Below are 60,948 nucleotides of genomic sequence, written 5' to 3' on the forward strand. Positions count from 1 at the left end.
CTCTTCCCTCCCTTTCCAGATGGACACAGACACCCCACATCCACCCACAGTCTTCCCCTACTCTCCTGGCCTTTTGTTCCCACTCCGTGGGATCCCCGGGTCCTCACATGTGGGCCCTGCACCACATTATTCATCTGTTCCTTCCGAATCTGCTTTTCTTTAGCTCAGGGCTACAAGATAGCCCAATGTCACATAACCTTCCTGTCCTGGGCTTCTATACAGCTTAGGGGATGGTGGGCAGGCCATCAGCTGGGCCCCTCTCTTCCTTAAAGCAGGACTGTGTTCCAAGAAGGTCATCCTTTTACTGTCTGCACCAAAGCACCTCAAGCCCTGGCTGAGGGACTGCTTGCTGAGCTTTTACAGGAGACAATGTGTATTGTAAAACCAACACCCGGAGGCTGACCTGCTGTGCTTCTGGGGGCTCTGGTAGGAAAATATGCTGTTTCTTCTAATCCTGCTCCCCAAGGAAAACTGTGTTCTCCCAGCCCCCTAGAGGGACTCAAAGGGGGGGATGATTGTGTTCACCAGAGCTGAAGTTTCCCTCACACCAAGAGTCACCTCAGGTTCTCTTTGAACAGCTCCCTGGACCACTGAAGGGCGGGGACTTTACCCTCTGCTGTCTGCAGATACTTGTGGGCCTGGCCCAATGCAATTATGACTCTGCCAGATTGTGTGTTTGTGTGGGTGACACACACCTTTGTGGGCGTGCCGCCAGGTCCCATCTGGTGGTGAACATACCTGCATACATGCGTGTTTGCACACGTGTGGCCACACACTGCCAGAAAAGAGCTCTGTGCTTCAACAACAAATGACAATGTCCCCACCAACAGGACACCCGAGGGAACAATCTTTTCACTTTGTTCCATTTTAAGACCACATTGCTCTCAATAAAATACTGGACTTGAATTTTCACAAAACTCAAACAGAGCTGTTTCTGCTGCTAAAAGTAAATCCTTCCTAGAGTCTAGCCTTCTCTTCCTTTCAGGATGAAGGAAGGGGTTGGTCAAGGATCTTGGGAGGGGATCCCTAGCAGGAGAACACATGTAACAGACAGGAGCCCCATCACCATCATAACAACCAACACCCACCCCTTCCTCTTTTCCCCTTCCCACCTTCCCAAACCATGCTGATATTTGACAAGGGCATGGTGAGAGGTGAAGCTAGGTGGAGAGGATCAAGATTCAAAAGCTGGCCAAGCAGCTGCAAGGCAGGAGATCAATAGGAGAGACAGACAGACAGATCAATAGGAAAGACAGATTGCAGACAGGTTTCTCTTACTTTTTTTTTTTTTTTTTCCTGCTGGTTCAGCACTCAGGCCTTAGTCCTGAGAACAGGTGGGAGACAGAGCCAAGCCCTGGCCTCTTTCTGCCCTTGTAACTCAAACAGGTTCCTAATCCCTGGGTGGAGGGTAAACAGCTTCAAGCTCAGCCAGGATTTACCATTGAAAGGCCACTAACGGGTTTGGAGGCACATTCCCCACCCTGTGTTACTCATTAGCCCAGAGAAGCTTGGCACTGTGGAGGATTCCTTTGTGCAGGGTGCCTCTGGTGACTCTGGTGACTCCTGTACAGAGTGACACCCCACCCCACCCCCGGAGGTGGCAGAAGGATTCCCACCTTCCCTACTCTCTGCTTCCTGAACCAGGGTAGGGGTGGGACGATCCTCACCTCTACTCTTCACAGCTGGGAGGCAGGTGGGCAACTAGGGGGAGTGGGAACAGCTCTGGAAATCAAAGGACTCAATAAAAAAAAAAACAAAAAAACTAATCATCTAATTGAAGTCCATGAGAAAGCCCCTTGCCAGAGTTTCACAAACCGTCAGGACTATAAAGGCTGGAGAATTAGGTTTGCCCAGTGAATTATGGAATCATCTTAGACTGCCTGCAAAGCCTCATTGAACTTTCTGGCTGGTGGGGCCTCCTGGAGGTCACCCTTCCTGGCCTCAGCCTGGTCACCCACCTCATCCTCTTGAAGCTCAAGCCCTAGATAGGCTCTTATTAAAAGGGACAGCACTCCACTGCCCAAAGCAGGCAAGAGTTCCTACTTGCATCAGCCTCCCTGACCTGCATTCTTCCTGTACTTTCTTTTTTTTTTTTTTTTTTTTTTTTTTTGGTTTTTTCGAGACAGGGTTTCTCTGTGTAGCTTTGCGCCTCTCCTGGAACTCACTTGGTAGCCCAGGCTGGCCTCGAACTCACAGAGATCCGCCTGGCTCTGCCTCCCGAGTGCTGGGATTAAAGGCGTGCACCACCACCGCCCGGCTCCTGTACTTTCTTTGAGACAGGCAAGCTCTAGAAGTTTCCACACCCATAGCTCTTCATTTAGGTTTGTTATGACTTCCCCACCCCCTCTTTTTGTTCTGTTGTTTGACAGAGCCTTACTATGAGGCCCAGGCTGGCCTCAAGCTATGGCTCCTTCTGCCTCATCCTCCCAAAAGCTAAGATTACAGGTGTGCACCACAGTGGCTAACTCCTGTGCACTTTTGTGAAAAGTGCATTTTACATGATTTATAAATTGACAGATTCCCTCTTTTAAACCTTAGGACTGATTTTTGCATGTAAATCATATGTAGACAAATAAGGAATTAATCTGGGACTAAGGAAATAACTCAACTCAAGGACAGAGTCCTTGGCTAGCATGTGCAAAGTTCTGGGTTTGAGCTCCAGCACCGTAAACAATTTTGTTGTTATTGTTGTTGTTGAGACAGGGTCTCTCTGTGTAGCCCTGGTTGGCCTGGAACTTCCTTGTAGATCAGGATAGCCAAGAACTCACAGAGATCAGCCTGCCTCTGCCTCCAGAGTGCTGGGATTAAAGGTGTGTGCTAATAAATAAGTTTAAAGAAAAGAATCTTAGTTCTGGAGAGATGGCTCAATGGTTGGGAGTACTCTGTTCTTTCAGAGGACTCCAGTTTGGTTCCCAGCACCCACAGGCTGGCTCATAATCATCCAAACTCCAGTCCATCCATAATGTGACACCCTCTTCTGACCTCCTTGGGCACCAGGCATGTACATGGCACACATACATACATGCAGGCAAAGCACTCAAACACATAATGTAAATAACTCTTAGAAAAGAAAGGAATCTGAGCCCTGAAATAGAACCCTGCAACACCTCTCCTAGCTGAGTAAGTCCTCTGGAGAGTGAACACAGAGCCGGTCCAGAGAGGGTGGAGTTGGATGCTGCTGCAGTGAAGGTAAATGCCCTACCTTCTCACTGGATCCTGGCATGTCTCTTACCTTGGGCCTGCTCTGTGGGCACAGAAATAGGGTTCCTTTCCCCCCTTCCTTTGGCAAACATGAGTGGTGGCCTATGAGAACTCATCCCTGTCCCTGTTGTAGGGGAAGGAGGACTGGCAGAGTATATTCTCTTATGACAGAATATGGGGAATATTTGTCTATGATTAGCATCTTTAAGCCAGTGCAGTGGGACAGCTGAGAGCTGGCCTTCAAAGCAATCCTGATAGAAGGACATGCTGGTGCTTCTGTATGCACCTCTGTTGACAATAACATTTCTGCTATGCCATCTTTAAAAATTGGCTTTAGGAGGCCAGGCATGGTAGTGTATGCCTTTAGTCCCAGCACTTGGGAGACAGAGGCAGGTGGATCTCCAAGGTCAAAGCCAGCCTGGTCTACAGAGCAAGTTCCAGGAAAGCCAGGTCTACACAGAGAAACCCTATCTCTGAAATAAAAGAAAAAGACAAAAAAAAAAAAAAAAGGAGCTAAAGACATGGCTCAGTGGTCAAACACTTGTAGAGGACCTGGGTTCAGTTCCCAACATACACATGGCCACTCATAACTGCCTATAACTCCAGGTCCATGGTATCCAACACCCTCTTCTGGCCTCCATGGGCCCCTGTACACATGTGGTATATATACATACACTCAAAGGAGTGACAGTTTACACATGTACACACACAATTATATATATATATATATGTATATATATATATTTAATTGACTCTAAAGCCAGCTTATAACATATTTGAATCAATCAGCATAAACTATAAATTTCAGTGATTTGATAAAAAGCAAAGAACACAAATAGCAATCCAAAAATTGAGTCACAGATACTGAAGACATTACAGAAGAGGAGCCTCGAAAAGCTGTGCAGCTGTAATGTGACTGCTCCAGGCAACCAATCCAACCCAGCTTGGTGGTCACATCTGGAGGGTGTTACTTATCATTCCCAACGATCCTTCCTTCATTCATCTGGTTGTTATTTTTCATCTTAAACAATGAACTAAGCTTCCCTAAGAAGGAGAAAAAGGAAGGAAATAAATTCCTGACCCCCGTCTGGGCCAAGATTGCATTTCTGGCTTCAGTGATTTCCCATTCACAAGCACAAGTGTAACCCATGTGGCCAGGCTACTCGGCCCTCAAGAACTCCATACCTGGAATGCAGACTCTGGTTCCTACTCACCTTAGATTAGATGTGTGTCAGCTAAGCACCAGGCCCCAGTGCGTGCTTACCCATGAGTTCCTGCATCTAGGGACTGTTGTTTGTCATTTTGTTTCTTTAGGACAGGGTTTCTTGTAGCCCAGGATGGCCTTGAACTCATGAACCTACTACTTAAACCTCCTAAGTGCTGAGACAACAGCAGGTTCCGTGTGTGGCCACTGCCTGCTTTCCATCTAGGGATTTTAAAGATCATTTTTCTCTCCTGATAGATGCGCTCTGTCATCTCTGCTCCCTGCTAATTTTAGACTGCACACTGCTCCAGGGTACAGCTCCATTTTCTGGTGCCTACTTCTCATGAGGACTTAACTTTAACTGTCATTTTGTCCATCCCTGTCTCATTTGAATATTGTTAGTTCTCAAAGGGTCATTAAAATGGCCCACCACTCACATTTCCCTAGTGGGGGGTTAGGGGGATCCACACATGGAATTCTATGTGAATGGCGCCACCTAGAGTTGTGCTCTGGGAGTGCAGGCATTGGTGTCTGGAGCTGAGCAACCCGGAGATACTTAGAAATCCTGTCAGCCTCACTCTCTGGGATAAAAAAAAACAAAACAAGTTTTGATAACTGAGGTGTCAACACTTCAACCTCTAAAAAAGGGCTCAAAGTGGAGATCCTCCTCACCACACTGACAGCAGAGAGATCTGTGCTCAGCATACAGCTCACCAATCTTCAGTCCATCCACTTCAAAGGCAGTGGAAGCCCCAGAGGAGCCCTCCAAGATACAGGGCAACACCATATTCAGTGTTGGGTGATGTTGCAGAACACCAGTCAGGCCGGGCCTGCAGTCAGAGGCGTGGGAATGGGTGATGGAGAGGTGAGTAGGACCAGGAGTGCAGGGCGAATGCCCACCATTGCCCAAGGGCACCTAGAAGGGCACCTAGACGCCAGGCTCACACCTGCATCCTCACCAGCAGGCAAAGTTGCTCCACCTCTTTGCTGTCTGTCAAACCTTTCCACTTGCACATGCCCCCTCTTCCCTCCTCTCAGCCACCACGATGTTTTCAAACTGTCATCTGATTTCACAGTGACCCCCTCAAACACAGGTTCTCCCAGCTTGCAGAACCATCCAGACCCTGTATCCTTATCTCACTGGGACAGGATTCCAAGTCACCCAAAGAAGACAGGATACCCCTGACTTGGCAGGACACAGAAGCTCAACCACAGAGCTCCAAAGGACTCCATCTTTAAAATTAACATTTATTTTTCTCTGTGTGTGTGTGTGGGTGTGCCATGGCACATGTGTGGAGGGCAGGGGACAACTTGTAGGAGAGTCCCAGGGTCTGAACTCAGGTTGTCAGGTTCAGTGGTAAGTGCCCATCACTGAACCATTCCACAGGCCCAAAGCTACTCTTTCAAAGAATGGGACACTCCAAGGGGCAAATCCAGGAATGGTCAGAAGATGGAGCATTCTGGAAAAGGTCGGTCAGCCCCCCCTCAGTGTTTCCCTCAGGCAGGGCCAGGCAGAGCAGGGGCAGTGTGGACCCAACAAGCATTTGGCCTCATGTGACCAAGAGACAAGAGAGAAAACAGAGTTGGGGGTTGGGGGGAAGGGGAGAGAGAGATTTTAAAGTCACAACGCTTAAACCGGATGGTGAAGATGAACCTTATGAAATGAGTTTCAGAGGCAAGCTAAAGAGCTGTCCACTCAGGCCCTCCCAGAAGACCCCAATAAGAGGTCAGCTGGATGCTGCCTGGGGGACCTGGAAGGCAGAGAGTTCCTTCAAGGCCCTAGATTGCTAAGGAATCATTGCCTGGCTTTCCCTGTTCTCCAGAATATGCAGCGGAGACACTGGCTCAGTGCTACAGGGTAGCATTGCCCAATGCTAGGAACAAAAAGGAGACATGGCCTTAGCACTGATTGTCTATTTGGCGAGAGAAATCACCAATGCTCTCTTGTAATACAATGTGAGAAGATCCCCAAACTAGAAACATGAGGCATGGTGGTGGTGGTGGGTGCCTGCATACACCTATATCTCTGAGAGGGAGGAGAAATCATTGAAACTGACTTCCTGAAGGGGATATGTCAACGGCACCCCGTTCTCCCCAACTGAAGATTACCTCCCACTCCAAGAATAAATCCCTGGCTTCTTAAACCACGGTCACAGTCCCAAATCAGCCACCAGATCCGTTAACTCAAACTCGGGTCAAATGACTTAATCTGAACCAAAATTCCAGCCAGATGCACCACTCCGCCTGCAAGATGTTGGGGTGGGGGCACCTGGAAGAGCCGTCTGACTCCCGGAATCTCCGTGCTCTACCATCCCCTCATTTCCCGCCTTTGTGGAAGGTGCACGCTTCCCCAGCTCCCACCCGAGTGGGAATCCCCGCCTCCCTGCAGCAGCTGCTCCACCCTCCCCCACACTGGAAGAATGCGACCCTCCCCTTCTGCTCTCCTCCAGGCGCAGACAGGGAGGGAGACAGCATATGGCCCCATTTTCTTTGGCCCGGGGAGGCTATTTGGGAAATGAGAAACCCCCTTGCCCTCCCTCCCCTCTGGGGAGAAGCTGCCCTCCCCCTCTGCACATTCTCCACAAGTTCTCAGACACACAGCCTCCCTACGTGCAGCTATGTGGTGAACTCACCGCGTTCCTCCCTCCACCCACCCCCCAGAGGCGCCAGAGCCGGGAAGGGAGCCTCCGAAAACCTTTGATGTAGGCACGTTTTAAAAGGCCCACCTGTCCTGTGGCTCCCCAGCCCCATGCCTGAACTGCTGGAGCCCCTCACCACACAGCTTTAAATCCCAAGCTTTCCGAGCCCTAGCACGACCAGGATCCGGTCACACACACACACACACACACACACACACACACACACACACACACACTCACCCTCCCCGCTGGGGGTAATCAAACCTAAGCAAGCTCATTGGGGACATCTGTCTCCGGTGAATCAGGTCAGATCCCGAACTTGAGGAGGTCTGTGACACTTAAAAACTTCAAGCAGGAAGACCTGCAATTTTTCTTGGACCAGAGCCTGTGGGCAGGGTCGCTAGGAAAACCTCGTTTGATGTTGTGCTTTCATGGCAGCGTTTTGATCCAGATGTTCCCCAGTTGTGGGATTTTCTTCTTGAAGGGAGGGCACTTGGCTGTGAAGGCATTTCCATCATGTGCACATCTGGAGGGTGCTGATGGGGAGGCTGCATTTCTGGCTCCCTCCAGTCTGCTTGCTCAACACACCTCCTCCCCTAACAGGCACCCCCATCTTGCTGTGTGGCTGTCCAGAAATGGTTCTGCACCTCTGTTCTCCTGGCGCCCTAAGACGGAGCTGAAGGTGTTTCCCAAAAATGGTTCCAGATCAGGGGGCTGGGGGAGGAAGGCAAGGAGCCAGATTTCTGGCCAAAACATGAATAATCACAGACGAAACTGCACAGAATTGAACTGAAAGTGAATGATTCAGGGCTCTTGAGCAAGCAAGTGCTTGTCCCTCTTTGGGGTCAGTTCCAAAGAGATAGAAGTTTGAAAGGGTCAAATTCATTCCTGTTCCACCACCAACCAAGAACTTCCTTGAATTCCTGGAAATCTTTCCTTTAAGAAACCAATCCTTTTGTTTTTGTTCTTTGTTTTGTTTGGTTCTTGGTTTTTCTTTTAAATTTGGTTTTGTTTTGTGGGGAGGTTGCAAGGGCAGAGGGTGGACGGGGAGATAAGTGGAACCAGAATGCATGATGTGAAATCCACAAAGAATCAATAAGGTTAAAAATCAATAAATAAATAAATCAGTCCTTGCCGTTGTCCAGTCTATGGTTGCTTCGGGGAAGGTGTGTGGGTCCCACTCAGGTCCTCAAAGGTCTCTGGCATCCTTGTTGACTGGGGGGTGTCAGGCTGACTCATAGGCTCGAGGATTTCTACTTGCACTGTGTGTATAATAGCCTAAATTAGACATGTGAACAATGAACTCAGACAGACAGATGATGAATCCCAAAGGCTGCTGCACAGAGGCACCAGCCCATGAATGGAGCCCAAAGCCTGCCATCAACATGAGTTTTGGTAAGAAGACTCATGGGAGAACCTGGGTGGAGAGAAAAGCTGCCTGGGTATGGCACAATAGGAATTCAGAGGGAACATAGGCCAGAGCCACCCAGAAGTAAGGACACTAGGGGAACCTTGAGTAGCAGGCCAGTGGGTGAGTGAAGTGCTAGACCAGGTATGACCAAATGTTGGAAGGAGGTGGGTGCTGGACTTAAAACAGGGAGGTAGGAACAGCTCCATGCCCTCGTTCCACAGGAGAATTGGTTTTGCATCCACAGATCCTGCTCTGTGCATCATCACAGCAAGGCACATTTTGGGATCACACAGGTCCTAAAGAACAGTTCCCAGGTGGCCCTCCACCACCCTCTTATCCAGCCTGGTATAGATGGATTGGGTGGTATAGTGATAGGTGGAAAGAACAGGGTCCAGTCCCCCTGCCTGAACATTTTCATATTCCCCCATATCCACTTCAGTAGGCAGTAATTCTCACTTTGCCTGGTCTTATATACCCCATATGTCTTGAGCTCTGAGAACTAAGAAACACCCCATCATTCTTAAGCCAGGCCTCACCCACCCCCACTCTCCCCATACTTCTTTTCTCTCTGAACAGGGGCCTGTAAGGGACCCTCACAGCTGGGCAGCAGCTGGAGGCCCCACCTATTATGTGTACTCAAAAATACTTCTACGGGGGACCCACATCTAAGGGAGAAGGGGACGACTCCAGCAGTGAGGTCTTCTACCTGACCTGCTCAGGTCTAGGGCACAGCAAATGCCCAGACAGAGATCCCAGCCAAGTTTGATGGCTCATGCCTATAATCCTAGCACTCAGGAAATTGAAGCCGATGTGCCCATGAGTTCAAAGACAGCCTAAGCTACATAGTGAGTTCTAGGCAGCGTGAGCTACAGAGTGAACCCTTGTCCAGGGTCAAGGGTATTCCTGGTGTCTCTGTGGAAAGAATGGCCAGTGGGGCATTGGAAAGTTTCATGGCCTCTCCCGTTTACTATTGCCAAGGAATTCGGATAATGACACATATCTCTATAATGCCTTCTTTACTTCTCAGGCTAGCTCCTGCCCTGCAGGTCCTAGAGCTTAACCCCATAAGGCTTCAAAAACTTCTTCATCTCCTTTCTTGAGGGCTGCCAGAGCCCCTACCATTCAGCCCCTGGCAGAGGGGGGAAGAGGCAAGGACCCAGGCAGGAGCATTGTGCCTTCCATGCTCCGTCAATACCGGCATATACAAGTCAGTGTCAGCTGCAGCCTGGCTATTTGGGGCCCTAGAGCTCAGTGGTAGAAGCCTTCCTTAGCATTTTTGAGGCCCTACAGACAAAGAAAAGGAGAAATGGGGAAGAAATAAAGTGACCACAGTAGTACACTTTCAATCCTAGCTCTTGGGATGGCTGAGACAGGAGGATCACCATGAGTTTGCCAGGAGTTCAAGGCCTGCCTAGATAACATAGTGAGACCCTGTCTCAAAAGAAGAAAAAGAAAAAAAAATTAGGAAAGAGAAAATAGAATAGAAGGTTGAAAGGGAGGGCAGAAATGAGACTTTCTTACGCGTTTACTACAAGCACAGTTGAACAGAAGTGTTGTGATCTGGCCTTCCTGAGATTTAGGCCCAGCCTGCCAAGTCACTCATTCCAATGAAAATCTCCCAAGCACTACATCACCTTGTGTGTGGACCCGTGGTCACTGGCAAGTAAGATCATAGATACTGAACAGCCACTGTGTGCCTCTGGCAGTGGGTGGGACTTTGCTCACAGAAAGAGGGGGGTCCATTATGTCACTGGGTTTGTACCCCAATACCATATTAACTCATAGAAGGCCATGTTACAAATCTCAGAGGCTCCCCTGAGTAAAACCCCATCACCCTGTCCTCATGCCCACCCAGACATGTGATCGTATGTGAACCCCAAGTCCACAAGGTAGACTGAAGTAAGAACTTCCTTAGAGTATCAGTTCAGGACAGTAAATCAGCCTGGAATGATTCTCTTCTGGAAGGCAATGAACCAGGAAAACCTCATCTTGCTGGACCACAAGTAATGTAAGGATTCTTGCTGCAGGAAGGAGGGTAGCCAAAATGACCCCCTCAACAGCTCCTAGGACAAGGAGGAAAGGAGGAGACTCTAGGCAAGTCCTGATGAGGAGGGGACCCAGAGAGGGACTGACAGGAGATGGAGAGTTGGGAGGGGGCAAGGCTGGAGAGATGAATGGTCTTGGCAGGAGTGATGGCTGGGGCCAGGATGGATGGATGGTGGCTGAGGTTTGTTTACTGGCAGCCCCCAGCCTGCTGATGCCCAGGGAGAGCAATGGTGGCTGGTACGTCAGAGGACTCTTAGAGAGGCTCACAGAGATGATTTAGATGGGAATGAATCAGCTCCATATGGATTAAGTGTCCCAGCAAATCCCAGGATCTTACAGATGAGGGGACGGGACAAGGGCACTGGAGGGAGGGGAGAGGGGCAATGTGCACCTGAAACAGGGAAGCACAAGCTTGGAGCTGTGGAAGGGTCGTTGGGGGTGCAGCAGGGCAGCCTGGCTTGGTCACAGCCCTTTCTTCCCTGTTTGGCAGCAGGGTTTAGAGGAAGGCTGCCTCCTCCTCCACGGCTGGTCCCTCCCCTTATCCTTCCTTCTTAGTCTTCACGTATCTCTCATCTCTATTTTTCTGTCCATCTTCTTCCACACTCCCAACTGGGTCTCTGCTACTGTTTCTTTCCCTGGAGGCATAAACACCATGAGGAGCCCGCCTGGTCTCTGTTCACCCTGGTCTCAGCACTACCCTTTCTCCTTGCCAGGCCTGGTATGGCTGTCCTTCCAGTTACATGCGCTGTGCTGGTCTCTCGTGAATCCTTAGGTTCCAAGGTGATAGATGGACAGGACAGTATGGCATGAAAAGTGACATTCTGGCTGCAGGATGTTTATTCTCTTCCTCTCTTGCACTTTTCTTCAAGCTCCCTGTTCCACTGTGATGGAGGCTCAGAAGGGTGCTGGTGCTCTTTGGCTAACCTCAAGTGGAGGAGACACACCTTACTCCCAGGCCATGTGGGTGATGGGCTGTGCGAGGTCCATCTCCCTATACCTTTCCTGGGGGTCCTCTGGTTATGAAGCCAGTCTCTGTGTGGACAATCTGGAGTCAGAGCATGGGGTAGTCACATATGACGATTGGTTGAAATATCACAGCCTCTCCCCTCCCCCAATGGTGATCTATGGGCTGTGTGCCCTGTAAAAATTATTTATCGAGGCCTCAGAGTGTCCTGATTTAGTGCATCTGCCTCTGGGGCCGAGAGGCCTGCCTGTCCGCTGGAACCTAAGCGTTAAACGACGCTAAAAAGTTAAACGGCCAACGTTGGGGGCTCACTTGAGGAGGCACCATAAAGCTGTCGGAGCTGCTTAAATCAGGAATGAGGATTCCCCCGGACATCTTCTCTCCATATGCTGCAAACCAAAAGCTTCTCCTTGCCCCTCTGCTGCTCCCCAGCATGAGCAGCCCATACAGGGCAGGCTTGCTTGAGTGGACATTTGGAACAGACACGGCCATAGTGCCCAGCCATCTCTGGCCAGGGGTCTCCTTCATGAGATAAGAGTCTTAGAGACTCTCGGTGAAAATAATGAAGATAAAGGTGCAGCCTTTCCCTAGAGGGCCTTGTTGGGAGTTCTCCTTTGAACTTTTTTGTTTGTTTGTGTGTGTGTGTGTGTGTGTGTGTGTGTGTGTGTGTGTGTGTGTGTGTGTTTGAACTTGATTTTTCAAGACCTGGTTTCCCAGTATAGCTCTGACTGCCTGGAACTCTCCCTCTAGACCAGGCTGGCCTTGAACTCAGAAATTCACCTGCCTCTACCTCCTGAGTGCTGGGATTAAAGGTGCACAACCCCCCCTCCCCCCCCCCCCCCCCCCCCGTCACCTCCCACCCCCAGCAAGCATGTCTTGATTCAATCTGCATTTCTGTGAATGGAATCCTCTGGAATTCAGTGTCTTCTCACTTGGGTTGAAGAGAGTGTTCCGTTCAAGCCAGGATGTACCCTCTGACCTCCTTGCCCACCCACCCCCATGTTCATGACTCCCTGAGAGACACAGCATATCCTCTGAGTATCACCCTTCACTAGGGCACCTGAGTGCCAGCATTATACTCAAGCATGGCAGAGGATTCTCAGCCGAACCCCAGTCCATGCTGCCACCACCCGGCCGCTGCCAGGCAGGAGGGAAGGTGGGTCTCTACGGGCTGTCTATCATGCCTACTTTCAGCAGCAATAAAATGCGCCTCTTAAAACCTCCACTCTAGTCCCTAATATTTGCCTGGCCATATATCTCCAGTGATATACGGGCAGAAATTGCTCATAAACAGCTATAAAACCTCTCGGAGCTAGGGAGGAGGCACAGAACCCAAGCTGCAGGAAGATCGGAAGTGGCTCAGCTTCCGATCTTCCTACATCCCAAACTTAACCCTGCATCCCAGTGCTGGGTGGAGGAAGGTGCCCCAAAGGAAGATCCTGAAGCCCTTCAGGATTTAACCTGGCTGCTCCTGGGATGTGCTGTGTGGCCTTGGGCAAATTATTCAGCTCCTTTGTGCCATGCTTTCTATCACTAAGATGAGGATGGCAGTTGTCCAGGCCCCCTCAAGAAGTTGTTGTAAGGACCAGAAGAGGAAGAACTCACCCCACTATTAAAAAAATTTAGTACAGGTACTGGACACAGTCTGAAGATGGGTACTGTGTATTTGGAGGGCACACAAGCTGAATACAATCATCTCTCACCCTATAACACCCTGGCATGTAACCATTACTGTTATCATGTCACAGGTGTAAAGTCTGAGGCCCTGAGAAGTGTGTACAGGGAATTAGTGTCAAATAACTGACTCCAAAGGGGTGGGGGCATCCTTGCCCTTTCCATCTGTCAGAATGAAATCCTGGAGGGCAAGAGGGCTGGAGGGGACCTTTTCTCCTGGGGCTTACTCCTCCCAGTCACCCAGACAGACAGCTTCCAAATTGGAAGGTATTTTAAGGGAAGCAGAGCCCCTCTCAACAGAGACCTGGACACCTGAGTTCTGGGTGGACCAGCCAGGAGAGTTCTTAGTGGAACACAGATCACAACAACTAGTTCCAGAGTCCCTGGTCCAAACCCCACAAGTCACCCACCTACTGTCCCTCTGGTCTCTGCTTCTCCCTCTATCGCTCCCTGAATACCCCTTCCTTTCCCCCTTCCTTTGAAGACTCCGGCCCTCTCTTCCCACCCACCCTTCCCCTCTCTCTCTCCCCCATGACAACCCCTGTCTGTCTCCTGGTCAATCCACCTTCCATTCCCACCTAGAGTCCCTGCAGCCCCTGGCTTCTCCTTCCCTATTACATGACCCCTGATTTTAGAGTCCCTCTTGCCTTAGCTGTCTCCTGTGACTGGCCACCCTGCCGCTCCCTCTCAGTGTCCCCCAGCTTCCAATGCCCTGCCTCCTGGGACACTCAGCCCTGGCCCTTCCTAATGTCCTTCTGGTCTCTAGCCTGCCACCCAGAACTCCCAACTACTGCCTTACCTTTTGTCCTTTTTCATGTTCTGGAGTTTTACTTCAAAAGGCCACAGCCCACCCCACCGCCTGGCACAGAGGAAAGAGCTGCAGAAGAGTTCTGCTTGCTTGCCTGGGTCCATGAGAAAGTCTGTCATCTCTGAAAGTTTGAGATCTCCTAAGAGAAGGGTCTGTAGCAGTGAGAGGTAGTTAAGAGGCTTGGAGTGGAGGGTAGAGGTGTCCAGGGGAGGGGACAGAAGATTGCAGACAAGTAGGCCCTGCTCCAGACTGCCTTGATATTAGTCTAAACCATGGCCCACAGCTTCATCTGTTGGCAATGAGGGTCTGGAAATAGAGACAAATAAGCCAGGGCCAGCATTAGGAAGGCCATCGTTGTGCCCCACACCTCCCTTTCCCGGGTGGCTCCCACCCCCAACCCCACTTTTCTTTAAGTTTCCAAATCAACCTTCCTGCAATAATAATGATAAAGCAGGAAGCTGGGCCAGAGGACAGTGCAGATTTTTCTTCTTGACACGGAGTTTCCGATTAAAGGCAGAGGGACATAAATCCTCCTGCGTAATTGCTGCGCTCCAGCTCGAAGCCACTTGGGAGGGTGCTCAACACCCACCCCCCGCCCACCTCCATCCTGAGTGAGTTGGGAAGGGGGAAGGGAATGTAGCCTTGGTGCATGGGCTATGTGTGTGTGTGTGGGGGTGCATGCCCATTTCTCTGCCAGGGATCCCAGCATAGAAAGACTGAGACCCACAGAGATGTCAAAGCCCCTGGTTCTCCCACCAAGGAGTCTTCACCCTTCCCTAGAGCCCTCAGTGACTCCTGGGACTCGTGATCTCCTACACACAGCCATAAGACCTTGAATTTTATAAATTATCATATGAGATTGGTGTAGGGGAAACTGAGGCCTGTTGAAGGTACTGGATAGTGACAGAGCTAGCACTAGACTGCCATTCTAGCTGTATTAGTGCTTGCTCTGACACACACATGGAGGGGCTGACAGTGTTTATATCTATTAAATCTCAGGCCCAAGTAGCTTCCTGTACAGCAGTTTTCATGCAGACAACACACACACACACACACACACACACACACACACACACACACACACACACACACACACCACAAACCACTCAGAGAGAGAGAGAGAGAGAGAGAACTTTTTGAATAAAATCAGTACTATAGCCAGGCGGTGGTGGCTCACGCCTTTAATCCCAGCACTCGGGAGGCAGAGCCAGGCGGATCTCTGTGAGTTCGAGGCCAGCCTGGGCTACCAAGTGAGTTCCAGGAAAGGCGCAAAGCTACACAGAGAAACCCTGTCTCAAAAAACCAAAAAAAAAAAAAAAAAAAAAAAAAATCAGTACTATTACATGCATTTATTCCCTCTTTATAAACGAGGGGAAAAGAGCCCTCAAAGCAATAGTCAACCGTCCCAAAGTCTCCTGACTCAGCTTCATCTGCCTGCCTGTCTCAGAAATTCCCTTTGCTGGAGTCTTTCCTTCTCAACTTGAGGCCAGCTCTCCTCCTCCATGCAGCCCTCCTGAATTAAAATCCTTGTTTCTACTCTCCTGTCTCTCCCTGTACCCCATTTTAGTTATTCCTAAATCAGGCCCTAGATGTAAGTCTCTTTTCTCTCACCAGACATGGGATGTGTGGGTCCATGACTCCTCCTCTGTCCTGCTCCCCTTGACCCATGTCTTTACTACTGCTCCCTTCCCTGCAAATTCACACCCCAACCGCTCCATACATGTGTGCACATGTGACCATGGAAGTCCTGGCCCTTCTGCATCAGTGGAAATCCCACAGAAGCTCCAGGGAACACATATACCCTTCTATATCCAGGAGACACCTGACCTGTCTTGCTCTTGAGTCCTGTCTAGCCTCTCAAGCGAGGAAGACCCTCAACTGGGACCAGGGAAAGAGACGTCACATTGTCACCAATCTCCAGATGCAACCAGACCCAGCTGATTCCTGCTGAGCTGGACCGTCTGACAAGGTGGCACTGACTGGATCACCACCAGACCCAACTGAAGTCCTGAACTAGCCCAGGGGGTGCTCTGTGCACACACTCCGCCTCACCCACAGCAGCACTCAGTGGGAGAAAGGCCCAGAAGACAGCACAGAAGGCCTACCCCCAACAGCCTGGGCTGAGTTCCAGGCAGTTTAAGATTTCTAGGGAAAGGGGTCTATAATGGTCTATAATAGAGAGCTAGGAGGCTTGGAAAAGAGGACAGAGATGTCCAGGGGAGGGGAAAAAAATGAGGTTTCCAGATAGCCAGGCAGCTAGGTCATGTTCTTCCTTGCTTTGGTATCCAAGTCCAAACTGCGGTCCACAGTTGTTGGTAGTGGGGTTCTTGGGCTGGAGATGGACCCTTGCTGCCCTGGGTAACTACAGAGCAGACTTCCTACTGGATAGAAGGCTCAGGCAGAGGGGTGTGGTTCCCAACAAGGTCCTCTTGGGTGTATGTTCCCAAGCAAGCTCGAAGCTCCCACCTTTTGCTAAGAGCCCTGACTTGGGTATTGATGAGACAGGGAGAGTCTATAGGGAAGATCTGGAGCCTTCTCCCAGGAGACCCCAAACTTTCAGGGATGACAGACCTTCATGTATTCCAGGCAAGCAAAAAGGTAAGTTTTCTGCAGCTTAAACTTCCTGAGATGAACATATGGAGCATGGATTGGGTAGAGAAGTGGGTGGGGACAGTCTAAGCAGTAAGCTGAGGGCCATTCGGAGGTGAACAAAGATGCCCTGGAGACCTTGGGTAGAGAAAGAGCCTCTTGCTCCTATGCATCATGGTAAGAGTAGTTATAAAGCAGACACAAGACCAAGAGGCACAGAGATGAACCTGAGAGGCAGGGACAGCACCTGGCCTTGCCGCTCAACTTATGACCTGTCTCTCCCTCAAGGCAGGAAAGGAAAATTCACCTGAGCATCTTCTGGGCCCTGGCTACAGTGGGAGAGACTAGGGCTAGACATTCAGAGCACCTACCTAGTGGTAGAGAGATTGAAACTGGAGCCTAGCGAGAGGCCAAGGACAGATGTGTGAGTCTGTGAGTTCAGGATCCTCAGCCTGCCTAAGACTCCAAGACTTTGCCTCTCAGTGGTAGATGCATCACTCATCTGCCCAGGGGTGAAGATGGGGCAGGGGGAGGGAATGAAAAACACCCACAACCCATTAACCTACTTTTGCAACTTCATTAAAACAGAGTCTCTGACGTGTCGCCATAAATTGTCTTCTGAGGAAGAAGCCAAATCCAACACGAGTTTGAGCAGCACGGCCCTGAAGAGGAGGTGGTAATACCCAGAGTGGAAGATGAACTGTGTGTGGCTTGGGGTGGAGTGCAAGCAGTCTCTGAGGGGCTCTGTCAGCTGGGTCACTCAGTCTGCTGGCACCAAATGAGAGGCAGAGAAGAACTTTGGACTTTTTCTTTTGGAGAACAAGTCTCACTCTGTAACACAGGCCAGTCTCAAACTTGTAATCCTCCTGCCTAAGACTCCAAGAGCAGAAATTGGAGATGCATGCTACCACACCTGGCTAAGGAGCAAGCTTTTCTTTTTTTAGTTCTTGGAGCTGAACCTAAGGCCTCAGTGATGCCAGGGAAGTGTTCTATCATTAAGTTACATCTCTAGCCCAGAGAAGAGACCTTACGTAGCATTGTATATGTGATGCTCTGGTCCAAACCCTCAGAGCTTCCTGGAGTCCCTCTTTACAAAGCTACAAACTCCTTTCAACCTTCCAAGGCCTCCTCCAAGAGGCCATGTTCTAGAGCTGGGTGCAATCCCAGCACTCAGGAAGCTGAAGCAGGAGGATCTCTAGTTCAAGACCAGGCTGGACTACACAGCAAGGTCCTGTCTCAAAATAAGAAAACAAATCAAAAAAGGAACCCCCCATGCTGCCCTGGGCCTTTTCTCAAATATATGCTGTAGAGCGCTCTATCCCCCAGCCTGAGCTCAGCAGACCCTAGTGGGTTCCAGAAAGCTGGAGGCCAGCACTGTCCTGGCTGAGCAGGTGGTTGCAGGGGTGGAACGAATACTGTCCCACAGGCAGCAGGGTGAGGTTAGGAGACCTGGATCCTGTATGACAGTGACTGAAAGCCAGTCCCTAGACAGGGGTTGCCAAGGTCCTGCCTTTGCCACTTAGAGGCTTCGGTTACTTAGCCTCTTTGTGCCTTAGTTTCCTCATGGAAACAATGCTGTGGTTGACTCTTACATAGGACAACCTGTGGGAAGTGCACAGCACTTAGGACCCAGTGCATCCTAGGAGTCAAATACATTGGCTATTATTCTTGCCATGTGCTCATTTACCTAGGCTTTGGTCTACCTCTAAAGGACCTTCGAAGTTCACAGAATACCAGCTCCACGTCTTATACATGAGGAAGCTACGGTCCAGAGAGAAGAGACTTGGGTCAGAATCAGAACCCAGATTTCCTTTTACCCAATACCAGAACCTTCTCCAAGGCATGCCCCTGCCTTAGCTGAACAATGAAGAATTTATCTGGGGGTACTATTGGGGTTTCTGTCACTGTGACAATGCCTGAGGAACAGCTTAAAGGGTCGTGTCTCTGCCCACAGTTTCAGACCTTTCAGCTATGACTGGGGCAATGCTGTGTCCAGGGATATAGAGCATCAAAGTTGGGATGGCGTAGAGGGCAGGGCTGCTCACTTACAGCAGCTGGGAAACGGAGAGAAAGGCACATGACGCCCCTCAGAGGTATGCCCCAGCTACTTCCCTCCATCTAAGCCCCATCTCCTAACTTCTCCACCACTTCCTAAAACAGCATGCGAGCCTGTTGGGGCACATTTCATATTAAAACCATAACAAGCAGACCGTGGCTTCTCCTGTCATGACCATTCTATTAGGGTGATTACTTTAGATGCTCTTTTCAAAAAGACCTCCCTGGAAATAAAGAAAGAAAAGAAAAACAACTCACTCTGAATCCCACAGCAAAGGTGGATCAAGAAGCTGGAGAATTCAGCCCAATTGATAAAGTGCTTGCCTAGAATGCGTGAAGCCCTGGATTCAATCCCCATCACCATGTAAGCTAGGTGTGGCGGCACATGTGTATATTCCCAGTACTCAGGAATTCCAGGCCACCCTTGGCTACATATCAAACTCCAAGCTAGCCTGGGCTACATGACACCCTGTCACAAAAAATAAACAAGTGAAAAAACAGTTTGACTGTCTGAAGAAAACAATGCAGGGCCAAGAGCAAACTGGAGCCTAAGCTGAGGGTCCTCTTCCCGCCACCCTAGGGCCTGTCAGAAAAACCCTGAGGTGTCACAGACCCCAAGCTTAGACACCGGCAGTGTGTGTGGTCTCAGAATTCCCACTGCTGATGTTCCAGGAGGTGGACCCAAAAAGGACATGGGCTCTCCAGGGTCTCCTTGAGAGAGAAGAAAGGTCCCAGGAAAGAGCTCCTCGGGTAGGTTCTTTGGGCTTGTGTACTCTGATCGGCAGTGTGGCTCCAGGGAGTGGAGCAGACAGCCTCTGAGAACAGCTGTGTCAGGTTCTGCTGATCCAGGTGTTGCACTCTGACTGCCTCTCAGTCCTGAGCCTATACTCCACCCTAGCTACAGCCCAAGAAAACATACCACACAACAGACATTGCTTTAATTTTCCTTTGAAGGGGCAATTTAGCACAGGCTGTTTACAAGCTGTTGGGAGTTAAGAGGCTCACTCAAGTTTTCTCAAAGTGCTCTCTCCAAAGTGGATTCCTGAGGTCAAAGTTCACATGTAACTATTTAGGAGGAAAAGGGTTTGGAATAAGCATGAAATTTGCTGAGAGTGGAGAATACATGTGTTTTTCAAGTTACATGAAGAGTGCTGAGGAAATGAGAGCAGGAGAAAGCCAGGCCCAGTCTGCCATGAGGGGCAGACAACCGCTGTGTGACTGCCTGGTGACTGCCTGGATCTTTTCCCTCCTGGGTTCCCTCATAAAATAAGAAATGTGTGTTTGCCAGGAGGTGGTGGCGGCAGCGGGGACAGCGACACACACCTTTAATCCCAGCACTTAGGAGGCAGAGGCAGGCGGATCTCTGTTAGTTTAAGGCCAGCCTAGTCTATGGAGTGGTTCCAGGACAGCCGGGACTATACAGTGAAAGCCTGTCTCAAAAAACCAAAAAACAAAGAGAGGGAGGGAGGGAGGGAGAGAGAGAGACAGAGAGAGAGAGAGAGAGAGAGAGAGAGAGAGAGAGAGAGAGAGAAGAAAACCCAAAAAAAGAAAGAAAAAAAGAAACAAAATGAAATGTATGACTCAGTTCCAGCCTCTGGGGCCCTCACGCCTACTCAAGATGAGATATTCTGATATCCACATTCACAGCCAAACATCACTCACAGAGTCCTGGCATTTTCCTTTCTGGGATCTTGCCAGCTGTCAGTAGGAGCAATTTCAGCCCCCAGCAACCACAGACCCTCATCTGTCCTCAACTTCACCCCCTGGATTCCCCGGCCTATCTTCAAAAGTGAATTTTACTAGGCTGCTCCGAGGAAGGAGCCACCACCCCTCTGCATCTTAGTTGATTTTTTTCCCCTTGGATTTTCCCATGGCCTTTCCCCTCTTCTCTCTAGAGCAGGGCTGAGAGGCAGCTGCTCTTGGGTCTGGATAAATCCGACATCCTTAGGGAACATAGGAGAGTGGGAGATGTGAGGGCCAGGACTCTAGGGTGCCTTGAACATGTACTAACTCCCCTTCAGCTCCCTGCAAGGAACATCTCCTGTCCATAAGGTCTGTGAAGCTCAGAAGTTTGGGGGTACTCTCTGGAGCTTCCACCCAGTCCTCTCCCAGGAGTGATGTGGGAAATGAGGGCCAGCCAAAAGTGGAAAGGATATAGGATAGGAGTCTCGCTCACTTGGGAGCCCTCCCCCTTCCTCACACTTTGGAAGAATTTTTCTTGTCTCTTAGAATCCCAGCCTGTGTTTTCAGGGAAGGGTGATAAAGCAAAGGGGTCTTTTCTCAGGCTGGGAGGGGCCCCAGAGGTCAGGGTCAGGGACAGAAGGCAGGATATCTTGGCCATGGGCCAGGAGGCAGGAATATGGGAACCCAGGGTGATGGGAAACTCTGGTCCCTGAGGTAGCAGCAGTAGCAGAGGAGACCTCACCAGGGAAGCCCACTGGAAACTTGCCCAGGTTCTGCAGCCCAGGCCTCCCTGTGGGGACCCTGAGAAAGCCTGATTCCAAGCTACTGGGCTGGTTCTAGGGGAGGTAAGCATGGGTTCTTCCCAGCAGTTGTCAAGGGGAAGAGGAATAGAGCAGAACCTGAAAGTGGGGAGAGGGAGGGGACCAGACACAACTCTTCAAATCCTGGGGTCCCTGTTAGATTGTTTGTTTGTTTGTTTGTTTGTTTGTTTTTTGAGATAGAGTCTCTCTACATAGTTTTGGCTGTTCTGGAACTCACTATATAGACCAGGTTGACCTCCAACTCACAGAGATCCACCTGCCTCTGCTTCCCAAGTGCTGGAATTAAAGATGTGTGCCACCAAGCCTGTCTTAGCTCCCACCTTTTTAACCTTCTCCAAATTCCAAAAGCAGCCTGGAACACTAATCTTGTTTTTAATATAAATAAACTGAAAGTATAAGCAATAAAAGTGACCTGCTATCATGTGGATCTGCCTAGATTTCACACTCACCTTCTTTCTCTACATCCAGAACTCTTCCAACTCAATTTCAGTGCTGTCCGTGGATTGCCAGCTAGCCTCCCTTCCCTCTAGGAAGTGGCTGCCTTTGTGTCAGTCTGCAGCTAAGCCTGTCTCCGGTCTTCTTACCACAGACACACAAAATCTCAGAGCAGGGAGGTCCGAGCACCTCATGGTACAACTACAAAACTAAGAGGAGAAACTGCTCAAGGTCATATAGCGAGGAAGAGCCAGAGCAGGGACTTGAACCATGTCATCAGGAGGATGCTGTCCTCTGGAGCCAGGCTCTCAGCCATTTACATACACACCATGTTAGGCCAAGTAAATGAAAATTAATAGGATCCCCACCTCTGAGGCTCAGAAAGGAGAGGGGACATTCCATATCAACTTGCAGAAGGATTTACCCTCTCCAAATGCAAAGCTCTAACTCCTAAGGAAGAAGTTACTTTAAGCAAGAACAGTCACAAAGACCTCTGAGGGCTGAAGGTGTAGCTTGGTCAGAGAAGTTTTTGCCTATGATGCATGAAGCCCAGCATGAACCAGGTGTGGTGATGGAAACAGGTAATCCTGGTGCTTGGAAAATAAAAGCTGAAGAACAGAAGTGTAAGGTTATCCTAAGTTACATATTAAGTTCAAGGCCAGCCTAGGCTACATGAGACCCTTTCAAACAAACAAACCTCTTGAGCCCAGTATAGCGACGTGCTTCTGTAATCCCAGCACTCAAGAGGCAGGGATCAAGACCCCACCTCAAAAACAGGAATGGAGAGAGCCAGGCATGGTGGGGCACACCTCTAGTCCCAACACTTGAGAGGCAAAGGCAAGTGGGAAGCCAGCCTAGTCTATATAATGAGTTCCAGGACAGTCGGGGCTACATAGTGAGACTCTGCTTCAAATAAATAAATTAAAAATTAATCAAACAAAAACCAAGTGGGACAGGACTGGAGAGATAGCTCAGCAGTTTGCTGCTCTTCCATAGGACCCCGGCTCCATTCTCAGCAACCACGTGACAGTTTACAACCATTTGTAGTTCCAGTTTCAGAGGATGCTGTGCCCTCTTCTGGTCTCTGTAGGTACTACATGGTACAGACAAACAGTCAAAACACTCACACATAGGATAAAAAGAAGTATTTTCTTAAGGTGGAGTAGCCTGAGAAATGACACCAAAGGTTGTCCTCTGCCCTGTCCCCAGGCCTCCTAGAGGAGACAGGCACAGTCAGGGGCAATGTGAATGTAAATAATGACTCTTCATTGGAGGCTTATGAGATAAGGCTGGAGGCAAGTTGGGACTAGATCAGAGAATGCTGTGAATTCCTACTGGAGTCTTAACTTTGCCATCAGCACTGGGGAGTACAGAAGGTTTCCATCTGGAGTGAAAGGGGGTCATGCAAGGACTAGAGGATTTGCCCTGGAAGCAGCTCACAGGATAGACCTGTGAGACAACTTGAAGCAACAAGAATGTTGGTGCGATACTGTCTCTGGAGGCGAGTGTGTGCTCTCACAGACAATGCATACATAAGCTTGGTGCTCAGTGTAAGAAAGCCTGCTTCCACCAAACTGCCCCAGCCTGCTGTGGTAGGGAGATGGTGGGTCATCCCCTCCCCTCCCCTTTTCCTCTCCTCATCCTCCTAACCGTCTGGCTGGGCAAGAATGCAGCCACCTCCCCTCGACCTCTTGTGTATCCAGGTTCTCCCTCAACCTCCTGCTCTAACTCTAGCATATTTCTGCAGATACCTCTGCGTGCCCACGTGTGCGCGCGCACACACACACACACACACGAAATAAGAGTGAGCATGCCTCCACCTGGCAATGACCCCAAATCTAATGCCACTAGTGCCAGGGCATGGGACAGGGACTGACCATCCTGCAGCCTAATGAGCTCCAAAGGGCAGTGGAAAGTCAGGTACTTGGAGCGGGGAGGGACATTGCTGTTGAGGGCAGGGCAACTGATGGGGACCCATGTAAACTCTGAAGTGCGGACACAACTGAAAAACAACACCCTAGAAAGATAGAAGTAGGGCTGGGGTACTATCCAGAAGGGGAATCAGCGAAGGCACTACGGACCTCCCACCCATCCCCTCCTGCTCACTACACTCAGGGCAGACCCACTGGCATGGTTTGAATTTGCAATGTCCCTCACAGACTTGTGTATAAATGCCTGGTGCTCAGCTAGTGGTGTTATTTGGGAGGCTTTGGAACCTTTAGAAGGTGAGCCTAGCCAGGGACACCATGATGGCTCAGTTGATGACATGTTTACCACACAAGCATGAGGACCTTAGTTCAACCCCCAGGGCCAAAATAAAAAGCCACGTGTGATGGTGCACACTTATCACCTCATCAACAGGGACATGGAGAGAAAAGGTGCCCGTGGCTCACTGGTCAGCCGACCTAGGCTAATCAGCAAGCTCTGACCAATAAGATCCTGTCTCAAAAAAACAAGGTGGAGAGCCCCTGAGGAGTAACATCTGAGGATGACCTCTCACCTCCATATGCAAATACATGCAGCATGTGCACTTGTACAAGCAGGCATGCACCTGCACACACGTGAATATAAACACACACACACAGAAAGTGGACCTAGCTGGCTGAAGTAGGTCACAAGGGGCAGATCTGATGCCTGTGTGCTTCCTAGTCGGCTGTGCCATGAACGGCCTCAGCCAAGCACTCCTACCACCGTGAACTAAGCTAATTCACCACACTTTGCTCACCATGGCGGATTGAATCCACGAGCCAAAATGAATCCTCCTTCCTTTCAGCTGACTGTCAGGTACTGTGGCCACAAGGACACTATCATACCACCATGCCGGACAGCTTTCTTTTGTCCTTTTTGGGGGCCCTGGATGGCAAGGTGCTTAGGTCATGCCTTACCCTTCCTCCTTCACCCAAGACCCCCAAAGATAGGTGACTGCAAATAGTGAATCCTGGGAGGGGTGTCATCACTGAGATGCAGCAATTAACAGTGATTAACAGTTATCATGGCTACCCCATCACAGCCTCCGCCACCCAGAGAACAGACAGACTGGGTGCCTGGTGCTGCCCACTAGCTCTGTGCTCACCCTTCCCCAGCCTCCATTCTTGACACTTGTGGAGAATCCTCACTGGGGCTCACAGGAGCTCAGAAGCAGCAAACCTTGTAGAGGTCCCATATCCTCCATTTCTGTAGGCTTGCCCCTCAAGCTTAGACACTGAGGAGTTGCTGAATACATGCTTTTAACCCGTAAGTCCTTGGTGCCCATGGGGAAGGGTCAGCAGGAGCTTTATCATCTGTTCAGTCCTGAGGTCTTTTCTCCATTCCCCAAGCCAACCCAGACCAGAGGCTCCTGCGCCAGCATGACACCCTCCTCAAACTGCCAGTCAGTGCCACCCACTCCTCCCCTCCAAGCAGCGATCCCAGGCTTTCCTTCATGCCCTCCTGCTTTAACTCCAGACTACTTCTGCAGCTGAGGCCTGTGAGTGACCCACTGGGGAAGCAAAGGAGATCCACCTCCTCAGAAGTATCCCCAAGCTTCTAGCCCCTCACTTCTGTCTTCTGTTCAAATGTATCTTACCCCTGACTACCAGGCACTTCTCTGTGACACTTGTCCTTGATCTTGCCCTCTGTGTGAAGGACACAGGGAAAAGGCCATTTATTTAAAGCCTTATGCCGGTATACCAGGCCACTGGCATTGTGGCTTTGACAAGCTTTCATTCTACTAGCCTTCCAGAAGCACTCCCCTCATTTCACACCCTGACCAATGCTCTTGTAACCCCATCACCAGGGCCACTGGGGGAACACCTGCCTCCAGCTCAGGATGGCAGCCCTGGCCCCAGAGGGAAAGTTGCCTCACACTGCCCAGCCCCCAACCCTCATTCTAGAAAGAGGTAATTAGGAGCTGTGCAGTCCTTGTCCCCCAACAGGTACAGCTAAGCAGCAGCATCCATCATCAGGGGCAGCTGCCAGAGATGGAAAGGGTCACATGACTGGGCAGGGCCAATAGGAGAGTGAGGGGAAGCCTCTGAGCTAGGGATTGGCTGGGCTGAAGCAGGAGAGTTGAGGGCTGTTGGGGATAACCTGAGAATGACCTTGTAGGGACTTTAGTGCCCCTGGCTCTGCCCTGTCTCCCCAGACATCCTTCCATCTTGCCCCTGCTCCTCATCTGAGATCCACCTCCCAGCTCTGGCATTCTCTCCTGCCTTCCACATCATTGACTCCTCTTTCTCTCTTTAAAGGACAATGGCCTCTTATGTGCTTACCTAGTCCCAATGAGGAGACAGTTTTCTGGTCTGACCAGGTACGTGCTGACGCCTCCGTGAGGGAGAAAGGGAGAACAGAAGCACTGAAAGAAGGAAACGCCAACATAGGTGTAATCCCCAATTGCCCATGTGCATGCCAGGCCATGCCAGGTCATGCCAGCCAGTGTGTATGAAGAAGTCTGTGTTGGCAGCTGTACATATGGTATGGGTGCAGCCCAGGACGTGTTTTGAATACTTACACTGATGGGACACATTACCTAATGTGCCGCAGTGCACGAGGCAGAGTTGGACACGATGACCTTGTACTTTATTTCTGTGAGTGTGCACAGGCTCACAGTCACACATCCCTGGACCTGTCTGCATACACTAACACAACGGGTTTTCACCTTGACTGTTTCTGGCCCAGGTAAGGGAACCCCCTGCTACTCACTTGCCTCAGTAACCCCTTGGCACATCTCCAAACCAGATGAGGAACCCCCTCCTCAGCACCAGAGCCACCAGTCAAAGTGGCAACTGGCAGGAGAGAAGAAAGGGAGAAGAGGAGGGGGACTTCCCCAACACCTGTGAAGGGTCTTCATTACATATGCAAATATACTCATTAGCAATGCAGAGCACTTCCTGAGCTAATGGTTGCAGTGTTTCTGTGACGATGTACTGAGCAGGGACTGTGGGCAAGGGAAGAGGGGTACCAGGGCTCTCCATCCCTAACCCTAGGCAGGCTTTAGGAGGGGTCTGGGGAGGAGCCTATGGCCAGGACCAAGGGCCGCTGTGGACAGGCAATCAGAAGTCTTCTGCCACTGGAAGTCTTTGCATAGGATATTTGGCTATGCTTGGGTAGACTGGATGGAGTACAGCACTGCTCCCTTCAGGACCAGGACCAGGAGGAGGAATGCTGGTGCCAAGCGCACCGTTCTCCTCATCCCCCCCCCACCTCTCCACCCCCCATCCCCCACCCCCCACATCTCTACACCCAAATGCTGTGGTCCTTCAGGCTCCTGTGGAGGATGACCCTGGTCCCTGCCCCATAGGACACTGGGAGCTTCCTCCCTCTTACTGGCTTAACCTGCATTCTCCAGCCTCATTTCTTCCCACCTATGGCCTTGAACACCCAGAGAGAGAACAGTTCCACAGTCTGTCACCCCAACTATAGAGAAAGGAGTCAGACTCTCCTTTCCCTCCCCTGCCTCTTGTACACAGCCATGTACAAATGAGCCATTTCTTGGGTCTCATTTGTGCTGTTTCAATCTCACTGTCACCAACATGGCACCAGAAACAAACACAACCACTAACAGTCAACTCACAGGCGAGCGTCCTCAGAAACACACAGGCATCTGCTTCCCCCTCAGAGAGGCACAAGCCACCCTGCTCCTATTAACTTGCTCTTAAACACACACCCACGCTCCCTCCAGCTTCTGCTGTCCTTGTGCATACATATCACCCCATTTTAGGGACTGAGTCCACAGAGACCTCCCCTGCCCTACCCCCCACCTCTCCTTTCTTTGCTTCTCCCTCCCGCTCCCTCCCTCATCCCTGGGCACCCGTTTGCCAGGGTTATTTATAGAAGCAAGCGATAAATTCAGTGTGTTTCTCGGCGCGCAAAGCTATAAATAATGGCACAGATCATTAAACCCCGAGAGCAGGCCCAGCCGCCCCGCAAACAAGATGAAGTACAAACCACCACGTGAGAGGGAGAGGGCGGGGCAAGGGAGAGCCCCAGGCCCGGGGACATTAGGTCCAGTCTGCACCCCTCAATCCAGCTCCAGTGAACCTGGGCCTCCAAGGTACCTGCTGGGCTCAAGGGTGGGCCGGGGGGTTCACGCATTGGTCAGACAAGCTCCCACACACTCTATTCTTCCTTTCTCCCCTCTCCTGTCCTTGCTCTCTCCACTTCCTGCATTGTTCTCCTGTCTTTCATGTATCACTTCTTTTTTTTTTGTTTTGTTTTGTTTTGTTGAGACAGGGTTTCTCTATGTAGCCCTGGCTATCCTGGAACTCACTCTGTAGACCAGGCTGGCCTCGAACTCACAGAGATCTCCCTATCTCTGCCTCAAGAGTGCTGGGGTGCTGGGATTAAAGATGTGCACCACCACTCCTGGCTTTTTTTTTTTTTAACTAATTATCCTTTACTTTCCTGCCAATAGGGTAAGAATGTCCTTTTTTAAAATTTATTTATTTTTATTTTATGTTCTTTTTTTTTTTTTTTTTTTTGGTTTTTTGCCTTCATGTATGTTTGTGTGAGGGTATCAGAAGGTGTGGAACTGGAGTTACAGACAGGTAGATGTGAGATGCCATGTGGGTGCTGGGAATTGAACCCAGGTCCCCAAGAAGAGCAGCCAGTGCTCTTAACCACTGAGTCATCTCTCCTAGACAAGGTCTTATTATGTAACTCTGGCTGTCCTGGAACTCGCTATATAGACCAGGCTGGCCTCAGACTCACAGAGATCTGCCTGCCTCTGCCTCCCGAGTGCTGGGATTTAAGGCCTGCACCACTACAACCGCCCCAATTCCCCTCTCCAACTCTCCTTTTGTCTCTCCAAGGTCCCTCCTGCCCTCTTACCTTCTGTCCTTCATCTCTCCCTCTCCTTCCCTTCTTTCCTTTCTTCCCCCTACCCCATGTCTGCAGGCCCCGGGTGGGAGTCTGGTCTCACCCAGGAGCCCTCAGAGGCAGAAAATCCCCTGTCAGCAGAACACTGGTGAGGGCTGCTGATTCAGTGTCTGTAATTTCCCAGGCGGAGGCGGGGAGGGGGACAGGGAAGATGGATGAGGAGGGAAATAGCACGGACACCAGGGACAGGCTTTGGATGAAGGGGTTTCTAGGGAGCAGAACCAGGGCTCCAGCAGGATTCCATCACCACTAGCTGGTCAGCCCAGGGAAGAGTGGTTTCAACATATGGAGAGAGAAAGCTGTGGAAAAGAACAAGAAAACCAGCAGAACGGGGGGGGGGGGGGCGGGGGGGGGGCAAAGAGGAGCCACAAGGAGGAGCCACTGAGAAAGTCAAGAGGTGTCAGAAGCATCAGAAAAGCTAGCAGAATGTGGTCCCATCCAATGCCATCTCATCCCCAGATCCATGCAGACCCACAGAGGCCACATTGCCTTTCTGAGTATGGGCCAAAGTATGGGAAGTTTGGGGATCCCAATCATGGCTACCCATCCCTCTCGCCTTCACTCTTAGGAAATGCCTCTACCCTATGGGATTCATCCACACTTTTCTGGTCTGCAAATTTGCCTCAGCCCCAACTCTGGTCCCTACATTCTAAGCATCTCACCCTTCCCACTGAGCCTGGGTTAGCCAGCCTGGGAGTTAAAGCCACTTCTAGGAGAGACTAAGAAAAGCCAGACTGGGAAACAGGATCAGACCCTAGGAAAACTGTCAGTTTTGTCCTTTTGGGGGGCGGGGTCAGGTAAACAAACTCCAAATGGGATTGCAGAGATCAGACTCTGCCAGAGCCTGCACCTGAGGGATGGAGACATAGGGCTGGTGAGCCATCCAGAATGGACTGAACGGTGTGCCTGAACACTATGCGCCCTGGTCTTGTGGCCAGGGATGGATGGTCAGGCCTGGAGCCTTCCTCACCTGCCCCACCCATGGCCCTACAACCATCTGCTCTCACTCGCTCGTGGGCAGCTTTGATGCACAACTTCGTTATTTGCCCAGGGATTTATAGTAGGAACCAGGGCAGCAGCTAAATCCCCCAGCCACTGAGTTAAATCAGCTGCTGTGATGGGCCGGAACGAGGGAGATGTTGGGCTGGGAGGCTGCACCGTGTGGCTGGAGAGGAAAACACTTGTCCCTGCTCCCTGGGGATAGCTGTCTATAAATCCCCTCAGGTACCCATTAGGGCCGGCAGACAGACTTCAGCACCGGCCTGCTGGCACAGAGAAGGCCACAACAGGCAGCACCCGCTGGCACAGAGAAGGCCACAGCAGGCAGCACCGGCAGAAGCAGGCTGAAGCCAAGGGCTGGAGTGGACTACAAGAGCAGCTCAAAGTATCTGGCCAGTCACAGTGGGTGTCACCACTCTGCTTTAGAAGCTGTGTGAAATGGTGTCTCTAATGAGAGGGCAGGTTCTGGACAGCAAGAGTGCCGGGCTCAGAACCTTGCTCAGCCATTTGCTGTGTGACCCCAGTCAAGTTGCTAGACTTCCCTGTGCTGTTGTAGCAGACACCTCCCAGGATTACTATGACTCAATGAGACACAGTGGATAAAGATCTGATCTAGGTCTGTGCCTGGCATTACAGAACAAAGTCTTGGGGCCAGCCTAGGAATGTGCAAAGGGAGAAGGGGTCATGAGACCCTTGGAAGACTCTGGAGGTACCGCGAGGATGTTACTCAGCCCCCTCCTCCCATGATGAGGGGGCTGAGAAGAAAGCTTATTATGCAAGCATGAGAAAGTGTTTGGATCTCCAGCACCTGTATAAAAATCCAGGCATGGCTGTAACCTCAATGCTGTAATGCCAGCGCCAGAAGGTGGAGCTAGGAAGATCCCAGCGCTCCCTGGTCAGTCTAGCTGAAAAGCTCCAGGTTCTGTAAGAGACTGTCTCAAAAATAAGGTGAAGAGCAAGGTGGGAAGACACCCGAAGTCAACTTCTAGCCTCCACACAGGCACACACATTCATATATACATGTGCATACACACACACACACACACACACACACACACACACACACACACACACGCAGAGAGAGAGAGAGACAGAGACAGAGAGACACAGAGAGAGGGAGAGGGAGGGAGGGAGGGGGAGAGAGAGAGAGAGAGAGAGAGAGAGAGAGAGAGAGAGAGAGAGACTCTGATTCAGGTTGATATTCATCTCCCTGGGGGACTGAAACCAGCCTTTCCCAGGGCTGTGGTTAAGAGCCCTGTAGGAGGCAGCCTGCACTTGCCTGCCCAATGTGATTTACTGAAAAGCCTTCAGCCAGCTATTTGGCTTCTCTAGACCTGCTCTTCTCATCCACAAAATGGACACAATAATATTCCTTTTCCAGAGTTACAGAGAGTTACATGATTGTGCACAGCTCTGTAGTGAGTGCTCATTACATTTAGGCTTGCTGTTACTATGTTTTCACCAGGTGAGCAAGTGAAGGTTAAGCATGGACCCTGAATCTAGCCAACAGCCCCCGGATCCAATAGCGTGTCCAACAACAGGGTGTCACTACCAAGGGCAAGAGTCAGGAGAGGGGTGCATGGGTAAGGCCGTGTGGATAGGTGGAAGGGGCAATAAGGAGATAGGAACGTAAGAGGAAGATGGGGGTTGACAGGAACAGAAAAGATGGCAGACTTACACCAGAGAGAGAGAGAGAGAGAGAAGGATGGGCCAGAAGCACATAAGAGAAAGCCCAGGAGGAGATAAAGAGGAGCTCCCTTGAAACAGAAATGGATGGCAAGGTAGAAAATGGAGATGGGATGGGGAATCCAGAGGAGCCACCAACAGAGGAGCCTGGAGCTGCAATCAGGGAAGGGGGGGGGGGGGGCTTGTAGATGTGCTGAGAGCAAAGGGAGCCTGGAGAGGAGAGAAGCAAGAGCCTGGAGAACAGGTATAGGACAAAGGAGGGAACTGGCAAGGCACCCGCCAGAGCACAATTTCAAGCTGTGTCCACTCTATGGCCTCCTCCCAGCTCTCACTTTCAGCTTGGCTTCCCTCGGCCTTCTTCCTGCCACCCACACCGTCATGCACCAAGTCTGCTGCAGGGCAGAGGACAGTAAGGAGCCTGGGGTGCCTGGACTCCGGTTACCAGAAGACAGGGAAAGGAGAGTCCCATGGTAGAGCAGAAACCTCCTCCTGGTAGCGCCCCCCTTCATTGGCATGTGGACCCCCAGGATGTAGTTACCACAACAAATAAAAGACAGTGGCTTCACATCTACAAGCCCCAGTCTCAAACAACCCTTGGGAAGCAGGCAGCATTACCGTTATCATTATTGTCACCACACATTCCAGATTGTGATGGGTATTGACTGATTCCTGAAACAGCCCTGTCATACCCATTCCACAGATGTGAACTGAGGCCTGGTATAATGAGTTCAGAAGATTCCATGCCCCTGCCCCAACGTGCCTTGTTCCTTGATCCTCTTTCTATTGTCCAATCTACATTTCTCTCTTCCTATCATGCCACCTCACAAATCTCAAACTGGCTTTCTGTTCACTCTCCAGGCATTCCCAGCAGAATCTGGTGTGTCTACAGACAACCTGGGGCCTTTACTTGGGAATGAGCTGGCAGGTGATGACCCAAAAGAAATCACACAGCGGCTGCAGACAACGTGACTGGTGACAGGATCTTCAGGACCTCCATCCCCACTTGCCACACCACAGAATCAGAGATGACCTACCATCTAAGACCCACCCATGATAGAACCAGAACCAATAAAGAAGTGGGGTGAGAAATGTTCTTGGGAGGGAAAGACAAGAATGTACAGCTACTGAAGAGGAACCGAAGACCCAGTCCTCAGATTCCTAACATAAAAATATTGGGAACCAAATAACAGCTAAAAAAAATTTCCCTAGCCAGACATGGAGGTATTCACCAGCAGTCTCAGCATTTTGGAGATGGAACCTGGAGGACCAAGAGTTAAAAGTCATCCCTGGATACATCATGAGTTCCAGGATAGCCTAGGCTACATGAGACTCTGTTTCAAATAATAAATAAGTGTCCCCATACCAGAAGCCTTATCAATCCTGTTCCCAGCACCAATTCCTTGCCATGCATCAAAAGCATGATCAGAAAGAGCCAGCAAGATGGTTCAGTGGGTAAAGTTAGATCCCTGGTACATACACATGTGTGTGCACACACATAAACACAATGAAAATAAAGAAATTTAAATATGTATCTACTTGTATGTGTATGAGTGCTTGCATGTATGTATACCATGTATGTATCTAGTACCCATTCCTTGAAATTAGAGTTACAGATGGTTATGAGCCACCATATCAGTACTAGGAACCAAACATGGGTCTTCTATGAGAGTAGCAAGTGCTCTTAACCACTTAGACATCCCTCCAACCATAAATAAAGTTAAAGAAAAAATGTGCACACACAAAAACAGGGCTTGAGAGATGGTTTGGTGGTTTAGAGCATTTACTGCTTTTGCAAAGGACCTGTATTCAATCCCCAGCACCGACATGATGACTCACAACCACCCATAACTCCAATTTTAGGGGATCTGATGCCCTCTTCTGTCCCCCAAGAGCACCAGGTACACATGTGGTACACAGGCATATTCAGGGAAAACATTGAAACATATAAAATAAAATAAATAAATACTTTTTAAAAATTTAAAAGAACAATGGAGCTGGGCATGGTGGTGCACACCTTTTATCCCAACACTCAGGAGACAGAAGCTGGATGATCTCTGTGAGTTCAAGGCCAGCCTGGTCTACAGAGTAAGTTCCAGAACACCCAGGGCTACATAGAGAAATTCTGTCTCAAAAGAAGGAGGAGAAGGAGGAGGAGGAGGAAGAAGAAGGAGGAGGGAAGGAGGGGCTGGCAAGGCAGCTCAGCAGCTCAGGGGGCCACTGTCCTTGCGGAGGACATGAACTCTGCTCCCAGCAGGTTCATGTTGGGCAGCTCACAGACACCTGTAAGTCCAGCTTCAGGGGATCCAATGGCCTCTTCTGGCCTCTGTGGGTACCTTCATTCACATATATATGCCTACATACAGACACATGCATACACATGATCAAAAATAAAAGTAAGACTTTTATTTTAAAGACTTCTCAATGTGGTGGTGCACACCTTTAATCCCAGCATTGGAGAGGTGGAGGCAGGAGGATTTCTGTAAGATCCAAGCTAGCCAGGTCTACATAGAGAAAACCTCTCTCAAAACTAAAAAATAAATAAGAAAAAATGTGATCAACAGCAAGGATTTCTCATCACTACACAAGTTCTAGATTTTTCCTGACATGTGAGGCAGAGCACATTTGCTATGGAACTGGAAGGCAGTTGGGCTCATGATCTTAGAGAAATGGGGAAGACAGAAGCCATGGTGTCCCACAAATCCCTCCCAGAGAAGAGAAGCCAAATCCAGGAAGGAAGGTACCAGTCCTCCAGTGGGTTTCCTGCCTCCAACCCCTACGCATACACTCCGGAATGGCCCATGTGGAACTAAGCCCCTGTTAGCCAGTTTCTCTACCTTCTACCCAATGCTGCTCACTATTCCTGGCTGCTTCTGATTAGCATGGGGATCAATGGCAACAAAATAAATGAAATGAAAACAATATCCCACACCTTCCATGGACAAAAATCTTCCTTCCTTGTTGGCACAACTTCTGACCTACAGGAGGAAATCGTACCAGTAAGAAAATGATGTCAGGTGCAGAAAGGGAAAAGGAGGGAAGCTGGAGAGGTGGCTCAGAGGTCCTGAGTTCAATTCCCAGCAACCACATGGTGGCTCACAACCATCTGTAATGAGATCTGATATCTCTTCCGGTGTTCAGGCAAACATGCAGGCAGAACACTGCATACATAATAAATAAATATTTTTAAAAAAGAAAAAGGACAAAGAAGTGAGTCTTTGTCATGGAGAAGCCTGACTTGCAAGCCTGGCTCCTTCCCACATAGTCAGAAAGATGCTGCCTTTCCCCAGCAGCCCACACATGTGTGCGTGCAATACACAATAAAGTTAAGCTGGCTCTTAGAAAGACTGGCAGAGGTATCCAGGCATGAAAAGCCCTCTGGCACTGAACATATGAGCAGCGGCACCCTCTCCAAGGCCTTAAACACTGAGCTGAAAGCTATCTGAGCAGCTGGTGGGGTACTGGAAGAAGGCAGGTGGATAGAAGCGTTTGCCAACGTGGACCAGCGAAGTTGCCTCACTCTAAAGAGCGGCCTCTGGTTTGCCAGAGTTTGAGCCCAGCCTGGGCGACACAGTGTACTAGGTCAGTTAGACAGACAGGCACCCTGTCTCAAAGAAACAAAAAGTGTCATAACTGGTTTTCATGGGAAGTTCTTGGGCAAACTAATCTGAAGTTGAGACAGAAAGCTCATAAACCTCCCCAACAAATACACACTGACAAGGGAGTCCACAGACAAAGGTCCGACCTGTAGACCGGTGAACCAACAAATACAGAACCCCTCCCAGAAGCTCCCCTCCAAACACACCTGTGTCCTCCTGAAATTCCCATCCACAGCTTACACACACACACACACACACACACACACACACACACACACACACACACAGAGAGAGAGAGAGAGAGAGAGAGAGAGAGAGAGAGAGAGAGAGACCTGCATTTACATCAAAGAACTGATTCCTCCAACTGGCATTCAGAACCCTCCAAGAAAGTACAGTCCCAGTATGTTTCCCACTCTCCAGCTATTGGTCCCTTTATGGTTCAAAGGACAATACTGTGAATCACCTGTTTCCCATTCACTGTTCTAGCGCAACCTCACCACCCCAAACCTCATCAGTGTTCTCTCCATCTTCCTCCAACGCGAAATTTAAATTCCACTTCTCCCATTCTCTCACTATTATCTTAAGGCAGCGTTCCACGTATCCCAGACTGCCCTAGAACTCTATGTAGCCAAGACAACTTTGGCTGGGGTTACAGTATGTACCACCAAGCCCATTGTGTGCAGTGCGGGGGATCAAATCCAAGGCCTCATGCGCAGTAGACAGGTGCTCTACCCTATGAGCTGCATCGCAGTCCCTACTTTGGTCACTGTGTGTCCCCTCCCCATGGGATGGGCCTCTGTCTTGAGTTCACTCTGTGCCTGGTGTTGGAAGGCAGTTCCGGCTATGCTTGAACACCCAGATGAAAACTACAGACCTGCTCTCAGCTCAGTTTTCTCTTTGTGACTCACAGGGTTCCCTGAGTAAAGAGACCAATTAGAGACTGCAGTCATTCCAAGAGCCTGTCCCCCATCATAGGTGGGGCCTTTGAGAAAGAGGATTTGATGTGGTGGAAAGCCTTCCTGAAACTGTTCAGTTAGGGGCTTTCTGAGGGGCTTTGGGGGCCTTAGAGTTTGTTTGGGCTCTTCTCCTCACTGTCTCTCTCACTCAGTCTGAAATCTCTCAGTCTGAGGCTGAGGGAAGCTTGTAATCTGAAAAGCAACCACATCTGCATCTCCATCAGAATGTTGGAAATGCAAACTCTTGGCCCTACCCCAGACCCATTCAGCCCAGTGCTAAAGTTCTGATCCCTAGGTGATTAGGAACACATTAGAGTTGAAGGTCATAGCCTAGATGTCCAGAAAGGCAGACCAGAGACCCCACAGGAAGGCAGAATGCCCAAGCCATTCATTCATTAAAGCTCCTATTTGATAAATAAGAAATAAGCACCAGTTGAGTGAAAAATGCCAGGCACTGGAGATAAAACTATGAATGACTTGGGGGCTGGGGAGATGGCTCAGCAGTTAGAACTGACCGCTCTTCTAGAGAACCTTAGGTTGATTTCCAGTACCCACATGAAGCAACCATCTGTTACTTCATTCCTAGAGGAGCCTATACTTTCTTCTTCTTCTTCTTCTTCTTCTTCTTCTTCTTCTTCTTCTTCTTCTTCTTCTTCTTCTTCTTCTTCTTCTTCTTGCCTTCACATGCACCAGACATGCACATGGTATACAGACATACACATTAAATCAATAAACAAACAAATACCTGTGGATGACTAGGTCTGGGTGGCCAGGCTGAGCAAACAGGTCTGTTCTCACCTAGTTGTCTAAGTTTGGGTCCCCAGCCCTGCCGGAACAAGGGGTTAATTTACCTGAAGACTCTCTCAACCCTGAGGCTAATGAGATCTGTCCTTGGATCAAAAGACAGACAGGATAAGGAGCAGATGGGAAGAAGTCTGAACACAAGGACACAGAAAAGATGGAAAGTCCTGGATGTGTGCCTCCCCTCCTGTCCCCCTTCCAGAGGCATACTCCAGCATGTTTTCCCCACTGCCAGTACTGAGAGGGAACCCAGGAACTTAGGCATGCTAGATAAGTACTCTGTCACTTGACTTCTTTATTAGGGCCCCCTCCAGGATGCTACTCAATTTTCAGTCAGACAGCCTCCCATGAAAGGGGTCTTCTGATAGATACCTCCTGTAGATAAAATCTACTCACTTTCCTCCAGCCCCTGTAACCCAGAGGCCAAGACAGTGAAGACAGGCTGCACCTAACAGGGTGAGCACAGGACAGGGTACTGGTTGGGACTGACTGAAGGACACAGGAGGAGAAGTAAGGAACACAGACTCAGGATCCAGAGCCAGGGGTTGGTGAGAGTGTCCGCTGCAGAACGGGACCAGCAAGGGAGGCCAGTTAGGGGCTTGCAGCAGTCAGCAACACAGAAGAACCAAAGTGGCTTCCACTGAAATCCTTCAGGTGGAGACAGTGGAGCACACGGCTCAGAGCCACGTTACCTTCTGAGAATGGGGCTGAAGAACTTACATATTGGCCTGGGTATTCAGAACCCCAGAGAAAGGAAGAAGATGACTTACTGTTGGGTTCAGGGCCTGAGTCACCTGACAGGCTCGGCAATCCAAGAGGATCTTGGGACTGGTTCTGAAAGACCCGGTCAGAGTAAGGTTTGGAGGACAGAAAGGACCTAGGTAGAGAGGAGAGTCCATATTGGAAAGTCACCAAGAAAGCAAAGAGTCACCAAGAGGCGGGAAAAGAAGGAGCAAATGACATCTTTGTAAAAGTTTCTGAACAGTGAGAATTCCTTCTGTCTCCATTGTCTCCTTTAAGCCTCCCTCTCACGGATGGACATAGTCCTGTGCTCAGGAACCCTCTGCTGCCTGTGGCAGAGCAGGTACATGAAGAACACTCAGTTCTGCTCTAGGAGTCCTGGTCACTTGCTGGCAGGAGTTCTGGGCAAGCTGTTTCTCACAAGGCCTCAGTTTCCCTGTTGGCAAAGCAGTAAAGTTGAGTCAGGATTTCAGACCCTATCCATCTCCAGTGTTTTTTTCCGGGCCCGAATGCTGAGCCTCATAAATCCTTGCAGGCCCTGGTCAAGAGTGGCACAGGGTGGCCAAGTGGCTGCTGTGGAGAGCTCCCAGGGGAACGAAGTGGGGCCAGTAAGTACCCAGGACCATCTAGATAGGGGCCAATGAGGGTTGCTCTGAATGAAGAACGACCAAGTCAAGAGTCCTGATCCCAAATCTCTTTCCCAAATCCTCCTCAGCATTTTTTTCGTCGTGTTGCGTGTTGAAGGGTCTACTCTTGTCACTGGAGGCTTCCATCTGCTTCCACCCCCTGAAGGATCTCATCCCACATCACTGAGGACTCTTAAATCTCTACCTCCAGCCTGGTCTTCTCGGAAACTAAGACCCAGGAGCCTCCTCTACTTGAATATTTAGCAGGCATCTCACACTTAATGTATCCAAAGCATGTCCCCTGAAGCCATGATACCAGGTAATGGCAAGTTCCGTGATCTGGTCACTGATGTAAAAACAAAACAAAACAAAAACCTCTTAGTTTATCCTTGACTGTGCCTTGCTCCTTCCCATCTGATCCACCACAAATCCCCCCACAGCTGACTCGGCAAGATTCATCCAGACCACGCTCCCCACTCCACTGCATCCTCCTGGCCCAGGCTCTGTCTCTCCCCGCTGCTGCAGTGCACACACCAACGCACTCTCGGACATCTTGCTTCCGTCCTTGTCTCCCCACTGCATTCTCAACATAGCAGCATTGAGTATTCAGAGGAAATAGTACGTCACTCTCAGGCTCTGACTCTCCAGTGACTCTTCAGAGTGGAAGCTTTGCTGTGATTCATTAGTCCCTACACAATCATGACTAGCTTCCTGTGACCTCTTTAGAAGCTGTTCATTCCCTTCTCTGTTTCTGTGGCTCCAGCCATATTGGCCTCAGTGCTGTTCATCCAACATGTTGGACATGCTCACAGGAGGATTTTGCCCTTGCTGTTTCTCAGCAGGAAAGGTCTTCCCTAACTGCACGAGCCCCGGCATCTGGTAAACGCCAGACTCCGTATGCAGGGGGCCAGAATACAGATAAGCAAGGGAGGGGAAAGGAAGAGGAAACAGTAGAGTCGAGTCCCACACAAAACATGAAAAGTCTCGTCTTCCTTTCTATCTTTCTGGGACACTGTCTTCAGAAGTTCAGGGAACTCGGGGTAGGGCTGCTCTGGTTCTTCAGCAAGTGGCCCCTTTCCATCTGATGGCTAACGGACCGACATCTCTCTAGCACCCTCAGGACTTCCGGACAGGAGCAGTCTGAAGCCCCTGGATGGACACGCCCGTCCTTTCTGTGCCTAAAGGATTTAGAGAAGAAGCCATATTCCAATCACGCACTTGTTCCCACTACCTCCCACCTCTCCTTCTTTGGCCTCTTACTCTGGTGCTAGGAGGCAAGCTTCCAGAGGAAAAGGGAAGGAAGGGCTCAGGACAAAGGGCACAGGAGGCTTGAGAGAGGAAAACTGAGGCAGAGAGAAACGCAAGCTGTGCAAGCTGGTGACCCAGAGAGAGGTCGAGATAGCTTGGGCCAAAAGGAGTCCACGTTGAATACAGCCAGCAGGCAAAAAGTAGAGATGAACTGAGGGGTGGGCGCCCTGCCCAGAGGGACGGAGGATACACTAGAGGAAGGGGCCTGGAGCGGCTCCGAAGAGGAGCGGGCGGCGCGGGCAGCAGGACCACACGCTGCCAGGCCGTGCGGGCGGAGGCGGGCGGAGGCGGCGGGCTCAGCGGAGCGGGCGGGCGCCGGGAGCGGGCTCGTAAAAGCCGCGCCGCGCGGGGAAATTGCCGCCAGAATCGCTGAGCTCCACAAAACGCCGCCCGCGCGGCCCGCCGCCGCGCCCGCTCCAATCTCCAGCCTCATCGGCGCGCGGGCTGGTTATGCATTTAAATGTTATTTAATTGGATTGCGGAGGAGCTGGGGGCCAGAGTGCCCCCGCCTCCGCCCCGCACGCGCCGCACGTCTGTTTTCCGAGTCACAGATTGCCGCGCACCCCCTCCCGCCCAATCCCTCCCGCCTCCGAAGCTTCTCTCCCTCCCTTCCAAACCCGGCCAGAGGACACTCGGAAAGACACCAGCCTACACAGACTGAAAACTCAGAAGCTACACACACACACACACACACACACACACACACACACACACACACACACACACACACACTGCTGCAGACACACAAAGACGCAGCAGCAGCAGCAAACATGGGCTACATTCATTTGCACGAGTGTCCATCTGGAAGGTTAAGAATGGCAGACAAAAAAAGGTCCCCAGGACCACAGAAGTACACAAACGCATGTTAACACACTGGAAGCGCATGCTGCAAGGCACCACACCACCTGACTTCTCCGGGGATGATGGCACTCACAAAGTGCCACTGCCAAGCATGGGCACAAGAAGGTGCCAAAGCAGTGACCTCACAGGGTGAGGCAGAGGCCCTCCTCAGAGTAAGGAGGGAAGCCTGCAGTTCACTCTCACTCAGTCAGGCCATCACACATTTGCCGCAGCAGCCTTTTGGGGTTGGGAAGCAAAACCTTTTGTTCAGTGACATGTTGTCCTTCTCCCAAACCACAGCAGTGAGGCTTCAAGAGGCAACTGCATCTATAAGGAAGTTCCTTAAACTGAACAAAGAAACAAATTGAGTGCAAATTACAACAAGTCGGGTAGACAGACAGCAGGAGGGCCTTCCTAAGAGGACAGAAACCGGAACCCCAAGGTGTGAGACTGGCATTTGTGTGAGGTGGGTTTCTCCCCTCTCACGTGCAGTAGGAAGCTAGATGAGGAGTCAGCACTATCAAGGCAGATGAAAGGATAGCATGTCCTGCAGAGGCATGTCCTCCACATACTCCCAACCAGCAACAGGAAATTGCTGGCCTGAGATGATCAGGGTCACACTACTTCAATTAATGAAAATGGAAATGGCAACCTGGCTTGGCACAGGCAGCCATGGAGGACCATTCTGGGCTCTCAGCCATCCCTTCTGCAAGCTGGGCCCAGAGAATGACGTCAGCCTCAGGATCTTTGAGCTGGCTGTGGGGACAGAAGAATGGGCAAAATGTATGTATTCTATCGCAGTTGGCCTGCTTGCATTGTGTCTGAGAGTGTGAGGACCCAATCAAGGAAGAGAAAGTGACCCCACAGACATGATAATTCAACCTTGACTGCTAAGCACAGGCCCGGGCCTGGCTGGCATTGAGGTTTCTGAACAAGAAAGCAATTCAGCTTCCCCCAAAGCAATTTATTTCTGCATCACCTGAGGACCATGGCTGGACAGTTTATCCATGTGTCTAACCTCAATGTCTCATGTTCCAGTTGAAGTTATTTACTTCTCTGGAGAATTGGGGGGGGGGGGGCCCTAAAGAAGAATATTAGAAGAGTTGAGAGTTGGTCTGGGATAGGTTACAATCTCTAATCTCTATTTTTTTTCCCATTCTACCAGTAGCTCTTGGCCTCAGCTATGGCCAGGCTGCATTTCCAGTCTTGTTTTTTTTTTTTTTTTTTTTTTTTGGTTTTTTTCGAGACAGGGTTTCTCTGTGTAGCTTTGCGCCTTTCCTGGAACTCGCTTTGGAGACCAGGCTGGCCTCGAACTCACAGAGATCCGCCTGGCTCTACCTCCCGAGTGCTGGGATTAAAGGCGTGCGCCACCACCGCCCGGCTTCCAGTCTTGTTTTTATAAAGCATGTTATGGAGGGGGTAAGTACTGGAGAGTGAACATGCTGAGTGGACACTCTACTACAGACCTGCAGCCCAGTCCATTTCCAGATACCTTTGCTCTAGGACCATAACAATCCCTGACACAGAGTCCTGCAGTTTTCCACCCCAGAAGCTACTTGTACAAGGCCTGCTTATTGAAAACAAACTCTACTTCCTATCTTCCACAGAGATATGCCTGACCTTTGGGCTCCTGCATGATTCCTTCTGAGTCCCTCCCTCCAACCTGTTTCCTAGCCCAGAGCAGTTAGGGCTAAGCTGAAAAGTATCTGACCCATCCCACCAGTACACACACCTCCATCCACCTTAGGGGTGTCCAGAATACTGTGTGAACAGCCTGTTCACAACATGCTTTCAACTTGATCTATCCTATAATGTACATGCTTGCATCCCTAGGACTGGACTTGAACACTGTGAGGATAAAGGATCATCTCATCCCCTTTGTCTCTCCCTGCAGTGCCTAGCATGGACAATGACACATGGGGAACATCTACTGAGGTGAGAAAAATATGAGAGCCCACACAGTGGTCTCCCTTTAAAGCTGATCTGTTTGGGAAAGGAGAGAAAGGAGGTAAGAGGATTCTTCCCCAGCCTGCTCTACCCTTCCATCTCAGAAGCATCACCACCCCAACCAAGCACAGCTTTTCTCTCTCTCTCTCTCTCTCTCTCTCTCTCTCTCTCTCTCTCTCTCTCTCTCTCTGTGTGTGTGTGTGTGTGTGTGTGTGTGTGTGTGTGTATGTGTGTGTGTAAGAACTTCCAAGCCTCCATCACTTCTCTAAATCTAATCTAAACACCATCACAGGGCAAAAGCAATGCCAATAGATAATAAACTCATGGTCATGGAGGGGCACATGGATCCTCCCAAACCAGGTTCACGCTTACTAAAGCATGTTCCTGCGAGCACCTACATTGTGCCAGGCATAGGGATGAAAGAAATAAAAGAGCCCTTCTCCTGGCCCTCCTGGAGAACTAACCTGGGCTGCATAAGGGAAGCATACAGAGATCTAGACTCTGTAAAAGTCGCAGCAGGACTCCTCGGGTCTCTCAAATCAATCTCTTGAAGTAAAGCAGAGGAACTTGAATTCTTCTGAACCTCCATGGTTAATTCTGATTCACAGCAGGGTTGCAGGCCACTGATCTCTGCATCGGAGCTACCCAAGAGGACTTCTGCAGTAACGGAGAGGTTCTTTATCTGTGACATTCTGTTAGTGCCAACAGCCATGTGTGTATGAGCACCTGAAATACGGCTAGTGAACTGAAGGAAATTTTACTTAATTCTTATTCACTTAAAATGGCTTCACATGCGGCAGGGGATGCAGCTCATTTGGTAAATTGCCTGCCTAGCATGCACAAACCCTAGGTTCGATTCCCAGGACTATGTAAAACCAGGTGTGGAAGTGCATGCCTGCTATCCCAGCATTCAAAAGGTGGACTCTCATCTACATAGCAAGTTCAAGCCAAGCCTGGGCCACCTGAGATTTATTTGTCAATCAATCCATCAATAGGCTGTACATGGCTACTGATTGTTGTATCAGACCACGAAATTCTAGATGACCCTAGATTCTATGTTTTATTTTTATAGATTCATTTATTTTATGCATTTGAATGTTTGTATGTTTGTGTATATATGTCTGGTGCACACAGGTTAGAAGAGAACTTTGAATTCCCTGGAACTGGAGTTATAGGCAGTTGTGGGCTGCCTTGTGGGTACTGGAATTGAAATCAGGTCTTCTACAACAACAAATGCTCTTAGCCACTGAGCCATGTCTCCAGCTTCCCATTTTATTTATTTTAAAAAATGCAAGGCCAGGCATGGTGGCACACACTTTTGATCCCAGCGCTAAGGAGGCAGAGGCAGGTGGATCTCTGAGTTCGGGCCAACCTGGTCTACAGAGTGAGTTCCAGGACAGCCAGGACTACACAGAGAAACCCAGTCTCAAAACAAAAATTTATTATTGTATGTGTGTGACAGATGTGTATATATTGAGTGTGCATACATCAGCAGACAACTTTGAGAAATTGATTCTCTCCTTACACTTTTACATGAGTTCTGGGGATCTAATCCAGATTGCTAGGCTTGTGTGGCAAGCGCCTTTACCCAATGAGCCATCTGGACAACCCCAAGCTTGATTTTAGACTTCACTCTCACAATAACAGGTTTTATGTGTGTTTGTGCATGTGTGGTTGTGAATATGCCTATATGTACGTGCATACCTATAATGGCCAGAGGTTCACATCAAGTGTCTTCCTCAGCTGCCCTCCCCACTTTTGCATGAGCATGTGTGTGTGTGTGTGGTGTTCGGTGTGAGTGTTCATGTAGATATGTGAATGTATACATGCAAGTACATGTGTGTGCATGCCTGTGTAGACCACAGGTATCTACCTCTATCACTGTCCTAATTTTCGAGACAGTATCTCTCAGTGAAAACAGAGCTTGCTATCCAGCTGGACTGACTGGCCAGCAAACCCCAGCAATCTTGTCTCAACACTGGGATTAAGGGCACAGCAATTAGCCTCCTTCCCCTAAGGATACTCTTATCTGCACTGACATAACCTCTTCTGATTTAATTGATAAAAGCCAGTCCGGTGGAACTAAGTCTGGACAGCTAGATAAGCACCCACACCGGATTCCAAGCATGGGGGTGGGGGCTCTCCTGAGTGCACTATCTTATTTGAAGTTAACCTTGGTGAGAGATAAAATGACTTTGCTGCTCTGAACTGAATTATGCCCCACAAAATTCATATGCTAAAGCCCTAATATTTGGAGATAAATTCTTTAAATAAATGAAGAAGCATTAGAGAAAGGTTAAATGAAATCCTGAGGGTAAAGCAATAATCCAATGATTGCTATCCTTCTAGGAAGGAAGAGGGAGACCGTGGAGTTGCACATGGCAGAAAAGCTACGTAAGGATGCAGAAGCCAGCTGCTGCACCGAAGAAAGGCTTCCGTGGAGCCTGAGCTGCTAACACCGTCGTCTTGTACCTCCGGTGGCCAGAATCACAAGAAAATAAACTCCATTGTTTAAGCCATCCAGACTGTGATGTTTTTGTCATGGCAGCTCCAGCAAGCTCGGGACCCTAACCCTAACCCTGAAGTCACATTGGGGGAATCAAGGGCAATAGTCCCACTACAGCAGAGCATGTAGTGACTGTGCCATAGGAAGGCCTTTGAGGTACCATACCGGTCTCTACCAGCCAAGTATGCCAGGCCAGGCTTTCCCCTAGACCTGCATATTCTCACTCCATGTTAACCCCTTCATTTCCCACACCTCCCTACTGCAGCATCGCCCTCACTTCCTTTGCTGAAGTTTGTGTCTTCAATGTTCCCCAGAAACCATGCCTTTTAGACTTGGCCACCAGCCTATTGTCCTACAGGGAGGTGGCGGAGCCTTTAAGAGGTAGAGCCTAGTGAGAGGAAGTGAGTTCACTGGGTATGTCCTTAGAGAGGATACTAGGACTCCAGCCCTTACCTCTTGGTTTACCAGCTGCCATGAGGCAAGCAGGATTCTTCTGCCACACACCTAACATTGATGGACTGTGTGGCTGACGGCAGGAGCTACACAGCCAAGTGTCCATGGGTTGGAAATGCTCAAATGTGAGCAAAATAAATTTTCCAGTCTAGGGTGTAGCTCTATGATAATGTTTGCCTGACTGGGCTCCTTCATCTGTGGGCTTCTACTGGGTGCTTCTGCACATGTATTCCATGCATCTGACTCTCTTCACTGTGGACTCTAAATTCTCAAAGATCAGCCTAGTGGTCAAGACCCTTCATGAGCTGGCTCTAACTCATTTTTCACTTTTTATTCCACCTGGCCAAGCCTTCACTAATCCCTTGAAAGTTCTAATTTTCCCAGTCTTCAAGATCCACCACCAGAGCTTCTCCTCGTCACCTCAGCTAAACATGCAAGCATGCAGCAGCCCCGCCTCTGCAGCTTTCACAATGCTGCCACATGATCCATCTTTAGCAGTAGCTGCGGAGCGGCCAGGAGCCCACAGCATGTGATGCTGTGATGCTGTGAGGTGGTCCTGACAATGATCTGGAGTCTGCACAGACTCTACCAGCCCAGGGAGGTTCCCCAACATGACTGCTGTCACCTCATGTAGCCGAAAGTTTTCTCCAGTCCTGTAGTCCTGTGTTCATCTGGTTCCACCGGGCCCCATGGTCCCTCAGCTACTTATAAAATAATTACTCAGAGGCTTATATTAATTACAAACTGTATGGCCAATGGCTTGAGTTTCTTGCTAGCTAGCTGTATCATCTTAAATTAACCCATTTCTATTCATCTATGTTTTGCCACATGGCTGTGGCGTTACCAGTCTGCTGGCATGTTGTTCCTTGGGCAGTGGGCTGGCGTCTCCCCAACTCTGCCTTTCTTCTTCCTGTCTCTCTCTTGGATTTCCTGCCTGGCTATGACCTGACTCACCACAGGCCACAGCACCTTCTTTACTAACCAATCATAGCAACACATATTCACAGCATACAGAAAGACATCGCTCAACAACTTCAGATACCAGTTGCACTTTTTCCCAACTAGCTATAAATTCAAGCATTCCCAGAAACCCTTCAGCTTCAGTAATTTGCAAAATGAAACTCAGGAAATAAAAACACTGTATTTATTTATAACAATTTATCACAAATACAAATCAAGGGCTAGGGATTTAGCTCAGTGACAGAGCAGTGCACACTTCACATCCACAAAACCTGGGTTCAACTCTAAAATGACACATAGAGAATATGAATGAACGAATATACAAACCAGCACCAACTACCCAAAAAGAAACAAACATATATGTGTTCACCAACCAGCAAGCTTGGTAGAAACTAGTGTTCAGAGTTCTGGTCAGGGTCACTGTGTATACAGTGTATAATTGGTTGAGATCATGGGCCACTTGGCTGAACTCAATCTCTAGCCTTGTCCCATCCTGGCGCTTAGGCTGAGATCACCCTTCAAAGTTCCGATCCTCAAAGCATAGAGCTGGTCTTTCTAGTGGGCTGGACTCCATCTGAGTCAAAGCTCGATAAATCCTGCTGTGCTCTGTGGCTCCAATGTAAATAATAATGACGCTTCTATCACGGAGGAAACCTCAAAGATTCAGTTTCCCTCTCAGGAACTGAGGATGGTTGATTAAAATCTTACTAATTTTTAGAATGCCGGAGATGACTTGTGTCCCAGGAGATAGGAAGACCACATGGTCCTCATTAAGGTGGTCCTAAGACCTGTTCCCATTGTGGTTCACTCTCTAGCCCTAACCACTAATTACCTAATTCAAGAGACGGAGGAGACACCATCCTCCCTGTCAACCTCAACAGTGCCCCAAGTACCTGATAAACTGCAGGACAGGCCCCCTACCAAAAACCCCACAGCTTGGCTAGGGCAAGTAAAGGTCTCATACACCCCTCCCCAAGCTACCTGAGAGAAGTTTTTGCAAACAATGAATAGGTAAGAGATGGGAGGAAATATCCTAAAAGCAACGGTCTCCCACCAATGAAGTGCAGAACGGGAAGAGAGAACCAACACAGAAGGCTTAGGAGTCTTTAATGCTTAGTCCGAAAGATCACAGGCTGAAGTTTTCATAACATTGGTCCTTCCCTAGTAAGGAAAAGTCTTCAGAGGGGCCTGGGAAGTACCTCGTAGTGCACAGATACCCCCCCATCTCAGAGTGAGGAAAGCAGGAAGTGTATGTAGTGAGCACCACGTGCCAGCCCTTTGCAAAGCACTCTGCAGTGTTCCCTCAGTCCTCACACCTCACATCAGTGCCAGGAGGCAGAACCCCCATCTTACAAAGAGTCTTGAGGCTTAGAGAAGTTGTTCATAAGCAAGTCAGGCAGGGTGGCCCATGCCTCTGACCCTCGCATTTAGGCAGGAAGATCACCACAAGTTTGAAGCCAGTCTGGTCTATCGAGAGAGTGCCAGGCCAGCAACTACCACTCTGTGAGATTTTGTTTCAAAATCCAGAAAGAAACAAGATATGGTGGTACATCCTTTTAATCCCAACACTCAGGAGGCAGAGGCAGGAAGATTTCTTGTTGAGGTCAGGGCTGGATCTTATCTACATAATGAGTTACAGGCCAACACAATGAGACCTTGCTTCAAGTTTTAAAAACAAACAATAACAAAAACAAAACAGGAGTTTTGGTTTTTCAAGACAGGGTTTCTCTGTGTAGCTCTGGTTGTCCTGGAACTCACTTTGTAGACCGAAGTGGCCTTGAACCCAGAGATCCTTCTGCCTCTGCCTTCCAAGTGCTAGGTTTAAAGGCCTGTGCCCCCACTGCTTGGCTGAGGGAGGTTTAAAAAAGTTCACAGGCCTCATCGGGGAGAGGAGAATGGAAATCTAGATCTTTCCTAGTCTACCACATAGAAGTCTCCCTCAAACCCAACCTTGGTCTCCCTGAAGAAATTATTTATTTATTTATTTATTTATTTATTTATTTACTTACTTACTTACTTATTTTTGAGGCAGAGCCTAACCTGATCCTCCTGCTTCTGAGTGCTGGGATTACAAGGGTGTGCCAGGACACCTGGCTAAGAAGTTCATTCTCAGCATGATGTCTGTCCTGGCCCCTGGGAGGAGAGGAGCCAGCTAGAGGGAGATGTTCTGTAAGGATGAGTAGGGATCCTGGAATGATTGTCCCCTGATTGGGGAGGGTGTGTGTGTGTGTGTGTGTGTGTGTGTGTGTGTGTGTGTGTGTGTGTAGAGGACAGATAAAGGGAGGTTGGACTCAATCAGGACACACTTAATGCATGTGTGGAAACATCACACTGAACCCCACTAATATGTACAATGAGTGTCAAGAAGGCTGAGGTAGGTCAGTGCTAGCTTTCCTGGTGTACACGAGGCAGTGCCAGAAACAATGCCAATAAAAAACAAAACAGGAAAGATTAAAATTAAAATTATCTTTCCTCCCAAACGTCAAATGTGACCTCAGACATCCCTATCTAGGACCCTGTGCACACAGAGGAGGCTCCCAAGGAAATGAGGTGGCATGTGAGTGCAAAGGCCTGCCCTCTGCTGATGCTGTGCAGAACAAGCCCCGGAGACAAGACAGCAGGAAAGCTGCCCACCCTGGAATCAGAGTCGGCCTGGCCCTGAGAGGACAGCCCAGAGGGCTGAAAACACATTTCCTCCAACAGAGAGCCCAGTAAACCCTGTGTGTAGGCATCTACTGGGCAAGACTGGGTCTCTAAGGTGTGCTGGACCTGGCCAGGCACTCATCCGTTAGCAGAGGCAGGAGCCCTAACTCTTGGAGTCTTTCCCTGGCTGCTACCTCCCAGCCCTTGTTGGCCTGTGGGTTTCGAGGAGAGGGATGCAGGAGCCCCTCCACCTGCACCTCCGGGGCCAGCCCCGATAGAGCTCTTCGTGCCCGCTGCTCGGCCAGCCGCCCCACTCCCACTACCAGCCGCACCCCCAGCAGCTGCACCTGCCGGCAGAGGGATACATCGCAGATCGCCAGCAGCTGCTCCCGTGGCTTGGCTGGCAGCTCTGCTGGGGTCAGGTTTCTTCCGCTGGGAGCCAAGAAGAGCAGAGGACACAGATTGTGGACAAAGCAGTACCGGAAGAAAACCTGCGGCTGACCACAGAGGGACCGGAAAAGGCCCCAGAATCGGGCTCCGCTCACCTCGGACTGTGTGCATTCCAGTCCCAACACTGGTCGCTTAGGGTGCTCTTGGGGAGGGGTCCTCACAGAGCCCCCAACGCCCAACCAGTCCCGGACCACATTCACTTCCCCAAAAGGTACCTGTGGGGGAAGGAGAGAGACACAAGGGGATTCAGGCTGGAGTTCAAGGTGACGATCAGGCTGCCATGATCTCGCCCACCTTCACCCTCAAGTCTGCTGTGTTATGGACTCCTGGCCTTGTGGTTTGCCCCGGTCCATTTTCCCTCCAGTTTTCCCCACCATGAATTGTGACCAGAAACCGTGTGCCTCTACTTTCTCCAGGTGCTGAAACCAAATACAGGCAGAACACAGGGACATTCGGCCCTACAGAGGGCATGATTCTAATACTGGTGACAGACAGATCTCCCGAGACAGAAAGCTAGCCAGGGCGAAAGGAGGCAGGACAGGCTGACCACTGGGTACCCTCGCAGCCCCAGGCCTCAGGCTGTCATTTCCATCGATCATCATTGATCACCTTTCATCACTCAGCTGGGGTCAATAAAAGCGATTGAGCCTCCTGCCCTGAGGCTTCTTTACCTCCCCCACCTGCAATGTACTGAACAGCAGTCACTCATCCTGATCCCTAAGGGAAAGCAGGCCGACCTGTGCCTGACTCTGTTATGAACCTTTCAGAGACCCAGGGACTTGCCACCAGGATGCCTGGCAGCTCCTAAACCCCCATCCCGCCCCCAGCCAGTCTTCCTGGAGGATCCAGCAGTCCCAGCCCCTCTCCTGACTCCAACCACTCTAGGGAAAAAGGAGATCCGGCAAGGTAAGGTATAGGGCAGGATGGCGGAAGGGAGGGCTCTCAGAGGCAATTAGTGGAGAGCTCACAGGGGAAACGGAACTACCATTAATGTGCCTGGTTAACTATGAACAGAAAAGCATCAGGAGAGTGCTTGAGACCACAGGAGCCAGTGTATGTCCTGCAGGGGATGGGGTGGAGGACCCACCCACCTCCCAGCCAATTACATGTTCTTCCTCCACAGCACACCCAGGCAAACATCCACCTCAGAACCACCCACCAGAGGAAGCCAGGCCTTTACCCCAGTCTGGGCCATGCCAAAGGGTCCTGGGTTCATGCCCAGGAAAAGCACTTCCTTGGGACCTTGGCAGTATCGAGTCACGTAGTTATGGTGCGGCTCCCAAGCATAATCCACTGGATTATAGATGACACCCACAGGCTCTGGAAACTGCAGCTGGTGAAGTTCAGCGTTGAGCCGAAGCTCCTCCTCCAGGAAGCCCTCAGCCAAGCTTCGAGCGCAAGGCAGAGGTTCCATGGTTCCTGCAGGTTCATGGGTAGGCCCCGGCAGGAAAGTCTGGGACACAGCCATGCTGCTGTCACCTGGAAAAGAGGTGGACAGAGTTTCCTTCAACCTCAACCCAGTGTTAGAATCTGTACTTCCTAGGGGCTCTCACTATCATTTCCTGGCCTAGAAGAGACCCTAGGAAGCAACCCTGTCAGTTACTACAAGCTCAATCCAGTTCCTGTGATGAAGGGACCTTTGCTCCCCACTTCCAGAGTCCTCCCTCTTTGTGATACATCAAGCATCCTACATTAGTTACTCGTCTTGCTGCAACAATGTACCTCGTCTTGCTGCAACAATGTACCTCGTCTTGCTGCAACAATGTACCTGCAAAAGCAGCTGAAGGGAGGAAGGATTTATTTCAGCTCTCAGAGAGTACATTCATCAGGGTGGGTCATGGCTTCAGGAGCGTAACGTAGTTGATCACATTGCAGCCACAGTCAAAACTCAGAAAGCGATGAATACCTATATTCAACTAGATCTCTCTCTCCTGGGCCCTCCCTCCCCATCTCAGTTTTATGAGACAGGTTCTCACTATGTAACCTTGGATGGCCTGAAGCTCCATATGTTGACCAGGCTGGCCTTGAACTCGAGTTCCTCCCCTCTCTACCTGAGAATAAAGGTGTGTGTTGCCACACCTGGCTAGAGCTCCTTTTTATGCTGTGCAGGCTAGTTTTTATGTCAGCTTGTCATATTGGAAGATGGATCCTCAACTGGGAAAATGCCCCCACCAGACTGGCCTGTGGTGCATTTTCCTGACTGATGTGGGAGGGCTCAGCTCACAGTAGGTAGCGCCACCTCTGGGCTGTTGATCCCGGGAGCTGTAAGAAAGCAGACTGATGGGGTTGGTGAGGTAGCTCAGAGGTTAGGAGCATTGGCTGCTCTTCCAGAGGTCCTGAGTTCAATTCCCAGCAACCACATGGTGACTCACAACCATCTATAATGAGATCTGGTGCCCTCTTCTGGCGTGCAGGCAGAACACTGTATGCATAATAAATAAATCTTAAAAAAAAGAAAAAGAAAGCAAACTGAGCCAAGCATGGGAACAAGTCAGTAAACAACACTCCTCCATGGCTTCTGCTTCAGTTCCTGCCTCTAGGTTCCTGCATTGAGTTCCTGTTCTGACTTCCTTTGCTTGATGATGGACTGTGATATGAAACAGCAAGCTAAAACAAACCCTTTCCTCCCCTACTTGCTTTTGGTAATGATGTTTTATCCTAGCAACAGAAAGCCTAAGGCAGTCCAGGGCCCCCAGCCCATGGGATGGCACCACACTCTTGGAGTTTAGGTCTTCCCATCTCCGTTAACCCGATTTAGAAACTCCTTCACAGACATGCCCAGAGATTCACCTTCAAAGCAATTCCAGATCCTGTCAAGTTGGCAATCAGATATTAACCATAATAGTACCTCATCCCAAACCTCTCACCAGGTGAGGCCTGAGCCACTAGTTCTCGAGCCATGCTTTCTTCCTCATTTCTTCTCTTTCTCTTTTTTTTTTTTCCTTCTTCAGTGCTGAAGGGAAAAACCTGAATTCTTGACCATGCTAGGCAAGTACTCTATCACTAATCTACAATCCTAACCCCTTTTTCGTTTAGATGGTGGGTGCTATGTCTCAATAAGTTACTCAAGCTGGCCTTGAATTTACCCTGTAGCCTAGGTTGGCCCTGAACTTGTAATCCTGTTGTCTCAGCCTCTGAAATAAGTGAGATTCAGTCTACATCATAGCTACTTAATAGCTTTCTGTTCTCTCTTTTTGGGGAGTGGAGTACATTTCTTTTCTTAAATTTTTTTGTTGTTGTTGTTTTGTTCCAAGCATGGTAAATCCCAGCATTTCAGAAGTCAGTGGATCTCTGTGAGTTTGAGGCCAGCCTGGTGCTATGTAGGACTGTCTCAAAAAAAAAAAAAAAAATCACACGCCTTTAATTCCAGCACTCAGGAGGCAGAGGCAGGTGGATCTGTGAGTTCGAGGCCAGCCTGGTCTACAGAGCGAGATCCAGGACAGGCTCCAAAGCTACACAGAGAAACCCTGTCTTGAAAGAACAAAAGCAGCCAGGTCGGCGGCGGCGGCAGCGCACACCTTTAATCCCAGCACTGGGGAGGCACAGCCAGGTGGATCTCTGTGAGTTCAAGGCCAGCCTGGTCTACAAAGAGAGATCCATGAAGGCACCAAAACTACACAGAGAAACCCTGTCTCAAAAAACAAGAAAAAGAAAAAAGAAAAAACAAAACCAAAAACAAACAAACAAAAAAAGAAGTGGAGGCAGGAGGATCAGGAGTTTATGACCATCATCAGCTACATAGCAAGTTCGAGACCAGTCTAGGTTACATGTGACTATATCGAAATAAATAAGAGGCTAGAGACACAACCTAGTGGTTAAGAGGATGTACTGCTCTTGCAGAGAACCAGAGTTTAGTTTCCAGCACCCACCTAAGCTCACAGCTCCCTGTAACTCCAGCTCCAGGGGATCCAATGCCTTCTTCTGGCTTCCTTGACCACCACACACATGTGGCATACATTCATACACACACACACACACAAAATGAAGGTAAGTCGTTTTCTTTTTTGGAGGGTGGTGGTTGATCTTTTTTGAGACAGGGTTTCTCTGTGTAGCCCTGGCTTAAAGGCACGCACCACCACTGCCTGGCAAATGATTTTAAATTATATTTTTATATATTTGTGTCTCATGCATGTGTTTACGCATACACGTGCCATGAAACACCTGTGGACAACAACTCACAGAAGTCTGTTGTCACTGTCCACCATATGGGTCCCAGGGATTGAACTCAGGTCTTCGGACTTGGTGACAAGCACCTTCACCTACCCAGCTATTCCTCTGGCCCACCTCCACTTCTTAAGTGCTGGGATTAAAGCCTGCACCAGGCCACATTAACAGAACACATCTACTGACATCCTTTCTCTCCAATGTCATCCTTAATAAAACCAGTCCAGTCAGGATGAGCGTGTCCTGGAAATACTGTGCTGACGAATGAGATGCAGGTGCACAACCACAGCCCAGAGACTTGGGAGGGCTAATTACAGCAGCTTCCAGGTGGCAAGCAATTGCTCTCCGCCAGGTACACCTCATTGATCTTCATAACAACCCCATGAGGTGGGTATTATTGCTCCCATGTTACAAGCCAGGAGACTGAGGCTTAACGAGATCAAGCAAGTTGCCTAGGGTCATGCAGTTAGCAAGTAATGAAGTTGGGATTTGAACCCACAGTACCTGACTCAAAGCTATGCTCTTAACCACCCACGCCATCTTGCCTTAGATGGTTTGATCAGCCACCCTACTAATTCTACAAGCCCCTAACCCCAGCCCAGCTTCTTTCCCACAGTCGAGAATCCTCTGAGGTGGGAAAGGATGATTGCCAGACTCCGAACAGACTCTGACATGCAACCACGGCCAGAGCTGCGGGTTTTCACATCTGAATACTAAGGATAATAATACCCACTTCATAAAGCTGCCTATGAAAGGGAAGAGCAGAGGAACTCAGCAGCAAGCCTTCTAACTGAAACAGCTGTTCTCACACTCCTACACACACCCAGTGCACGTCCCTGGCCATTTCACTCACTTTCAAAGTGCTTCTCCCACCCCAACTCCCAAAACTTTGCACAGGTCATTTTTACAAACCCAACCAAATATGACTGAGGTAACCAGAACATCAACCAGCAGTCAACCAAGAAGGCGACCCAACAGATCCAGTTCATACTCATCCTTCACGATGCAGCTCAAACCATCTCCTTGGTGAAGCTTTGCTTCTTCAATATACTGGAACCTCTGAACTGTGGACCAAAATCTATCTTTCCTCTCTCATCCTGTTTTTCTCAGGTATCTACCACAGCAATGAACTTCCTGGCATATCACACACAAGGAAGTTGGCTGTGAAGCCAAGATATATCTATATATCTTGAACAAAGCGATTCAGATGCCCTGGTGAAGGCTAAGAGCCACTGAGTACTGACTGGCTTCTTCATGAATTCACCCTTTGCCTCCCCAGACAGAAGTAAGGGAGACCAGCAGTCAGGCTCTATTCAATTCCCTGCCACACCTACAGGGTCCTAGATCTTAGGTACTAGATCTCAGGTACTCAACAGCCCCTACCCAACTCTATCCACTTCCACATTATCAGTCTTGTTTAAAGTTACCTTCCAATGAAGCACTTTTGTTTCTCCCGTGCTAGGGGTGGAACCCTGGGACTAGGCAAGCACTTCATCACTGAGCTACCCCTGATTCCTGATGAGCCACTCCGGATGGGCTCCTTATCACCCGACAAACCAGTGTGGGAGAATGAGCCCAGGCCTGTGCACAGGCTAGGCAGGTACTCTACACTAAGCTACATCATGAGCCTCTTCTTCTTCTTCTTCTTCTTCTTCTTCTTCTTCTTCTTCTTCTTCTTCTTCTTCTTCTCCTCCTCCTCTTCCTCCTCCTCCTCCTCCTCCTCCTTCTCCTCCTCCTCCCTTCTTCCTCCCTTTATTTTTTGTTTGTTTTTTGAGACAGGCCACCAGCTGGAGACCAAACCTTCAATATTCCATAACCCTAGCTTGTAGGGTGGGGCTGGGCTCTCAGGAATGTTTCAGTGTACTGAAGAAGCAAAGCTTCACCAAAGAGATGGTTTGAGCTGCATCGTGAAGGATGAGTATGAACTGTGTAACAGCCCTGGCTGGCCTGGATCTCGCTCTTGTGGACCTGGCTGGCCTGGAACTCACAGAGATCTGCCTGCCTCTGCCTCCTGAGTGCTGGGATTAAAGATGTGTGCCACTTTTGTTTTTGTCTTATATGTTTTGAGATAAAGTCTCACTATATGGCCTTGGCGGTCCTGAAACTCAAGATGTAGCCCAGACTAACCTCAAACTGTGACAGTCTTCCTGCCTCCGTTTCCTGAGTGCTAGGATTGCCTGCATGTGTCAGGCCTGAAATCTTTAACCAATTTGCCCAGGACATTCTGGAAAGCTGAGAACGGTGTGGTGAACTGGGTTTTCTGGGACCTTGCTTTGTACTTCCTCATGCAGTATCAATATTAGAAAAAGCAGCACCAGTGATTGCTCTCAGGTGTGGAAGACAACAAGGATGGACATACACAAAGGTAACAAGACCTTATTTCCGCTGTTCAATTTTCAAAGCCCCGTCTGATACCACAAGCTAAAACTCAGCTAACTTGAAAAAGCCCTGGCTTTTTCTCCTTTTTGTTTTTTTCTTTTTTGGTTTTCTCGAGACAGGGTTTCTCTGTGTAGTTTTGGTGCCTGTCCTGGATCTTGTTCTATAGACCAGGTTGGCCTTGAACTCACAGAGATCTGCCTGGCTCTGCCTCCCAAGTGCTGGGATTAAAGGTGCCACCACCACTGTCTCTTAAAAGGTTCTCTCCCTTAAATTGGGGAGATGAGGCACGCCACAGCACCCATGTGGTCAGAGACAATTTGGAGAACTGGTTCTTCTTCTACGGTCAAGGCTCTGAGGACCAAACTTGGGTCATCAGGTTTGGTGGCAAGGGCCCTACCAGCTGACACATCTAAGAAGATTCTCTTGCACAAGTCTCTCTATAGAAGCCACATATTCCATCAACCTACCACCAGCTGTTAACTTGTTTACGGGCCAGTCTCTTGCTGGGGGAATGACTCCAAAATGAATAAAATGTAAGGCAAGCTCTGGGTAAGCCATGAGCTAAGAGGACAAACAAGCTGTATTACAGTATAATCTGAGCTTTACTGTCCCAGACAGACCTTAACAGAGCACTGAGAGGAAGCCTAGCAGCCCTACCCAAAGTCACCAACAGTCATACGCTTAATGGGCTGATGCTGCAAGTCAGTGGAACCCTTACCTAGGGTATACGAAGCCTTGGGGTTCAATCCCTCAGAATAAACCAGGTGTGGAGCCACATGCCTATAGGGCGACTCAGGAGGTGGAGGCAAAAAGATCGGATCAAGAGCATTCCCCGAATAGCAAAGGTGAGGACAATCTGACCTACATGCGATTTTTTTCTCAAAAAGCCAAAACCCAGATGCTTAAGAAATGTGTCACACATTTCAAATTACATTTAAAAGCAACGGGCGACCCTTGTATACATGTGATCAAGGCTAGACTTCATACTCATATCCGATCTATCTGAAATTAACTCCAAGAAGTGTAATAGAATCCAAGCCACACTGGGCTAGAAAGATGGCTAAGCAGGTAAGAGCACTGGCTGCTCTTCCAAAGGTCTTGAGTTCAATTCCCAGCACCCACAAAGCGGCTCACAACAGTCTAACCGAGTCCTATACGATCCAATGCCCTCTTCTGGTGTGCAGACGTACATGCAAACAAAACATCCATTATGTATAAAATACAGAAAATAAAAACAAGAATCCAAGCCACTAGCTGCCCATGCCTCTTGTAAACTCTCCAGGTATCCACAGGATTTAAACCAAAATTAGCAGCGCAGCAGGACTAATAGGGGCCCCTTAGGCCTCCGCGTCGTGGCGCGGCCACTCTTCCCGAGCCCCTACAGCCCCCTCCGCCCTGCACTGAGATCCAGCCCCCCTACTGCCTCACCTGCAGCAGCTCCCCCAGCAGCTTCCGCTTCCTTTCTCCGTCCTGGCGCAAAGGACACTGGAAGTCGTAGTCAACAGCGTTTAAATTAGAAGAATAGCTAGCAGCGTCCGCTTCCGCCGGAAATGCCTAAATCCCCGGAAAGCTCGATAAATGAGCTCCACGGGTCGCTGGGGATTGTAGTTTAATAATATGATTCAAATCAAGCTGTCTTGGAAGTTAGAGGCCAATTCATTCACAACAATCTGGACTCTCCAGCCATCCTTAATCCCTCACCCACCAGAGACCCTACCAGCCCCCGCTGGTGCCTCAAGTTAAGAGACCTCACCTTTGCAGCCCTCCATGGGCCATTACTGTGTGCATAACATCCAAGGAGGCATCTCTCTCATCCCCAACTCTTTGACAATGAACATTTCCATTACCATTAGCGTGCAAATCCACAGCGTCACCATTTTGACCTGGCTCCCTTGGCATCTGCCAGCCTGTATCCCAGATTGGAGCTCACCAGAGAAGTAGAACCAAAATCATTCTATCTGTGTGAGGAGATATAGTGTGGAAATGTGCTCACAGTCATATGGAACCTGCGGTCTGTAAGCTGGAGAACCAGGAAAGCCCTCTGTAGTTCATTCTGAGCCTGAGCTGGTTCTACAGAGAAGCAGACCAGTCTCTATGACGTCTGAAGGCAGAAGATGGAAGCCCCAGGTTGCAAAGAGGCAGAATTGGAAGCTAGTATGACTGCTGTGGTGGCACATACCTGTAATCCAACCACTTGGGTGGCTGAAGCAGAAGGACCATCAGCTGAAGGGTAGCCTGGGCTACACAGTGAGACCCTGGAGAGAGAGCCTTCTATGTGCTCCCAAAGTGCAGCCACCCAGGGCCACTCCTGCGCAAGGTCTCTTCCCCCATCCCCAACCCACCTGGCCAGCCCGGAGCAGGGAAGGGGGCGGGGCCACCGCGAGCACCTGGTCCAACACCAGGTTGCACTGCTGCTTCTGTGGGGGAAGGGCCACCCACTCCACCTGAGCGTCCTCCCACTGCCTGGCCCTCGGCAGAGTTTCCCACCTCTCCTCACTCCACCAGTTTCCAGTATGAGAGAGGCAGAAGTTCAAAGTCATCCTCTGCTACATATCATGTCTGAGGCTAGCCTGAGCTAAATGAAATCTTGTCCAAAAAGGAAGAGAAAAGGGGTTGATGGAAGGAATTCATCACAGGCCCTACCATCCTTTCAGATACCCCTCTCCCCACAACTGTTTGGCTTGCCCAGCTGTCCCTGTTGGGTTTTTGTTCCTGTTTTGGGGAAGGGTGGTGGTGTTGTTTTGAAACAGGATCTCATCTTGGTTGTCTTGGAATTCACTACGTAGACCAGAATGGTCTTGTCTGTAGACCAAATCTGCCTGTCTCTCAAGTGCTGGGATTAAAGGCCCATTGTCGTCCCCCCACCCCCACCCCCACCCCCAGTCCATTCGTTGGTCTTATAGTCCCTCAGAACCCCAAGTTGGCCTCGGGCAGAACAACAAGGAGTAAAGTGAAACAGAGATCCTACAAAATGCCCCTCACCTTCCTGGTGTGGTGGCTCTTGCCTTTAATGCCAGCATCTGGGGGTTCGGGGAGCATCGCTGTGAGTTCCAGGCCAGCCTGGAGTACATAGTGAGACCCTCTCTCAAACTTATCACCTAATGTTAACTTCTGTGAACCTCTGTCCCTATGAGTCCTTGGCTCCTGGAAGCTCAGAGCGAGTCCCTGGGGAAAGAGAAACTGAGGTTCAGGCAGCCACTGCTAACTGCTGACGCTGACCCTGAATGGAGCCTCTCCTGCTCCTAATCCAGCCATCCCCCAACCCCTCCTCTCTTTCAGAAACTGTGGGCTTGGAGCTCTGCTGGAGTAAAGACATTTAGAAATGAGATCCCGAGATGAAAGGTGGGCATAGCCCTTCCCTGGTTTCCTTGCCCTCCAGAAGCCTTCAAGGGACAGGCTAACAGCGCTTGATGGCCTGTGAGGCAGGGGCGACAGCAGATCCTGGATGTGGCCAAGGAAGAGCTAACAGGTGCGTCCTGGGCTGTGGAGCGGCCTCTGAGGCCCAGCAGCAGCTACTCGGCCTGCCTGGGTTCGGAAGGGTTAACTTGCATTCTTGTTTCCTTTGGGTTTCGCCAAGCTGCAAGGGCTGCGTTGGGCCACGAGCGCCATCTATCGGCCGCTGGGGAGCTAGCTTTGCCTCGCGTGGACTTCTAGGCCAAGCATCCCTTCCCCTGCCAAGGGCCTCCGGCTGCACAAAGCTAAGATTGCCTATCTGATCAATACAGGCTTCGTTTTCGCCTCACTGGGCACCAGGTGTCACCTGGCCACTTCCCTGGGGAACTCCAAAGGACTTTCTGGAGCTTCTGTCCACGCTTTGACCCCTCTCTCCCAGCCAGGTCATGCATGAACGAACATTAGCATAAAAGCTGATAGTCCGGGAGCCAGGGCTAGATCTGCGGCCACTCTCTCTCCGCTTACTAATGGGACCCCAGACAGGTTACTTCACATCTCTGTGCCTCGGTTATCCCAGCTGTAAAATGGGACAATCCTTGAAATCTATCTCTTTCGTGATAAATTAACTGGCAAGGTGTTTTATTAAGGCCTGGCCCAGAGGGGCTCCATGAAGGTTAGTCGTTGTTGCTATGGCTACAGGCAGGCCTGCAGGCAGATGCTGGGGCTGAGCACACAACCTCCTGGACAGACACAAAGGCACCATACTAACCAGCTCATCCCTGGAGAGTTCGTCAGAGACCACAGCCTGCCTGGTTAGGTTTGGGACTGGGAGTTTGGGGCTGCAAAGTACCTTTCAGTGTCCAAAGGTCCGGAGGAGACTGGGTGAAAGATCAGAAAAAGGAAGGGTGTGCGGTAAAGATGAAGGAAGGAGGGCAGGGTCTAACTCAGCGGTGAACTGCAGATTAGCATGCACAAGGTCCTGGGTTCCATGCCAGTGTATACACAGAGACAGAGAGAGACAAACAGAGACAGAGACAGAGGGAGACAGAGAGAGACAAGACAGAGGGAGACAGAGAGAGACAGAGACGACAGAAACAGAGAGTCAATAAGGAACAATTAGCAGGCACATAAAATGCCTTTTTTCCTGGGTATGGTTTCATGCACTTATAATGTCAGCACTCGGGAGACTGAGGCAGGAGGATCACAAGTATGGCACCAGCCTGTCTTTAAAAAAGAAAGCCAAGCCGGGCGGTGGTGGCGCACGCCTTTAATCCCAGCACTCGGGAGGCAGAGCCAGGCGGATCTCTGTGAGTTCGAGGCCAGCCTGGACTACCAAGTGAGTTCCAGGAAAGGCGCAAAGCTACACAGAGAAACCCTGTCTCGAAAAACCAAAAAAAAAAAAATAAATAAAATAAAATAAAATAAAAAAGAAAGCCAGAAGCCGGGCGGTGGTGGCGCACGCCTTTAATCCCAGCACTTGGGAGGCAGAGGCAGGCGGATCTCTGTGAATTCGAGGCCAGCCTGGTCTACAGCGCGAGATCCAGGAAAGGCGCAAAGCTACACAGAGAAACCCTGTCTCGAAAAACCAAAAAAAAAAAAAAAAAAAAAAAGAAAGCCAGAAAAGGGGGCTGGTGGCATGATGGCTCAGCAGGTGAAGGTACCTGCCACCAAACCTGATGATCTAAATTCCGAAATTCAATCCCCAGAACCCACATGGTGGAAGAAGAGAACTGAGTCTGGCAAGTTGTCTTCTGGGCTCTACCTGCGTGAAGGCACATGAGCACACATTCGTAAATAGGTGTCAAACACCAACCCTCAAAACTTCCTGCTTTGGGGAAAAGGAGGGCAGGCCCATTGTGTATGTGGGGGTGGGGGGACCCGGGGAGGGGACTCAAGGTCGGGGGTGGGGCAGTGAGGGGCAGGGGAGGACACCCTGCATCCCAGCAGCCTGTCCTTGACTCTGGCTCAAAAGGTGATCAGCCTCTGAAGGCATCTGTTACAGGACACTCCGGTTCTGCAGGGATTTGACCTTCTCTAGCTTGCCTGGTGGGTAGGAGACTATAGTAGAGAAAGCTGCCTGCAGGTCCCCAGGCCCCATTCCCAGGACCCACCTCC

General features: G+C 49.9%; 1 protein-coding gene and 1 long non-coding RNA gene across 6 annotated transcripts; one reads left to right on the forward strand and one right to left on the reverse strand.

The window, feature by feature from the left end:
• Window positions 1-27,457: 27,457 nt before the first annotated feature.
• Window positions 27,458-32,601, forward strand: LOC128117182 (uncharacterized). The gene is made up of 2 exons (XR_008220729.1): window positions 27,458-27,561; window positions 31,929-32,601. It is a non-coding gene; the product is annotated as an uncharacterized LOC128117182 (long non-coding RNA).
• Window positions 32,602-45,966: 13,365 nt separating this feature from the next.
• On the reverse strand, window positions 45,967-56,976 carry Smug1 (single-strand-selective monofunctional uracil-DNA glycosylase 1). Of its 5 annotated transcripts, none has more exons than XM_052749170.1 (3): window positions 56,869-56,976; window positions 50,057-50,376; window positions 45,967-49,112 (listed from the first exon to the last, which is right to left on the reverse strand). In XM_052749170.1, the coding sequence occupies exons 2-3, from the start codon at window positions 50,363-50,365 to the stop codon at window positions 48,558-48,560; spliced, it is 864 nt and encodes a 287-aa protein (XP_052605130.1). In that variant the 5' UTR covers window positions 50,366-50,376; window positions 56,869-56,976; the 3' UTR covers window positions 45,967-48,557. The 5 variants fall into 5 exon arrangements, with proteins under 5 accessions (XP_052605130.1, XP_052605131.1, XP_052605132.1 ...); XM_052749171.1 differs by lacking the exon at window positions 56,869-56,976 and adding an exon at window positions 56,159-56,826; XM_052749172.1 differs by lacking the exon at window positions 56,869-56,976 and adding an exon at window positions 50,666-54,698.
• Window positions 56,977-60,948: the final 3,972 nt, after the last annotated feature.

This window comes from Peromyscus californicus, unplaced genomic scaffold (genome assembly GCF_007827085.1).
Source record: "Peromyscus californicus insignis strain IS unplaced genomic scaffold, ASM782708v3 Scaffold_20__1_contigs__length_68692818, whole genome shotgun sequence".
In the NCBI taxonomy this organism is placed as follows: Eukaryota; Metazoa; Chordata; class Mammalia; order Rodentia; family Cricetidae; genus Peromyscus; species Peromyscus californicus.

Excerpts from the sequence above, each read along its gene's own strand:
- Smug1 (XM_052749170.1), bottom strand. The coding sequence starts at position 50,365 with ATGGCTGTGTCCCAGACTTTCCTGCCGGGGCCTACCCATGAACCTGCA. Across the intron at positions 49,113-50,056 it reads TAAAGGCCTGGCTTCCTCTG|GTACCTTTTGGGGAAGTGAA; the intron begins GTGGGTGGTTCT and ends CTTCCCCCACAG.